Source organism: Amphibalanus amphitrite, unplaced genomic scaffold (assembly GCF_019059575.1).
Source record: "Amphibalanus amphitrite isolate SeventyFive unplaced genomic scaffold, NRLGWU_Aamphi_draft 000004F_arrow, whole genome shotgun sequence".
NCBI lineage: Eukaryota > Metazoa > Arthropoda > Thecostraca > Balanomorpha > Balanidae > Amphibalanus > Amphibalanus amphitrite.
In genome coordinates, this window is record NW_024881501.1 from 1,838,284 (window position 1) to 1,909,200 (window position 70,917).

Sequence of the window (70,917 nt, forward strand, 5' to 3'; positions counted from 1 at the left end):
CTCGCCCAGCAACTGAAGCTGGCTCAAGAAGCTCAGCGACAAAGCCAGCAGCGGGAGGAGCGTATGGTGGCCGTAATGGAACGGATGTGGGCCGGGCCGGCGGCAGGGGCCGGCGCTGCAGCCGCGGCGGCTACTGCAGCGGCCACCCCAGCCGATACGAACGCAGCCGTCAATCTACCGCCCAGACTGCCGGCATCAGCGACTCCCGCTCCACAGCTGTCGTCATCAGCGTCACTGAAGGAGTTTGAATCCTGGCGACAGAAATTTCACGGCTACAGTCTGCTGACTGGCGTCAACAGGCTAGCCCAGCCCGAGCAGAAGGCAGCCCTACTCGCTCTGCTTGATGATGATTGGACCAGGGTGGTCAGGTACGGCCTGCCGATCCCCGAAGACGCTGACATGAGCACCATCATCACGGCGATGCAGACGCATCTGCGCCGCCAGCGTAACGTCATCATTGATCGCCGAGATTTTTACATGCGAGTACAGGAAGCGGGCGAAACAGTGGACGATTTTCTCTGTGGACTGAAAGAGATTGCATCGTTCTGTGATTTCTGTCACCACTGCCAGGACAACAGGTTCAGAGATCGAGTCGTCGTCGGCACGCGAGACGAAGAAGCACGCCGCAGAATGTTGGAAGAGCCGGATCTCACGCTTCAGAAGGCAGTGGATATCGCCAGAGCGTCAGAGAATGCCGCCTCCAACAGCTCAGCCATCCGTGAACCAGCTGGCTCGACCCTAGCGAGGGTCTCTCAGTACCAGCGCAGCCGCGGTCGCCCGAGAGACCGGTCGGCTGAGAAGACGTGCCCCCGCTGCGGTGGTGAAGTTCACCGTAGCGCCGGCGACTGCAGGGCCGTCAAGAGGACCTGCCGAGCTTGTGGCAAGGTAGGCCACTTCGCGTCTGTCTGCCGCGGTCGCAGCGCCAGTCGCTCGCGCGCTCCGGCGGCGAGCACAGACCGGACCCAGCGGAGGTCCGATGGAGGCAGACGTGTGTCGCTCGTCACAATGAAGACGCGAGCGGCATCTGCACCTGCCAGACAGACAGTGGACCAGCAGCACCGAGACTGCATGATCCAAGGCCTGCACACGACGCGTGCTCCGCAGATCCAGATTCTGCTGCATCGGAGTGACGGTCGCAGGCAACAAACGACATGGACGCCAGATACAGGCGCTGAGGTGTCTGTAATCTCTCTGGAGGCAGCGAAGCAGATGGGCATCAACGTCAAGAAGCTGACGCCGCCCTCTGGAAGCCTGTTCGCAGCGGACGGACGAGAACTGCCGTGCCTGGGAGCGTGCCAAGTCGCACTGCAGCTGGGAAGCATCAAGAGGACGATAGCCGTCTCTGTGGTGAAGAAGCTGCACAGCTCGCTGCTGTCGTGGCACGACGCTGTTCGACTGGGAATACTGCACAAGGAGTTCCCACAGCAGATCCGTTCTGCCATCTCAGACGAGGAGGAGACCTCCAGACCAGCTCCAGCAGTCTGCTCCCTGAAGACCATGCCAGGGAAGAGCAAGATACCCCGCAGAGTGGTCAAACGAGGCTCTGCTCCTGCGCTTGAAAACGCCGGGAAGGCGCAGAAGATGCACCCGCTGAAGCCGACGTGGGATGCAAGCAAAGGCGTGCCATCGGCTGAAGAACGACAGAAGCACTTCTCAGCGATGAAGGAAGCCTTCCCACGAGTGTTTGACGTCACCTCGAAGCTGCGCAAGATGTCCGGAGGCTCAATGGCCATCGAGTTGACTGAAGACGCCACACCAGTTGCCGTCTCCACAGCTCGCAGTGTACCGTTCTGCTGGCGTGACGACATTCGGCGCCAGCTGGATGAGCTGCTGAAGAGTGACGTGATCGAGCCGGTGGAGCATCCGACCGAGTGGTGCCACCCCATCGTGCCGGTGGCGAAGCGGTCGCCGGACGGCACGGTCTCTGGCTGCCGTCTGACGGTCGACCTCACCAAGCTGAACCGATTCGTCAAGAGGCCAGCGTACCCAGTCAGGTCGCCGCACGACGCTGTGGCCTCGATCGGCAGCGGTGCGAACTTCTACACGAAGCTGGATAGCAAGTCTGGCTACCACAAGATCCCCATCCGCGAGGAGGACCAGGACAAAACGTGCTTCATCACGCCATGGGGCCGTTTCCGCTACAAACGTGCCGTCATGGGTCTGATCTCGTCAGGAGACGAGTACAACCGAAGAGGCGACGCTGCCCTCGGTGACATCCCTCAGACCTGCAAAGTCGTAGACGACATCCTTGCGTACGACTCGAGCTACTCAGCTCACCTGGAGCACGTGTGGAACATCCTGCAGAGATGTGATGACCACGGGATGACTCTGAACCCAGACAAGTGCTCCTTCGCCGGGAATGAGGTGGAGTTCTGTGGATTCAAGATTGACCAGACAGGCTACACCGCAGACAACAAGAAGGTGCGAGCCATCGCGGAGTTTTCGCAGCCGGCGTGCCTCACGGACCTCAGATCGTTTCTCGGTCTCGTGAACCAGCTGGGTGACTTCTCACCAGACGTCTCGGCCGCCGCCGAGCCTCTGAGACACCTCCTGCGACCGAAGAACGAGTGGGTGTGGACGCCGCTGCACTCCAAAGCTTTCAGTGATGTGAAGAAGGCGCTGGTCTCGCCACCAGTCCTCGACTTCTTTGACCCGCGGCGCCGGACAGTCCTGGAGACCGACGCCGCTCGCCTACGAGGGCTGGGTTTCTGTCTGCGGCAACAGGATGCAGATGGACGATGGAAACTGATCCAGTGTGGGTCTCGTTTCCTGACCGATGTGGAGTCCCGCTACGCCGTCTGCGAGATTGAGATGTTGGCAGTTGCATGGGCTTGTCGGAAGTGCAGCATGTACCTCTCGGGCATGCAGCAGTTCGAGGTGGTCACAGACCACCGATCGCTCGTTCCAGTGCTGAACTCCAAGAGCCTCATCGACATCGACAACCCGCGACTGCAACGGCTACGGCAACGTCTCACGCCGTTCAACTTCGTCGCTGTCTGGCGGCAAGGGAAACTGCACGCGATCCCGGATGCGCTCTCCCGGGCACCGGTGGATACTCCGACTCCAGACGACGAAGAGGCGGAGAAGGAGGAAGCCCACCAGATCGCAAGCTTGATCGCCAGAATCGCCACGGCTGATCCGACCGAGGACGACTCACTGTTCCCGGACGCTACTCTGCAGAGGGTCCGGGCGGCGTCTGAGCGTGATGCAGAGCTCCGCGCCCTCCGAGACGTGGTCTTGGCTGGCTTTCCAGACCACAAGTCGCAGCTGGAGCCGACGCTGCGGCCCTACTGGACAGCTAGAGACCGTCTCGCCGTGGACGGCAGCCTGTTGGTATGCGGGCAGCGACTCCTGATTCCTCAGAGTCTGCGTCGGGAGACGCTCGAGCGGCTTCACGCCAGCCATCAAGGTGTGGAGCGCACCAAGCGTCGGGCTAGACAAGTTGTCTACTGGCCCGGGCTTGACCAGGACATCGCTAACCTCGTCGCAGCGTGCAAGTCCTGCCAGATGTATCTTCCGAGCCAGCAAAAGGAGCCGCTAGTCTCCGAGGCGGTGCCAACTCGAGTCTTCGAGGCCGTCTCAGCGGACTATTTTTCGTGGGCTGGTCGCACGTATCTTGTATACGTAGATCGCCTCTCTGGATGGCCGTTCGTCTTCCACTGCTCTGGAGAGACGTCGGCGAAGGACCTGGTGTCCAGCCTGAGGGTCGCCTTCGCGGCCACTGGGGCACCCAAGACTCTGCGAACGGACGGAGGGCCGCAGTTCGCAGCCCGTCACACCCGTGACTTCCTGCGACGGTGGGGAGTGACCCACGAGATCTCCACTCCGCATTTTCCTCAGTCAAACGGACATGCGGAATCTGCAGTGAAGGCAGTGAAGAGGCTCGTGCAGAAGGTCAGCGACCGAGGCAACCTGGACAATGACGCGTTCGCGCACGGCCTCTTGGAGCTGCGGAACGCGCCTCGGGCCGATGGTCGCTCGCCGGCCCAGATTCTGTACGGTCACCCGCTGCGCTCTACCGTGCCAGCCCACCACCGAGCGTTTGCCGAGGTGTGGCAGCGCGCGGCGGAGGAGTGTGATGAGAGAGCAGCCGCTCTGAAGTCCCAGACCGCAGAGCGCTACGACGCGAGCGCCCGCTCGCTGAGACCTCTGCGCATCGGTCAACAGGTTCTCCTGCAAGATCCGAAGACTGGTTTGTGGGACCGGACAGGCGTCGTCGTTGGCATCGGCAGCCGCCGAGACTACCTCGCTCGCCTGCCAAGCGGCCGCACCTACTGGCGGAATCGACGATACCTCCGCCCGCTGCGGCCGATGGTGACCACGTCACCCGATGGCAGCCGAGACGCCATCACCGAAGACGGCGACAGCGCCCGAACCAGGAACGCCGACAGCGGGACCCCAGTCGCTGACAAAGTCCCCCGCAGCCGCCCTGGCGGAGCGACCCCCGCGCCTGACGCCTCTGTGAGGCGCAGCAAACGACTTCGTCGACAGCCTAAGAGGCTGACTGTGACTTGGTCGGACCCAGTGTACGAGTTCGTGTAGCCATCGTGCGCTGACACGCGTTGGTGCGTTTGTGTTTGTCGGAGGCACCGTTTTTGTTCTTGAGACGTGTTGTCTCCCCCACGTCTGGGGGGAGGTGTTGTGATGCGTGCTACTGAGCCGGCACGAACTCTGCCGGCGCAGTCAGCTGACAGCTGTTGCCAGCCGCCGCGGCGCCGGCCGGCGCCTGATGGTAGGCTGTGCCGCCCGGCAGCTTCCGGCGTCCTTGAGTAAAGAGTATTGTTGTGCAGTCGTCAGCCGGACTCAATACAGTTCACATCGGGAGTGCGCGTGTGCGTCTGGGGCGGCGGAATCGCGACGATAATTAATTTGCTATCGAACCATTATTAACGTAGACTTAAATGTAAAACCATAACAGTTAGTAGGTAGGTATCTATAATCCCAATGTACCTACACATTCCACGCTAAAAAATATCCAAGTCCCAGGATCTGTGATAGGACAGTTGACGACAAACCAAGAACAGGGATCTATGATCCGAGTGGATCCCACCATACGTAACAGGTAAAACCGAGCTTCCAGACGGTTACCTACATGTCAATAACAGCCACAACACTAAGGACTGTGATGCTATATCACATAAGATCCCTAAAACAGATACGTATGTTGCGAATTGCAACAAGTATTTCTTGAGGGTTTCCATATGTGCTGACTATTAAGTAAAAATCCATGATCTCACCGGATTCCTATACAAAACAAAGGTTCGGATTTATGAAATCAATATAACTCACAATAAAGGTGAGAGCTGGATTTACGATCTCATCGGATCCGAGAACAAGATCCGGGGGTCCAGAGTCAGACCCTAGACCCATTGGCATTTTCTGGGATCTGGGATCCATGCACAGTGCACATGTCTGACCGGTAGCATTATTTTACCGTAGACTTAACGTCTTACATGACACGTATGTACGCACATAGGTACAGTCCACAGCAGAAGTAATGAGTGGTTTCAGTCATGGGTATGTTCTACTTCTGAAGCTTAGGAACGATTAGCCAGACTACAATGAAGCTTTGAATGTGGCTTATATGTATCGTCACCCTTGCAGCTGCAACTTTAGCTATTGACATCTACTTTTCGATCACTCCGCATTAAACAAGCGCCAGTCAAAGCCAACCGTTGAGATTGGTAAAACCCTACATTACTTTAGCGGTGGGCTGTACCTACCTATGTGAAGTTCCCAATACGACCAAGCGATCAATTTTGTGTCGACAGCGTTTTATTTCCATCCCCTGCCAAAATATGTCATAAAGGCAGCAGCACCATACTGACGGCCGCCGGGCCGGTAGTAGCGGCGTATAATGTATAGATAGGTACTCGGCGCTTCCCACCGGCGGCCGTCCCACCCAGAGTCATAGACACGTCCACCGTCCATCACCGGGCCGAGTCGGCCGCGCCGACACACCGCAACAGCACAGCGCGGCCGACACACCGCAACAGCACAGCGCGGCCGACACACCGCAACAGCACAGCGCGGCCGACACACCGCAACAGCACAGCGCGGCCGACACACCGCAACAGCACAGCGCGGCCGACACACCGCAACAGCACAGCGCGGCCGACACACCGCAACAGCACAGCGCGGCCGACACACCGCAACAGCACAGCGCGGCCGACACACCGCAACAGCACAGCGCGGCCGACACACCGCAGCAGCACAGCGCGGCCGCAGAGCGGGGCGGGCGCATTTGTCGCGGCCTGCACCGCCGCCACCGACACCGGGCGTTAGGCAGACCACACACCACACAGGCAGGCTCGGTCCGATCTCACACGGTCCGTCGGCGCCGCCGGCAGCCAGTATCTACAGCGTTTCCATGACGCTCACAATGCTGACGACGCCAAGAATCACTTAACTGACGTTAAAAGCTGTTCTCTAAAGCAGAATTACGTCAATGACGGATGCCAATGATGAGCGTGAGGACTGGATTAGATATGTCCCCAGTGCGACTGGTCCGGCAGGCGGTGTGACCCGTGCTTTAGCAGCGCCCTGCGGCCGTCGCCGGGTGAACAGGACTCCGGGAGCCCGCTCTGCCCGTTCGGCCGCCGAACAGAAGCCGCGCTCGGCACGACCGGCTGGTCGGAGCCGGCGTTTTTCATGTAGCTGACCCTGTGCTCGGCTGCACACGGCGGCGCGCCGGCCGGCAGTCAAGGCCGCTCGGCGGCAGCGCCGTGTAATTGGCCGTAGGTACAGCACGCTGCACGACGGTCCGCGGCGCGCCCGAACAGCTCGGCGGCTCGGCCGGGACCGGTCCCGCGCTGCGGTATGGTGATCGGCCGCGGCCGACAGCAGCCGTTAGCTCGTCTAAGCATGATTGATTTCCAAACGTGCGCCGCGTACTCACCGGCACCGTAGTGCAGATCGCCGCTATAGTCCCAGCGCAGTGGGCTGATGGAGCACAAGCGGACTGAGGGAACTCATAACTGGAGGTGGCAAAATGTGGACCCGAGGAACCGGTCCATGGAACCAGTCTGGATCCATAAGGGTCCAGATCGGTTCCTGGAAACTTTTTGACGGGTCCAACCGGATTCTACCATAAACCATACTTCTTATCGCATACCTATTAAACTTGATTGCAAAATATAGAGTGAATGACAAGAAAACCAACATTTGCCCAAGCTATGATTTTTTGCACACTGCTGCTCGTAAGCATTCCCCGTTATAAAAAAAATTGCTTGATGCACCAAATGATACCAAACAGTTTATATTCGTTGACTATTGGGGAACGGGTCCAACTGGTTCCGATTCTACTTTGACCGGGTCTGGCTGGTTCTAGAAATGTCCAGTCGGTCTGGTTCGAGTCTGGTTCCAAAAATGTTCACCTTTTGCCATCTCTGCTCATAACCTCCACACGGTGAGCTGACGGAGCCCGAGCAGCGGCGTCTCCCGGTCAGCGCTGCAGCGCTACGGCGTTTTTTTCCTCGCCTGCGACAAGCTGCTGCAGCCGACCGGCCGGCCGTCCCTGACTTTGTACAGTTTTACGGCGGGTCAGCTACCGGTACCGCGCCGGCCTTCACCGGAGTGGAGGTGGGGCGTTCAGGACGGTACTGGTACCGCGCCGGCCTTCACCGGGGTGGGTGGGGGGGGGGGGGGGAGAGGGATCCAGGACGGTACCGGTACCGCGCCGGCCTTCACCGGGGTGGGGGTGGGGGGGGGGGGGGATCCAGGACTGTACTTCACCGGGAGGCCGTCCAAGAGTCCAAGACGGGATGACTGACAGTCTCCCTTCCCCGGGACCCGGTGACAGCAGGAACTCAGAGCTGCCAGAAGCCCGTCCGTGAGGGAGCGATGGCCGCACCACCGCTGTCCGGCCCGCACCCAGCAAACCCAACCACTGCAAGCCAACGACCACAGAGTTTCAATGGAAGAACCCCTCTGATCTGTAACGGAGCCTTACCAAAATCTCGTTATACGTACATAGTTGATATATTGGCGGTTTCCGGTACCACAACAAATGCATATCAGTAAAAAAGGCAGGCTGATGACAACGGCTAAAATATTGCTGACATGTCACAAAACGGCCCAGCGAGATAAAAAATACCTTTCTCCATTAGCACTCCCTCCCCCTCTCACTCTCTCTCTCTCTCTCTCTCTCTCTCTCTCTCTCTCTCTCTCTCTCTCTCTCTCTCTCTCTCTCTCTCTCTCTCTCTCTCTCTCTCTCTCTCTCTCTCTCTCTCTCTCTCTCTCTCTCTCTCTCTCTCTCTCTCTCTCTCTCTCTCTCTCTCTCTCTCTCTCTCTCTCTCTCTCTCTCTCTCTCTCTCTCTCTCTCTCTCTCTCTCTCTCTCTCTCTCTCTCTCTCTCTCTCTCGTTGTTCGTTGGATGCATGCTAATAGTGTCTCGACACTTCACCCTTAATTACGATGGAGGGCTGCGTCTGATTCAATAACCGACTCGGCGCACTGGATGGGCCAGCGGCCGACACCGGACACTGCGAGCGGCCACCCGATCCACCGGCGCGCCGCCACATACCGGGCTCCCAGCGCGCCGGCCTGAGAGCGGCCGCTGCCGCCCGGTACCGATACGGCGCGGGACGGCAGGTCACAGACACTGGCACCGGCCGGCGACCCCCGGGACACCTGAGCGCGCCCCCGCCACCGCCACCGCCGCCACCGGCAAAAAGGACCAGCGGCGGCACCACAGCGCACAGCGCCGCCCACCGCCGCACGGCCCCGCCGCCGGGTCACGGTGGGTCGAGCGAGGCCAGAGGTCAGACCACCGCGCCGGTCAGAGCAGAGGTCAGACCAGAGGTCACACCAAAGGTCAGATCAGAGGTCAGAGCAGAGGTCACACCAAAGGTCAGATCAGAGGTCAGAGCAGAGGTTACACCAGAGGTAAAACAGAAGTCATACCAGAGGTCACACAGGTCATACCAGACAGAGGTGACACCAGATGTCACTTTACAGATCACAACATAGGTCACATCAGAGGCACACATCATGCCAAGGCAGCGGAGAAGCCAAGGCTCAGGTCAGAGCAGAGGTCAGAGCAGAGACCAGACCTACACCGAGCGGTTAGCGACAGAGGCTACGTAGGGGCCGCTGTCAGCAGGCGCCGCTGGCTCCAGGTGACCCGAGAAGGGACAGTATGGTGACCGCCGCCGGCAGTGAGGAAACCGGCACCGCCGTGTGGGCCGCGCAGTGCCAGGGGCCGGGTCCGATAGTTACGATGACAGCGCCCAGGACAGGGAGGGGCACGGACGGCGGACCGCGGCAGACCAGCACCAGACCAGCCGGACAACGTACCGCGCTTAACCCGCGCCCCAGTGTCAGTCTGGATTTTCCACGACCTGGTGTGTGTGTGTGGGGGGGGGGGTGTTTGAACCCCCCCCCACTAACTCGGCTCCTAGGCATCGTAGAAAGAAACGGAAAAAAGCAATGGAAAGCTCGTCAAAAATCATTACGAATTTACTTCAGTCATTTTTTTACCTCAGGTCAATATTGAGGTCACCAGAGGTCAATGAAAAAAAAGTTTTGAAAATGTCACTTTTTCAATCATCTGCGTTATTTCGTAAAATAATGAAGTGAGAGTAAGATCCAACTAGGTGAGAAGAGCCAATATAACTGGCGACAGGGCACAAATGTAGGATTTGTGCTTAGGTCATTATTCGTGGTCCAGAGGTGAGAGGTCCAATACACCAATACCTGCCTATGCAGTACCGTCCAGACCAGATGACCTGATATGACCTTGAAAGGTCAAGATCATAAAATAGTCTTGTAACCGCCTCTCCTTTTATGAAAACACATCTAACACAACTTATCAACGTTTCCTAGCCAGTAGCTATGACACATCGTAGATACCGCCTTTTCCCCATAGGTTTAAAATGGAGGCACCCAAAAAATGATCTGACCCGAGGTCACCGATATCAAAATTCCGAGAAATACGAATTGTAGGTACCAATGAGTTATTGAAGTCCTGAAAGTTTCAAAACTTTCTGTCAACCACTATGGCCGTGGCTGGACCCCAAAGTTTTTTGGAGGTTGGGTCACTTCGATTGACCTGGTGACCTGACCTGAGGTGACCTGGGTCTAAAATTTTCAGGGAAGGTGGGGAAAGGATGCCCGGTAAGGTATGCCAAAGAACCGCAGGGGGGGGGGGGGGCGGGTGTTCAAACACCCCCACACACTTGGGCGCGGGTTAAGAATCGCGTTCCTTTGTTCCCATCGCGGCATGGCTACCTACAGGGTGTTTCACAATAAATGCTACTTTTGAATAGCTTAAATGAAGATCTTACTTGTTCGTAAGCGCGTAAATTTTATATGCATTTTGCTGCAAATTTGTAGCGGTTTTTGGTCCTTACATTTTTTTTTTACAAACCGTCAACGGTTCCATCAGTATGGACGTGCAATGCCAACACCGTCAAAACGGGTCAATTCGCCGTGTACAGATGATGAGGCGTTATGGGTGGTCATGCATTACGGCGCTTTGCGGAGTCTGACCGCAGTGCGACGGAGTTTCGGTAGCCATTTAAAAGGAGGAAGGATATTCCGTCAAAAATGTCTTTCAAACGGGTAGTAGAAAGGTTCCAGAAGACTGCAAACACGAGACCAGCTCCGACTCCTGGCCGGACGGCGATCCCAGAGAATCTGGTTGAAAAAGTCAGACGGAAGGGTGGCATAGTGGAGAACCCGTGAAGGGTGCTGAACTGAAAGTTATATGTTCATCAGTCCTACTGTTCTGCTGTCTCATGAGGTAATACTCATGAGCCATATTGTAATACATGTCACTGAAACATCGTCGTTTGAAAAGCAACATTCATTGTGAAGGACCCTGAAGCTTAACAGCGAATTGACCTGTTTTGATGGTGTGCACATTGCACGTACATAAAGAATGCAGTTGATGATTCGTCATAGTTTTTGTAAGGATAAAAAAACCGAAAGAATTTGCAACAAAATGAATATGGAATTTATGGGCATACGAATAGCTGAGGTCATTTTAAAAGCTTATCAAAAGTAACGTTTATTGTGAAACACCCTGTACATGAGTTTAGGTTGTCACAAGCTGGTCCGAAATATGACACATGTACGGGCACGTGTCGTTTGTTCCACGTGAGTAGCCGCCTCGCACGCAAACCGAGCTCTGCTGCCGTGCACCCAAAGTCGTGGACAACTGACCAACACCAAAGACGATACAATGCCGCCGATCGGGGGATGGACTTCAGTGTGTTCCAGGATGTGAGAGCACATCATCTCACACATATCCAGAGCTGGCTGTTCAGCCAATTTACGCAAACCCTGCAATGCCAGAGGCCGGTAGAGAAACATTTAGCCGGATTCGCCTGGGCTCGCATGTTCCAAAAAACAGGGGCAAGAAGAAGAAAGGCAAGAAGAGAAAGGGATACATGCGTTTGCTCGTGTAGATGAATGCAGAGCACGAATAGTTACTTCATTGCCTGTTGACGAAGACTCTCCGGACCATTTGTAGCGAATAACGCACACCAAATAGAATCACTGGTAAACATAAATTCACATATATTCATTCGAAATGGGCAGTACAAAACGTCCAAAGCACCTCCGACGAGCGGAATTGCCAGAAATCACACGACGAACGGCCCGGGGCGTCTGCGTCCGCCGGCTCGCCGGACTGAACCTCCCGCTGCTGAGCCGGCTCGCCGGACTGAACCCCCGCTGACTGAGCCGGCTCATCGGACTGAGCAGCCGACTGAGCCGGCTCATCGGACTGAGCAGCCGACTGGCCGGACTATGCCGGCCGATGACTGAGCCGGCGTCGGACTGAACTTCATCCGGCCAGCAGGTCTCGCAGAGCCTCACTGGTTGCTGAGCTGACCTGAGCTCACAGGTCCCCCAGCTGACCTGACAGGTCGCCCAGCTGACCTCCCTGGTCGCCCAGCTGACCTCACTGATCCCCCACCTGACCCCCCTGGCCGCCCAGCACCAGCGCGTGCAGCTGACCGGCGGTGAGGACAAAGATGGCGCCGGGGGCGGCCGTCACCCCGAGAATCGGCGCCTGGTCCTCCAGACTGACCACCTGCTGGCGAGACACCTGGCGGCCGCCGAGCGAACCATCAGTACACAGAGGGCAGCACAACGGTACACAGAGGGAAACATCAGCATAAGAGAGGGAAACATAAGCACAGAGAGGGCAGGACGACGGTACACAGGGGGAAACACACAGCACACACTACACAGAGGGAAACACACAACAGTACACATCACACAGAGAGAAATACACAGTAGTACCACATCGGTACAGAGGGAAGTATCAGTATACACTATACAGACGGCAGTACATTCGTGCGCGGAGGGTAGCACATCAACATTCAGCAGATCCTTCACAGAGGGAGATGCACATCAGTACACAGAGGGAATCAACAGTACACACAAGAAAGCACAACAACATTAAGAGGGAAACACATCACTCATCAATATGTACAGAGGTCAGCTGCAGCTCAGCAGTCAGCAAATCGGTAAACCGAAGGAAACAAATCAGTTAATATATGGAGACGTCAGCATAGAGAAGGAACACATCAGAAAACAGAGAAAAAACGGCATTACACAAAGAGAAGCGTCAGTTCACAGAGGGAAACACGCAACAGTGCAGAGGGAAACAAACAACACTACACAGAGGTTATAACAGTACACAGAGGGATCAGGGAAACACACATCAGTAGACAACAGTACACGGAGCGAAACACACAGGAGTACGCAGAGGGAAATAACTGCAGCACACAGAGGGCAGCATAGCCACCCCAGCTGGATCGCAGTTCGAGCACCGTTCTGCAGCGTCCGGCCACGACTCCGCGTGACAACTGAACAATTTCAGAGTGCTGACATGGTTACAACTAGGTGAAACGTTCGGGCTCAGAGGGTTGTCAAGGCTCAGTGAGCACACCTCCACCAGCCGCTGACATTTGGCTTAAGGCCTCCCGTCGATCCCTTAGCCCACAGCGGGTGACTCCACACACCCTCTACCCCACCCGACCCGACCTGGCCGGTCGGCCGGCGCGCCCGGCCCTACTCACCTCTCTGACGCGCCTCCCGGACTTTCTGTTGCGCAGGTCTCCGTCGACAGCCGACGGCTGGTGGTAGATGTACACGTGCCGGGACGTCTCACACACCAGCGCGTACGAGAGGTCTGAGGGGGGCGGGACACCGGTCACACTGGGGCGGGACACGGGCCACACTGGGGCGGGCCACGGGCCACAGACCAGCGCGTACGAGGGGTGTGCGGGGAGCGACACCGGTTACTGGGGTGAGATACGAGACATTGGGGCGGAAGGACCGATGTCCTCCCTCCCCAGTGACCTGGAGGCGTGGATGGGCCTATTGTCATAACTAGCAATAAGTTAGCCATAAGTTATATGCCAGACAGCCGCAGTATGCAAACAAAGCCAGTCCGGGCTCCCGCTATACACTACAAGTGCAGACCACTGTCCACTCCCGCTATACAGTCCGCAGTTCTGGAAACACGCAGTGACAGACGCCGCAGTGGCGGACGGGGCGCGCTGAAGGACGGGTCGCTCTGCCCGGACCGGGGACGTCTGTCTGTCACCGACCGACACCCACCTGTGGCGCAGGTGATGAACTTGCGCTGCTGTTTAGACGCCTGCACGAAGCCGAACGCCTGCAGCGTACCCACGTGTTCACACTGGTACCTGCGGGAGGGGGGGGGGGGGAGCGAGTGAGGGGGAGCGGTACCAGGGGAGGGGGGAGTGAGGGAAGGCGCGCCTAATTACCACAGAATACATATACTACCCTGGAAAAAAATTGGCACCTTCCGTGAATAAATAATGATTTATGAAACCAATGATACAAAATATTGAGGGCCGCCGCAGTTCCACCGTTAAAACAAAACCACCATCCGACATCAAAACAGTCAGACATCTGAACTGAGCTGTCACCCTCACTGTCACCAGCGGGACTGACTGAAACCCTGGACTGTCACCCCGAGCAGACCTTTCACCCTTGACTGACCTGACACCCAGAATTGGCCTATCATCATGGATTAACCTGTAACCCTTGACTAACCTGACATACTGGACTGACCTGTTATCCTGACAGCTGGGCTGCCAGACGAGTCCGTCGACATCGTGTCTGATGCAGAAGGCCGGTGGTTCGGCGGCCGACAGGCGGACCGTCATCAGGTACTGGTGACCGCTCAGACTGACCTGGTGTAACATAACACACTGTCATCAGGTACTGGTGACTGACCTGGTGTAACACACTGTCATCAGGTAATGGTGACTGGCCTGGTGTAACACAACACACACCGTCATCAGGTACTGGTGACCGCTCAGACTGACCTGGTGTAGCACAACACACACTGTCATCAGGTACTGGCGACTGACCTGGTGTAACACAACACACATTGTCAGATACTGGTGACTGACCTGGTGTAACACAACACACACTGTCATCAGGTACTGGTGACTGACCTGGTGTAACACACTGTCATCAGGTACTGGTGACTGACCTGGTGTAACACAACACACACTGTCATCAGGTACTGGTGACTGACCTGGTGTAACACAACACACACTGTCACCAGGTACTGGTGACCGCTCAGACTGGCCTGGTGTAACACAACACACTGTCATCAGGTACTCGTGACTGACCTGGTGTAACACAACACACACCGTCATCAGGTACTGGTGACCGCTCAGACTGACCTGGTGTAACACAACACACACTGTCATCAGGTACTGGTGACTGACCTGGTGTAACACAACACACACTGTCATCAGGTACTGGTGACTGCTCAGTGCTCAGCCCGGCCCCCCAATCTCTGTACTCTGCCGCAGCCCAGCTCTGCCCGTCGGACGCTCGGACGCTCACCTCGTGGGTCACCGCCCCGGTCTCTCCGTCCATCCGGTAGAGGGCAGCACTGTGCTCGGGCAGGTCATCGCACTCCTCCACCTCCGTGCCGACCACCGGTCCGGGCCGGTCCGGGTCCGCCTCCTGGGAGACACACAGACCGGGAGGGTCGTCACACACAGTAGGTACCACCGGTCCGGGTCCGCCGCCTGGGAGACATACAGACGGGGAGGGTCGTCACACACAGTAGGTATCACCGGTCCGGGTCCGCCTCCTGGGAGACATACAGACGGGGAGGGTCGTCACACACAGTAGGTATCACCGGTCCGGGTCCGCCTCCTGGGAGACATACAGACGGGGAGGGTCGTCACACAGTACCACCGGTCCGGGTCCGCCTCCTGGGAGACACACAGACGGGGAGGGGTCACACACAGTACCACCGGTCCGGGCCGGTCCGGGTCCGCCTCCTGGGAGGCATACAGACGGGGAGGGTCGTCACACACAGTAGGTATCACCGGTCCGGGTCCGCCTCCTGGGAGACATACAGACGGGGAGGGTCGTCACACACAGTAGGTATCACCGGCAGTGTCCTGATTTTCGTGAATTTGGGTGGAAACCCACACCTAACAGATTCTCTTTGTGACGTCCCGGAAAGCCAAACGACGTCCCTGACAGATAAAAGTCGATAGGTATATAGAACACCAAAAGCAAACTAACAAAAAGAAATATCACCTCTGTAGCCTAAAAACACGGCTATGCAAAATGACAATAAATATATCCTAAGTCCTCAAAAACTCACTCTTACACTCAACTCCCCTTTCCTGGCCAACTGCCGCAACAGTAAACAACGCGGTTTTATTTTATTTTTGTTTTCTGTGCGTCATATATGGATAAGTTTTTTCCTTTACCATGTGAAGGTAATGCTGCCATATGAAGGAGAAAAGATGTCGGAATAGAGGGATCTGAGGACGTCGTTTTCCACTTTTCAGTTTTAGTAACTGTGCAGTGTATAGATAAAAATTAATCATGCGAATATATTACTTGGACATTTATCTATAAGCACGCAACATACCTTTTGTATCAAATTACTGTAACATATTTAATTATTTTTTCCCCTCAGAAGGTCACAGTAACGGGTTAGCGCTGCCCCTTGAACATGCCCTTCAAAAGTAGTTAATTTTGCATATGTTGATAGTGGTTGGGGGAAAAGTTTAATGTTTATCTGTTTGAATTAAAATAAAGCCACCGAATTTCAGCAGTATTAATTCAAGTATGTCGTCCTTGGGGCTTAAAAATGCACGCAATGTTGGGGACGTCGATTGACCTTGTTATTCCCATTTAATCGACGTCAGTACAAAACTGAAAAGTGCACAATGATTTCACATTTTTTTCCAGCCAAGAAAAATTCAGCGTCCACCTTGGAGTTTTCTTAATTGAATTTCATAACAGGAAGCTATGGAAATTAATTTTCCGAGTTGTTTTCCACCTCTTTGTTTGGACGTCTGTTTTTTTACATCAGTCCTCTTGCTCGATATGATATCCCTCTTATGACGTCAACATTTAGTGATAGCCGCTGGCTCTTGGGCTGATTTTTGTTGAAGCATATTTGTTGTTGACTGTTATGTACGATCATGGACAAGAACTAGACATCTTCAAAGTGTTGTTTTGGTGTTTGTGGTGAATGCTTGAATTTTGTATTTTACTAGGGGTAAACTGGCATTACTTTGTGTCTATATATGATCATTTGAGGTGCCTTGAGGTGGTATTAGTCAATATTGCCAGTGAAAATCGCTAATTTTAAGAGATTTAGGTAAGGGCTTCAGTGGCTTAGGCTCCGCACCGATATCGACGTCCTTTTGAAATAGCGACGTCCTCGCGGCTTCAATCACACTCTCCGAAAAATCAATTTCAGGACACTGATCACCGGTCCGGGTCCGCCTCCTGGGAGACACACAGACCGGGAGGGTCGTCACACACAGTAGGTACCACCGGTCCGGGTCCGCCTCCTGGGAGACATACAGACGGGGAGGGTCGTCACACCACACACAGTACCGGGCCGGTCCCGGTCCGCCTCCTGGGAGACATACAGACGGAGAGGGTCGTCACACTCAGCCCCGCCGACGGTGAGGGGTCGCACGGACTGTCGAGGAGCGGACTGATACGTATCCGCCCGGCGGTCGGCAGCAGACTGCTGTGGTCGCCAGCCTGCGGTCCGCACCCCGCGCAGTGGGGCGGTTCGATAGGATCCCTCTCAGGTGCGACTGCGGTGCCGTGGGATGGGCGTTTCAGTACGGCCCCTCACCGGCTTGCGTTCCGTTGTATCCATGGCGTCGTCGCCGGCCGTGTCGGCGTCGGTAGTCTGCTGGCCGCGCGTGTCGCCGACCAGCAGCTCGGCCCAGCGCTGGCCGCGCTCCACCTTGGCCAGCACCAGCTCCAGCCTGGGGAGGGACGGGGACGGCAGGGTCAGCGAGGGCAGGCCAGCACCAGCTCCAGCCTGGGGGGGGGGGGGGACGGGAGGATCAGCGGTCAGCGCCAACCAGAGCCGCCAGCGCCGCCAGCCAGTCGCTCTCGCCTTACCAGGGCGGGGGAAGCAGACAACACCCGCCACGGTTCGAGATCACTCTACCGATTACATGCCAATGGCACGGAACACATTCGGCAGACTATTAGCTCTCATAAGAACCCTACCCATAATCTGGCTAAAAAATCAAACAGCCAACTCTGCCCACGAGGTAAGAAACTATCGCTTTCCAATCATCCAACGGTCACTTCAATTGAGCACTATCCACCACCCAACCTCCCTCCTACCTGCCGTCGTCCACGGTCCAGGTGGTGCTCTCGTCTCTCCTACCTGCCGTCGTCCACGGTCCATGTATCCCTCCCCTCCTACCTGCCATCGTCCACGGTCCAGGTGCTCTCGTCTCTCCTACCTGCAGTCGTCCACAGCCCAGCTGGTGCTCTCGTCTCTCCTACCTGCCGTCGTCCACGGTCCATGTATCCCTCCCCTCCTACCTGCCATCGTCCACGGTCCAGGTGCTCTCGTCTCTCCTACCTGCAGTCGTCCACAGCCCAGCTGGTGCTCTCGTCTCTCCTACCTGCCGTCGTCCACGGCCCAGGTGTTCCCTCCTACCTGCCGTCGTCCACAGTCCAGCTGGTGCTCCCGTCTCTCCTACCTGCCGTCGTCCACAGCCCAGCTGGGGCTCCCGTCTCTCCTACCTGCCGTCGTCCACAGTCCAGGTGCTCTCGTCCCGTCGGATGGCGGCCGGTAGCGCGCCGCGCAGCACCGTCTGCTGGCCGGCCGACACGCTCAGCTCACTGGGCTCCAGCACCACGCGCACGCCGTCGGCGCAGCCCACCGGTGACGTCAGCTGAACGGTGACGTCATCGGCCGTCTGACTCCAGCGGTACAGCGGCTCTGTGGCGGACAGAACACGCCGTCAGAGCACACAGAACACGCCGTCAGAGCACACAGAGCACACAGAACACAGGGCGGCGGTCAGAGGCCGGCGGACAGAACACGCCGTCAGAGCACACAGAGCACACAGAGCACACAGAACACACAGAGCACACAGAGCACACAGAACACGCCGTCAGAGCACACAGAGCACAGGGCGGCGGTCAGAGGCCGGCGGAGCTGAACCGCGGCGGACAGAACACGCCGTCAGAGCACACAGAACACACCGTCAGAGCACACAGAACACGCCGTCAGAGCACACAGAACACGCCGTCAGAGCACACAGAGCACACAGAACACGCCGTCAGAGCACACAGAGCACACAGAGCACACAGAGCACAGGGCGGCGGTCAGAGGCCGGCGGACAGAACACGCCGTCAGAGCACACAGAACACACAGAACACACAGAGCACACGGCGGCGGTCAGAGGCCGGCGGACAGAACACGCCGTCAGAGCACACAGAGCACACAGAGCACACAGAGCACACAGAGCACAGGGCGGCGGTCAGAGGCCGGCGCAGTCCGAACCATCCGCCGCTGGGGACAGGGCGCCAGGGAGGTCGCAGCCGGGGAGGCCGGAGCCGGGGCACCAGGGATGCCCGCGGAGCAGGGAGACAGGGAGGCCGGAGCCGTCAGCCGGGGCTGCTGAAAAAACGAGTCACGTGGTCTCCCAAGGCGTGGTAACGCGCGGCAGAGAAATAAAGACGGTGTGGTAGAGAAGCTTGTAAAAGCTATTTATAATTTATATACACTGTGGTAAAAGCTAAACATCATCCGGTACCGTCGGACACCGGACTGGTTTGTTACATAACTAAACACGGCGATACTCAGTGACCAAGGAGCGTGCTACGACTAAAAGCCACAAGAAATTAACCCGCGAGTTGCTGGGGGGGGGGAGGGGGGGGCGTTAAACGCCCCCACTTTTTTCGCCGCGCCATAGCATAAAAACGGGCGCCAAATTTTGGGTACCTGTAGGGCATTGATTTAAGTTTATTGGGACAAAGTTTCAAAAAAATCGGTCCGAAAAATTTTGAGATATCGAGGTTTTAGTGACGTCATGATTTCTGAGTTTTCGACCAAAAACGGCATATGTTCAAAAAATGATATAAAATCACAGAACAGACATACAGACATGCAGTAAACGCCATGAGACTGCCAATACCATGAACAATCAAATGGCTATCTTCGATTATTGATTATCGTTCCGCATTTTCCAAAATCTTGAACTGAATCTTGGCAATTTCTCGTGACTACTTCACGACCATGATACATGCATTTCTTAAATTGAACTTTTTGAGCCAAACACGTACACATATGATAAAATGAATGTCACCATCGTGTTCTACGCCCCAAATTACCCATAAAACATATGTCACGGGCTGCGAATATCAGTTTTGATTTTCGGGGATATGTGCCTACCCGGTTGACCTGACCTTGACCCTGACCTATGCTTGACTGACCCCTACATGGAGCTGACACTCTTGTAGGCCCTATATGATGGATTGTGCACCGTTTTGACAGAGTTTATGACGAGAGGCGCCCATTGCGAGGTCCTGAAGTCCATGCTACTGAAAGCCCGATTTCAGGTGTTTGACCTGACCTTGACCCGACCTGTGACCTCACAATTCAACTTTAAAGTACTCATCTGAAGCGTCTCGTCACGTTCTTTCGTTTGCCGCCTCGTGCGTTTCGCTGCGCCTATTGGTTCTCGAGTTATCGGCTGGGGGCGTTTAATGCCCCCCCCCCCCCAGCAAACAGTGGGTGGCGAAATACCCCAGCAACTGCCGGGTTAACCCTCGCCCGTAAACGGTGTTTTGCCACCTTCGCCCATGCAGGGGGGGGGGGGGTTGGTGCGACCCCCCCCCTGGCGTTTGAAAACGGAGGGTCGTAGAGCTTAGCGGAAAAGACCAACGGATTGCTCTCGACGAGATCTCGCGATTGGTGGTATATTTTTTGGTCCTAGGTCAACATTTGACCTACTTATGACCGGTCAAAGGTCAAATTTTCGGGAAAATCTAACTTTTTCAGATTTCCGCGCCGATTGCGGCAAAACGGTAAGAGATATCGACTTGAAACCTTCACTATCGTGATCCTTGATCAATTCTCTATCGTTTGGTGTGTATTTCGATGTCATAACTCTAAAAATGATGCGTTGGGAGCATCGGAAGTCTGCAAGGTCATTTGTGCATTGGGTCACGTCAGGCGTGTGACGTCACTGACCTGACCCTGACCCAAAATGAACTACAAGAAACAACCGACGATGCCTGAAATGGATAGCAAATTCGAATTCAGGGCATCAAAATACCCCGAAAAGGCATACAAGTGCAAGAAGTCATTACAGGTCAACCGAGGTCACTGACCTGACCTTGACCTTTAGTAACCTTGAAAAGGTCAACGGACATTGTGCCAATGTCAAATCAGCCAGTTATGATTCTAAAACAATCCATCAGTGTGTCAGGTCAGTCGACATTTATACCAATGTGAAGCAATCTCCAATTTAGCGTAAATCTGGCCGGAGGTTGTTCCCTTTATGACGTCATAACTCCATGACCTGACATGACCTTGACAAAAAAATACTAAAAGTTGCGCAAAGGATGCCTCATAGGGTACTGAAAATTTGAGCAAGCTATCTGAAACGGTTCGGCGTGTAGCTAAGAAAAAACCTCAGGGGGGGGGTTGCACCAACCCCCCCCCCCCCCCTACATGGGCGAGGGTTAATATCAAGCCCAGCTGTGACTTTAAAACAGGGTCTCTCCGTGCGGCGGTTGCAGCACCAGCCACTACAATAATCACAAAGTCCAGCAACTGGTTACATACAGTGCGGGTCACGCAATGCGCTCCAGTAAACAGCCGAGGCTCACCCTGTGGTTCCGTCTGGTTCCCGGCGCCGGACCCCGCGCCGGTGTCGGCAGCGGCAGCGGTAGGGGCGGCCGGTCTCTGCGAGTCGCGCACCAGCGCCGCCGGCCGGTCGGCAGCCACGCAGAGCGCGCCGCCGGACTGCTCCAGACACGAGTAGTGCACCGTGCCGGCGGTGGCCGCCTGCCGCAGCCGCGTCACGCGCCACCCACAGTCGGCGTCTGTCCGACAGAGGGGAGGGGGGGGGTAAGGGTACAGTAGCCACCCACAGTCGGCGTCTGTCCGACAGAGGGGGGGGGGGGGTTAAGGTACAGCCGCCGCCCACAGTCGGCGTCTGTCCAACCACGGGGAGGGGTGTTGGGTTCCTTCCCACAGTCGTCACCCCTATTTTAGTCGTGCGAAGGTCAAACAATAAATGCACTTTATTTTAAATCTATCACTCAAAGCACTAACTGTCTGACAAGATAAAGAGAGTACCTACTCCTCTTTAATGTCTTGTTCACGGAGTTGTTAGTTGCGGACCGGGGCTGAGCCCGTCCGAACGGCCTGTCCTCTGGACGGGCTCAGCCACGGCGACTCTCTAGGGTGTCTGCCCAGACCAATGTCTCCCCCTAATTCCTATCATCCTTCCGGCTCTGCAATGGTCTTGTCAGACCGAAAGGGCCTAACCCCCAATAAACACAACAAAAAAAAAAAAAAACAAAAAAGTTGTTAGTTGTGTTGGGGGTCGGTATCGGACCACGGTCCGCCTCTGCCGTCGGTGCCCGGTCCAGCGCCCACCTGCCGTCGGTGCCCGGTCCCCGCCCACCTGTCTCCAGGGTATCGGACCACGGTCCGCCTCTGCCGTCGGTGCCCGGTGCCCACCCACCTGTCTCCAGGGTATCGGACCACGGCCCCTCTCTGCCGTCGGTGCCCAGTCCCCGCCCCCTCTGCCGTCGGTGCCCGGTCGCCGCCCACCTGTCTCCAGGGTCAGCCAGGTGAGCAGGTTGAGGAAGGTGGCCTCGGCGCCGCCGTCCGGCCGCCACTCGGGCACCGTCTCCTTCTCCACCACGTGCTCGGTGAGCGCGTGCAGCCGGCCGGCCGGGTCCAGTGCACAGTGGGCCAGCACGAACCCGGCGCCGGCCAGTGGCTCCAGGCGGGCCGCCACCTGACCGGAACGGGATCGCCGAGCACGGGTCAGAGACGGGACAGGCGGGACTGGCGGGATCGCCAAACACGGGCACCGGCTACAGGGCAAGGACAGCGGACAACTGGACACAGCATACCTAGTGGCTGCAGCTAACACAGTTTGCTTCCGAAACACAGACAGAATACCGGGCACTGCTCTAATTCACACATCATAAGAGCATCGGTAAAATGCCATAGAACGAGAGTAGCACATGAAAATCAGTAAATAAATTAACATCACGAAAGACGGCCACATCAACGCGTAAGTAGAGCTCGTGTTTGACAGCGGCAGCAGCGGGTGAGTTGAGCTGGCGTATGACGGTGCTATCGCCGGCGGCCGTACCTGCCAGGGCTGGTGCTGCCGGCGGTCCCCGGTCTGTGCCACGTACAGCGAGCCGCGCCCGTCAGCGACCAGCGCCAGCCGCTCGGAGGCCAGGCAGAGCGAGGGGTGGGTGGGCGCGCCGGCAGCGTCCGCGGCGCCGCCGGACGGCAGCTGCAGCACCGCCGTGTCGCGCAGACGGGACGGCGCACCCGGCGACTGGCGGCACGGCCAGCGTGAGCTCCGGTCAGCGCCCGGCAGAGCGGGAACGGCAGTCAGTCAGCAGAGGGAATGGGAGTCAGTCAGCAGAGGGAATAGGAGTCAGACAGCAGAGGGAATAGGAGTCAGACAGCAGAGGGAATAGGAGTCAGTCAGCAGAGGGAATAGGAGTCAGACAGAGGGAATAAGAGTCAGACAGCAGAGGGATTAGGAGTCAGACAGCAGAGGGAATAGGAGTCAGTCAGCAGAGGGAATAGGAGTTAGACAGCAGAGGGAATAGGAGTCAGTCAGCAGAGGGAATAGGAGTCAGACAGCAGAGGGATTAGGAGTCAGACAGCAGAAGGAATAGGAGTCAGACAGCAGAGGGAATAGGAGTCAGTCAGCAGAGGGAATAGGAGTCAGACAGCAGAGGGAATAGGAGTCAGTCAGCAGAGGGAATAGGAGTCAGACAGCAGAGGGAATAGGAGTCAGTCAGCAGAGGGAATAGGAGTCAGTCAGCAGAGGGAATAGGAGTCAGTCAGCAGAGGGAATAGGAGTCAGTCAGCAGAGGGAATATGAGTCAGACAGCAGAGGGAATAGGAGTCAGACAGCAGAGGGGATAGGAGTCAGACAGCAGAGGGGAAGAGCTGGAGTCAGCCACAGAGGGGACGGGAGTGAGTCAGCGGGGGGGGGGGGATAGGAGTGAATCAGCAGGGGGGGGGCAGGAGTCAGTCAGCAGGGGGGACAGGAGTCAGTTAGCAGGGGGGGGGGGCAGGAGCCAGCCAGCAGAGGGACATAAGTTAGTGAGGAGAGCACCAACACTCAGAGGATGCTGAACAGTAACTCAGCAGAGCAAGATCAGGGGATCAGCAAGTGAAATGAACACAGGAACTCAGTATTGGGAACAGACCACAAAGACTCAAAGGACACAATGAAAACAAAGAAGAACACAAAGAAGGAAAGCATTATGAAGGGACTCATGAGCCATCACAGAAATACTAAGCAGATGGAGAACCAGGAAGACAGTTTCATATGTCTTCAGGTATTCACAAGTGAATGACACAAACCCAGGAACTTAATAGGAAAGCAGACAGGCATTTAGCATGGTATGCACACTGCACAGACAACAGAAGTTCAAAAAAGTGTGCTTGAGTAGGTACCTCATCAAGTGCTGCAACATGGACAGCTCCTGAGGCGGCAAAGTAGAAATTGAGCCCGGTGCACCATGGATCCTCCAGCAGGTGATTGTGCAATGCATATAGCCTCACTTGCTGATATGAATAGTTGTCTGACTCTGGGGCCTGGAGAACACCTGGAAAATAAAATACAATGATGAAATAGTCACATTTTTCAGCAAAAAAAAAAAAAAATGATGGCAGCTTCCACAAAAGAGTTAGGATTGGTTATATACAATAGACAATATTGACAGAAATACGCGGCATTAAGTAAGCTAACTGTGATTAATTTATTGTGTGCAGATAGGTACCTAGGCATTATAGGTACCAAAGGCAGGCCATAAAATACCAGTACACCTACCTACTATATCATAAATACCAAGGTGAAATCCAAATGAAAATTATATATGACCTGGCTGGAAATCCTTACCCTGATCAATATTCTTGCTGTAAGTTGGTATTTTGCCAAGATTCAGTTTGTAACCCTCAAAATTTGGGTCTAACAGTTCAAACTTTGGCTTCAACACAACACTAACACGCTCTGCTTCCATCTCCATGTCAATGCTATTTCTTGGCTATTTCCACAGCTAATGTATGCTCAAGTCCTATGCGATCGCTCTAGATGCAACTACCTATACCAATAAAAGTCAAATAATATTAATAATACATTTGCATTACTATTTTGCGAATTGCCATGTTGATGTGACGCTTGGTAGTGCGTTCGATATACAGCTCATACAGCTTTTTGTATCAAAAGTCATGTGGACTTCAACTTTGAACTGAAAATCAATTCAAAACGATATTTTATTTAAAAAGGCCTATAAGATAGTGGATATAATACGACGAGCTGAGCCATTTGCATCGGCATATAGACACCATCATGGACACCATAGAGTATTTCAAAATCTTTTGTAGACTTTTGTTAAAATATCTGAAAATTCACGCGAATTCTAAAAAATATCGTCCTTGAATGGATCGAACGCGAACGCTCTCCGAACGCTCCCAAGCTATCCCCGCGTTCGATGTCTCTCGGACGACGAAGATTCTACGCCGTCCGGCCAATCACGTTCCATAACCGCAGCCGAGTCCCCGCTGACCTTGGACGGGATTGGCCGGACGACGTAGAATCTTCGTCGTCCGAGAGACATCGAACGCGGGGTATCATTTCTGCGGCCATCTGCGGCTTGCGGCGCGGTGTGGTGTGCAGGGGCTTTGGGTAAGATTTGATAATATTTCTTGCGCCCTAACTCTTCAACAACAACAACGATAATATTTCTCTACATTTCATTGGGCTACAAATCCTACAATTCTTAGGAATTTGACTGTTATATATCACAACAATTTGGTTTACTATTGCTATGAAAAGAGCCTTGGCCTTGGCTGTTACTTGTTTATGTGATGGATTCCCTCTTGGATCTTGGATGGTACTAGCATGGATATGGTTCAAGATTGGTACGCCTTGGATGGTACTTTGATGGTACCTAGGAATTCATCGAATTCAATTCATTTCGATTTATGCATTTCATTCATTTCAGTTTATTTCAATTCAAATTGAGTTCAAGTTCATACGAATTCATTCCTGTGATCGTATGAATTTAATTTGATTAATATTTACTTAGTTTTGACTGTTAGAATCTTGGTTGTGACTGCAAAAAAAAAAGATTTTTTAATTGGGCCAGAGAGTTAGTTTATTCAGACATCTTGAGCTAGATTTCAGGCTGCAGCATTGGGCATCAGCTTTCAGCATTGGGCTTTGACATCGATTTCACAACACATTTCTTGAAATGCCTGTGAACGGTGAAAACCTGACCTTTGACCTGACCTGTGATGTCATCGGTTTGACCTAGGTCAATGAAATTTGGTCACAAGGTAGTTCCCGGGTGGGGCTACCGAACGCCGTTTGAATTTTGAAAATCGGCTGGTAAATTTCCGAGATCTTAGGGGGGGGGGCGAAACGCCCTCCCCCTACGGGTGGTAGGGTCCGCCGATAGCCCTATGGGGCGCGGGTTTTAAGCATGATGCTAACATTGACCGTTTGAAAACCTCATCTATTTCCTCAGTATGTATATTTTTTGCTTTGTTTTTGCCCTTTTTGCCTGATGTTTATCTGATTGATTCTTGATTCTTTTATGCATCCTATCCTGCTATCCTCTGGAGACAGAACACAGCCGGAGATCACTGCCTACCCACACATATGCCATTTTTTGTCTTTCACCTTGACCCCTGACCCTGAAGATTGACTTGAGGTCAACAATTTTAGGTATTCTTGAGATGCTCTTGAAGTTGCCTGTCCCGTAGCTCAGTTGGTAGAGCATTGGACTCCCGGTAGTGAGAGCCCGGGTTCGAGACGCTCCGGCGCTCGATATTTGAGACTCCTGACGGGGATGGTCTGCGGTTGGTGGGAGCAGCCGCAGCCAGTTGAAGTCAGTTGAGTGGGACAGGCCGTGTCCGGCTTTGAAGGGCACGTTAAACTTTGGCATCTAAATTCTCCCGTTACCCGGAATTGCGCGATCGGACGGTAGAGGTCGGGGTCTACGCAACAAGCTCTGCTTAGCGTGGGCTTCGGCTCTGTCAATCCGTCCATTCAAACATTCGAGCTAAATTTATATAAAAAAGTTTTGATGATTGTTGAAATGTTTTTGTCCCTCAGAATTTTGCCTTTATCTTCAAATCCAAGCTATGACTGATTGGCAAATTACAAAGAAGACTCTCAATGAGAGATGCCTTTTCCTGTTTGAATCAGGACAATGGCATGATTGTGAGTTTATTGTGGGGATGGAGTCAAATCAGCAGGTAAGATTGTTGTTTTTATACTTAACTTTTAGTTGCTGATGTTTTTCTTTGCTTTGGCATTGTTTCATTACAGAGAGTCAGTGTGATTGGTGGTTACCTACATTATTCCTCAGTGTTTGTTTTCAAAGGCAAGATTATCATCGTCATCATAAACCCAAATGTGGCATTGTGTGCTGAGATGTTAGGTGTTAACAGTTCTGCACTATAACAAGTGGCAGAGCTGTTGGGGATTAACTGGGGCTGACCAGAGTCAGCCGGAGCCCTGCTGTTCACTTAGTCCCTCCACAGTCCACAGTCCAGGTGTGGACTGTGGAGGGTGTCTCCACATGTGCTGAGGGTGTCTCCACTGGTGCTAATGGTGTCTCCACAGGTGCTGGCAGTGTCTCCTCAGGCATTGATGGTGTCTCTCCAGGCATTGACAGTGTCTCCCCAGGACATGCTGACAGTGTCTGCCCAGGTGCTGACAGCCTGACAGTGTCTGCCCAGGTGCTGACAGTGGCTCCCCAGGTGCTGCCGGTGTCTCCCCAGGTGTGTCTCCCTGGGTGCTGACGGTGCCTCCTTGGGTGTGTCTCCCTGGGTGCTGCCGGTGTCTCCCCAGCTGCTGACGGTGTCTCCCCAGGTGTGTCTCCCTGGGTGCTGATAGTGTCTCCCCAGGTGCTGACGGTGTCTCCCGGCTCGGCAGGTGTTCCAGGCCCACAGACTGGTGCTGACCATGGCCAGCCCCGTGTTCGAGGCCATGCTGTTCGGCGGTATGGCCGAGAAGGCCCCCATCAAGGTCCTGGACGTCAGCCCAGAGGCGTTTAGGAGCCTTATGCTGTGAGTACCTACTGACATCATAAACATTGAATTGTATAGGGTAGGTTGGGTGGGGGTAATTTGAATTTGGAACAGGTGGGACAATTTGAGCATTGTGTGAATAACACAAAATTACGGAAAATCCATAAGTGGCTCGACATTAAGCCCAATGGGGAAATTATCGTAACTATAAGTCTATTTGTAACTACAGTATATTATCGTATATTTGTCCTCTCCGTGGCCGAGTGGATAAAAGCGCCAGAATTCGACGCTTAGCCGGAAGTGAGAGCCCGGTTCGAGCCCCGGTGCGGGCGGCCACATTTAGCTCCTACGTGTAATGGCTTGCGTGTCTGTGGCAGGGCCGCACAGAAGCCAGGTAACGTGAGTGAGCGGAGGGGACCGTGTCCAGTCGTGAGGGCACGTTAAACGTTCGGACAAAATTCTGCCATACAACGAATTGCGCGATCGGGTGGTGGGGTCAGGGTCAGCACAACAAGCTATGCTTAGTGCGGGCTCTGATTCCTCAAATCCGCCCATTCAGCCATTCGGACTAAATTTATAAAAAAAGAAAATAATAAGGGCTATCATTCGTATGAACGGGGTTGAAAGTTTCAGGGAATGAAGATGTTGACGCAAACTGTACAAAAACAATTTGTAAGTAAAAACGACCAACAACACGGCATTGCAACTTCATTGCAGCGCAAAATCTTAGATTGGTAGTGCCTAATATGCAACGGGTGTTGTTGTAAAATGAACTAATTAGTGCCTTCAATCCATGAAATTTGCTTTTGAAACCTATTTAAATATGACAAAGACTTTTATCGTGGGGTACTTTGAACATGGTTTGAGAATTTCAATGAAGACAGGAAGAGCACCGAAAAAAAACGACGCTGCTAGTATTTTTTTTTTTGTGCAAATATCGACCCAAAGCGGTAGCAGATAAGCGATGCCAGTTTAAAAAATGTTATGTCTTATGTCCATCCAATGTCCGGCATTTTCGTTGGTTTTCCGTCCAAAAATGTTGAAGTCAGTCATTTGTCCAAATATGTCCGAAAATTACGCAGTAATCAACACTCAAAACTCATTTAACTTGCTTATAATGTAATTTTACCAGCCGGAAAGTGTTCATTATATTAACCCGCGCCCCACTGGGGTCTGTGTATAACGCGCCCTTCTGGGGGGAGGGGGAGGGGGCGGCTATTCATAGCCCCCCCCCCCTCCTAACTCCGAAACTATTACGATTAGAGCCTTATCAATTGTCATTCGTATGCGAGAATAAAAACGGGTACACACTGTGTAAACTGCTGTAGGTGAAACGAAAGCAAATAATTGTAAGTAAAAAAAAAAAACTGCGATTGCAGCATGATGGCAAATGATTAGATCACCGCCAAGCCAAAAGAGGTACGGCTTTTTGTGACCCGGCATTAGAAGCAGGAGGCTTTAGGGATCATTGACATGTATAATTTTTGCAGCTTGTATGAAATGAGCGCACGCTAGCGGCGTTTGAACTTGCACGTACCTGACAGTCATTTTACGACATAGAAAATGTCACGACTTCGGACAATCATACGCGAGGCCGGTTTTGACAAAAAAACATGAAAACTATGTGATTTCAGATGCCCCAAACATTTCTTTGGCTGGCCATATCGTGATTTACTCGGTTTGGTTAACTTGACTTTTTGGTATTTATGGCCACTCGTGAACCCCATTTGCATCACTGTGTACCGCAAGGTCCGGAGCGTCTGTTACGGCTCCAAAGTCAAGCCGGCGTGGAATTGGGAGAGCTGGGGCACCCCCAGCTCGGCACAAAATTCTGCCTATGCTAGACGGTTCGTTTCTTGGGAATTACATACATTGGATTATTATTGTAATTGTTATTGTAAGTAGCTTGTATTCTTGTATTCTTGTATTGCATAATATCACCAACAGGCATGATCCCTATGATAGGTGAAGTCAAAAGATAAAATACGAAAAAAAACATGCACAATAAACTATCATAATAAAAACAGTATTCTCATGTACATTGCCCTAGAGTCTCACGGATCCGGTATAGAGGACGAGGCGCCTCTTGATGCTTCCAACAGGATCACATAACACATCAGTTTGAGGCTGGGCTTCCAGAAATTTGTTGGTGGCACGAGGACAGCGCGTAAACAGGCCGTTTGCAATGCAGTTCACTCGCCCACGCGGCACATGGAACAATGTCGACACAGCGCTGCGTGTCGCTCTGAGCGGAGCGTGTAACGAGAACGACCGTAGAAGATGAGAGGATGACACCGAACCTTTGAATACCTTGCACAAAAATATAATGTCACTCTCAATGCGCCTGGCATGTAGCGATCTCACGTCGAACAGCTTCAGCAGGTAATGATATTCAATCGAGTCATGGTGAACGTTCGTCATGTTTGCCAGCCAAATCAAAAACTTGTGTTGGACACGTTCCAAACGCACGAGATGACACTTGGAAGCACCGGCCCAAACTACAGAACAGTACTCTAGGATGGCCCTAACATTTGCATTGAATGCCGCGAACACTGCTCTCCTGTCCAGTTTGCACCGCGGAGAGGTCGCCTGGAGGCTCCGCATGAGTAGCCCTAGTGCCCGATTTGCCTTTGAAACAATCACATTTGTATGGTCTGCAAAAGTAAGTTTTCGGTCAAGTACCACACCCAAATCACGAATCGAAGTCACTTCCTGCAGAGTGCTACCACTGATTTGATACACAGATGGATATATGTCTCTTTTGAGCGTGATTTTAAAAGTTTTACACTTCGAGGGATTCAGCTTGAGCCCCCAGACCGCCGCCCATTCCGTTACAGCATCAATATCGTTCTGGAGCTGTATTATTGTAGTTCCTAGGACACAAACGCTTGGAGGAGGTGCCAGTCCCAGCACTCGGGCGCTGGCCAGGCGGCGCCGGGGACCGTGTCTGGGCGGCCTACAGCGTGCTGTTTGATTGGGCCGGCCGGCGGTCACGTGACCGTCTGGTCGTGGGTCGGCGGTCGGCCGGCCGCCGGTCACGTGACCGTCTGGTCGTGGGTCGGCGGCCGGCGGTCACGTGACCGTCTGGTCGTGGGTCGGCGGTCGGCGGTCACGTGACCGTCTGGTCGTGGGTCGGCGGCCGGCGGTCACGTGACCGTCTGGTCGTGGGTCGGCGCGGCGGCCGGCGGGCGACCGCGGGCCAGTTCCGTATAATAAAGGCGAGATGTTGCACGGGCTCCCTGCGTGTAGAAGGAGGGAGGCGCGCGCGGTGACAGGGGGCTCCCCTTATGACGTCAGACCGGATCACTACCACCAGCTGATTGAGCTGCGCGAGGTTCAGGACGGAGCTTGGAGCCGAACGTTGAACTCTAACTTTGACCGCGGGCTGTCACTCGCCCACCGCCGCTCCGCAGTGAACCTGCTGACGCCGCCGGCCTGCCGGCAGGTACATCTACTCGGACCAGATCAACCTGCAGTCGTTCGACCAGGCGTGCGAGATCTGCTACGCGGCCAAAAAGTACATGCTGCCCCACCTGGTGGAGCACTGCACCAAGTTCCTCTGGAAGGACCTCGAGCCGCACAACGTCTGCCGCGCATACGAGTTCGCCAAACTCTTCGAGGAGCCAGTGCTCATGGAAAAGTGCATGAAGGTCAGTATCGCTGCTTTTAGTCACTTAACGTCCTCTTATTTTGAACATCTTTACAGTATGCTGCTTTTTTGTGTTAATAAATTCCTATTACTTTTAATTTAGTCATTGACTGTGCTCAAAACTCACTTCGATGCTTCGGTAATCTTGGTTTCGATCCTCGGATAAGTTGTGAACGGCATTTTGAAACATGACGTGGCTTGCGTTTAGAAGCGTGTTGACTTTGTTCGACTGTAAAGCCATGGGATCTTCCCTTGCCCCCTGCTCGGCCGATATGGGGCAGCTGTGCATGTGTCGAGTACAGCTTCTGGCGGTGGACGGTGGTGGCGGTAGGCCTGTTGTCGCCACAGTGCGCTCCACCGTCCCTGCCCGTTTCAGATCATCACCCAACAGACGGCCAAGGTGATCGCCACGTCGGCCATCGAGGACGTCGAGCACGCGTCGCTGATCGCCATTCTGGAGCAGGTGAGCCCGCGCCGGCCGTCCCCCTCGCCCCAGGGGCCGTCACACCGTCTGAAAGGTGGCGGGCTGAGCACACTGGATGTTTGACGCTCTCTAAAGCGTCATTAGGTGGTGTTCGTACGAGTAACTATTCAGCGGCTTTTTTTGCTACCTGCGCATTTTATACCGTCATTTTAGAGGTGAAATGTTGAAATTATATGAATCAATCCATGAAATATTTGTTTCTTGACAAGTACAATGTACATGGTGTTGTTTTGTGACCTCCGTTTTAAAATTCCATGATTATGGCGAAGGAATCAATGCAGATAATGTTTGTTTATCCGGCCTCGGCTGGATAGCGATGTAAAGCACAGCTGTTTCCAACGCTGCTAGCCGCTCCGCTGCACCGCGGTGCTCTGTTGTGATGTGCCGATGGCCTTTGTCGCGCAGGACTATCTGAATATCACCTCGGAGCTGGACATATTTAACGTGCTGGTGCGCTGGTCCCGCAAGGAATGTCAGCGACGGCCACTGGAGGTCAACGCCGTCAACCAGCGCATGGTACTCGGCGACGCGCTCTACCGGGTGAGTAGCGACAGCGGGCTCCGTGCGCTGGGTGGGTAGCGACAGCGGGCTTCCTGCGCTGGGTGAGTAGCGACAGCGGGCTTCCTGCGCTGGGTGAGTAGCGACAGCGGGCTTCCTGCGCTGGGTGAGTAGCGACAGCGGGCTCCCTGTGCTGGGTGAGTAGCGACAGCGGGCTCCGTGCGCTGGGTGAGTAGCGACAGCGGGCTTCCTGCGCTGGGTGAGTAGCGACAGCGGGCTTCCTGCGCTGGGTGAGTAGCGACAGCGGGCTTCCTGCGCTGGGTGAGTAGCGACAGCGGGCTTCCTGCGCTGGGTGAGTAGCGACAGCGGGCTTCCTGCGCTGGGTGAGTAGCGACAGCGGGCTTCCTGCGCTGGGTGAGTAGCGACAGCGGGCTCCCTGTGCTGGGTGAGTAGCGACAGCGGGCTCCGTGCGCTGGGTGAGTAGCGACAGCGGGCTCCGTGCGCTGGGTGTCGGCAGGAGCTCCCTGTGCTGGGTGTCGGCAGGAGCTCCCGGTACTGGGTGTCGGCAGGAGCTCCCGGTACTGGGTGTCGGTGGGGGCTCCCTCTACTGGGTGTCGGCAGGAGCTCCCGGTACTGGGTGTCGGTGGGGGCTCCCTCTACTGGGTGTCGGCAGGAGCTCCCGGTACTGGGTGTCGGCAGGGGCTCCCGGTACTGGGTGTCGGCGGGGGCTCCCTGTACTGGGTGTTGGTGTGAGCCCCCGGTACTGGGTGTCGGCAGGAGCTCCCGGTGCTGGGTGTCGGCAGGAGCTCCCTGTGCTGGGTGTCGGCAGGAGCTCCGTGTACTGGGTGTCGGCAGGAGCTCCCGGTACTGGGTGTCGGTGGGAGCTCCCGGTACTGGGTGTCGGCAGGAGCTCCCGGTACTGGGTGTCGGCAGGTCGAGCTCCCTGTATGTAGGGGAGAGTGGGACACATAGTGTCATTTTTACAAGATTGGCTATGGCGCCCACACTTTCAACAGCTGGTGTTTGATACTTGCCTGGTATATTCCCTACAGCAAGAACTTCAAATGCCCTGTTGGTGCTCCGGTTGCATTTCAATGGGTTTCGACGCTAGAGATTTCATCAAATATGGTCGCACGTATGTTGTATTGATAGTAGGTACCAGACCTTGCCAAGAAAAAAAACAAACATCTCAAATTACAACAGTATACCTGCGCTCGATAGTTTTCGAGTTTAGATTGCACTATATAGGTACTGGTTTTAGGCCTGGATAATGGACACTGGACAGGGCCTGTTGGTGTTCTGTACTGAATAGTTTTTAAATTTTGGATGCCGAGTCTGAAAGTCATGTTCATAAAGTCACCAGTGGGCAGTGATCTCCATCGCGTGCGGCCAGGGGTGTCCTGACGTCCTGAGTCCTGAGTCATCCTGTCTCTGACAGCCTCCAGGTGCGCTACCTGACCCGTCTGGTGCGGTACCTGACCCGCCGTCCTGACCCGCCGTCCTGACCCGCCGTCCTGACCCGCCGTCCTGACCCGCCGTCCTGACCCGTCAGGTGCGGTACATGTCCCGCCGTCCTGACCCGCCAGGTGCGGTACCTGACCCGCCGTCCTGACCCGTCTGGTGCGGTACCTGACCCGTCGTCCTGACCCGTCGTCCTGACCCGCCAGGTGCGGTACCTGACTTATCCGCTCCCTGACCCGCCAGGTGCGGTACCCTCGGCTACAGGCTGATCGGTACAGGGACCATATGATAGGTCCTACGGCAGCCAGGGGGCTCGCGGGGGACTCACGAGCCCCTCCGACTTTTCAGCCGGGGACTCGTTTTATGTTTTTGAGCTCCCTCGCCCCAGTGCGAGACATGTAAATCTAGCAACACCCAGATCTACCAACTCTTCTCGGAATGAAGAAATAATAATACCGGGGATGGACGTCTTCTGGCGACCCGAGCCGCTGCCATACGGCGTGGATAGGCTGTGCCGTTTAATAATAAGTCAAGTGACACAGTCTACCAGCACCAGGTGACAGCTATTGTCAGCTCTTAGGCAAAAATAACCGGTGAATAGTCACTATCGACCAAACTGTAGCCGACCGTACCTGACCCTCCGCCAGTTGCGGTACCTGACCCTCCGTCCTCTCTCTCTCTCTCTCTCTCTCTCTCTCTCTCTCTCTCTCTCTCTCTCTCTCTCTCTCTCTCTCTCTCTCTCTCTCTCTCTCTCTCTCTCTCTCTCTCTCTCTCTCTCTCTCTCTCTCTCTCTCTCTCTCTCTCTCTCTCTCTCTCTCTCTCTCTCTCTCCTCTCTCTCTCTCTCTCTCTCTCTCTCTCTCTCTCTCTCTCTCTCTCTCTCTCTCTCTCTCTCTCTCTCTCTCTCTCTCTCTCTCTCTCTCTCTCTCTCTCTCTCTCTCTCTCTCTCTCTCTCTCTCTCTCTCTCTCTCTCTCTCTCTCTCTCTCTCTCTCTCTCTCTCTCTCTCTCTCTCTCTCTCTCTCTCTCTCTCTCTCTCTCTCTCTCTCTCTCTCTCTCTCTCTCTCTCTCTCTCTCTCTCTCTCCTCTCTCTCTCTCTCTCTCTCTCTCTCTCTCTCTCTCTCTCTCTCTCTCTCTCTCTCTCTCTCTCTCTCTCTCTCTCTCTCTCTCTCTCTCTCTCTCTCTCTCTCTCTCTCTCTCTCTCTCTCTCTCTCTCTCTCTCTCTCTCTCTCTCTCTCTCTCTCTCTCTCTCTCTCTCTCTCTCTCTCTCTCTCTCTCTCTCTCTCTCTCCTCTCTCTCTCTCTCTCTCTCTCTCTCTCTCTCTCTCTCTCTCTCTCTCTCTCTCTCTCTCTCTCTCTCTCTCTCTCTCTCTCTCTCTCTCTCTCTCTCTCTCTCTCTCTCTCTCTCTCTCTCTCTCTCTCTCTCTCTCTCTCTCTCTCTCTCTCTCTCTCTCTCTCTCTCTCTCTCTCTCTCTCTCTCTCTCTCTCTCTCTCTCTCTCTCTCTCTCTCTCTCTCTCTCTCTCTCTCTCTCTCTCTCTCTCTCTCTCTCTCTCTCTCTCTCTCTCTCTCTCTCTCTCTCTCTCTCTCTCTCTCTCTCTCTCTCTCTCTCTCTCTCTCTCTCTCTCTCTCTCTCTCTCTCTCTCTCTCTCTCTCTCTCTCTCTCTCTCTCTCTCTCTCTCTCTCTCTCTCTCTCTCTCTCTCTCTCTCTCTCTCTCTCTCTCTCTCTCTCTCTCTCTCTCTCTCTCTCTCTCTCTCTCTCTCTCTCTCTCTCTCTCTCTCTCTCTCTCTCTCTCTCTCTCTCTCTCTCTCTCTCTCTCTCTCTCTCTCTCTCTCTCTCTCTCTCTCTCTCTGCCGGGTGATTTATCTGACCCGCGGTTCTGACACCCTGCCGGGAGCGGTATCTGACCCGCCCTCTTGCTCCGCCAAGTGCGGTATCTGACCCCCCGCCCCCCTGCTCCGCCAAATGCGGTATCTAACCCGTCCTCTCTCTGGCCCTCTGCCGGGAGCGGTATCTGACCCGCCCTCTTGCTCCGCCAAGTGCGGTACCTGATCCTCCTTCCTGACCCTCCGCCAGGTGCGGTACCTGATCCGCCAGGTGCGTTACTCAAGGCCCGCGTTACTGACCCGTCCTCTCTCTCTCTCTGGCCTTCTCTGACCCGCTGTCCTGTCCCTCCGCCAGGTGCGTTACTGACCCGCCAGGTGCGTTACGTGACCCGCCGGGTACGGTACTGACCCGCCGGGTACGGTACCTGTACCTGACCATCCGTCCTGACCCGCCGGGTACGGTACTTGACCCTCCGTCCTGACTCTCCTCCGCCAGGTGCGCTATCTGACGATGAATGCCACCACGTTCGCCAACGGTCCGGCCGTGTCGGGCCTGCTCTCGCCCGAGGAGAGTCTGGCCATCGTCATGAACATCCTGACGCCGGGCAAGTGGCCGCTCCCGGACCACCTGGACGGCTCGACGCTGCCGCGCGGCGCGTGCCCGCCGGCGCCGGCGGCGGCGGCCGACAGCCAGCTGCCGGGCGGCAGTCGGCGGCTCTGCGCGCGGCCCATCCTGGGCGAGCCGCACCAGCTGATCCGCTGCCAGGAGGAGGCCTCGCTGACACTGTCGGTGGACCGTCCCGTGCACACGCTGGGCATCATGGTGCCCTCGCAGGTGACGGACATCCCCACCGACTGGCTGCCGTCCCAGTCGCTGCGCAATACGCCCGGCGCCAACCTCAACTACGGCCAGAACGGCTACATGGAGCTACTGTACGCGTACGTGGCCGACTCGGACAACCAGCGGCTCACCTACACACACTTCACGTCGCGCGTCAACTACAACGACCTGGTGGAGATCCTCTTCAACCGGCCGGTGCTGATGCAGCCCGGCCGCGTCTACCGCATCGGCCTGGTGCTCAACAAGCTCGGCTGGTACCCGATGGGCGTCAGCACCACTCAGGTGCACGCCAGCGGCGTCACCTTCAGCTTCGGCATCGGGAAGCCGGGCGACAACGTCAAAAACGGACTGGTCAGGAAGATAGTGTTCAGCACGGACGGCGTGCCCGACCTGTGAGCGGCGGACGGCGCGGCGTGCCGGCGATACTCGACGCAGCTGTGAGTACCGTGTGCTCGGGTCCCCAATAGCCTGCCATATTGTGCTGAGCGTATTTGAAGTTGAACAAAATTTGGTAGTCGTGGGGTCGATCGGTCGATTCTGCTCTTATATGGTACATCGATTTTGTATTAGAGAAGCCACGTATCAGTGATGTTTGAGAGGCTGTTTGGTCTCCTCGTGTGAGTAGTTTTGTTTGTACATAGTTTTGTTTGTAGTTAGTTTCATAAATTACAATCCTGTCGAGTGGTAGAGGATCCTACGCAGGTTTGCAATAGTATCATGGAGCTGCTGCTAAATTTGTGCTGAGGTGGCGATCCACTATTGATGAACAGCCAGGGAAGCCGCCGGAGCGTTTCGCTGTTACTGCTATGTGCTCTAGGCCGCGTGTCTTTCTCCAGTCGCTGAGACCTAAAAGGGCCACTGTGTTTGTGTATCACCTTTCTGGTACCTGCTGCGCCTCCTTCGTCCCTCTATTCACCCGGGTGGCTCCAGCGGCCGATTTCGTAAAGCCCGGTAATATCTTACATCAGGGTGTATTTTACTTCCTAAGAAACAACGCCCTGTAGAAGTGAGTGCTGTTACTGGGATGAGAGGGCGTATTATGCGCCAGTAAATGTATGCTTTGGTTAGTTTTGGTCCGTATTTTACTACACTGGCCTATATTATAGTAAATAACATAATTCATATAGTTACATCCGTATTTGCTTTATTAACCCTCGCATGTGTGCGGCGTTTGCCAGCTTCTAATGTGTAGGGGGGGGGGGGTCGGTTGGACCCCCCCTTGCCGTTTGGCCCCTGATCGAGCTAGAGCTTCGCGGAAAAAAACGAGCGTGTTGCCCGTGACGAGAGGAAGCCGATGATACCCAATTTTAAGGTCCTAGGTCATTGGTTGACCTTCCAGGTCAGGTCAATGACCCAAAGTCGGGAAAATCGGGACCTGTTAGAAAGTCGTAAAGTGTGGCTGCTTAGGGGTTTTTCGGGGTGCTGATCACGAATATCGTGTTAGTTTTGATCACAGATGATGTCTTGAAGCATTTAGACCAGGTCGGGTCAGGTCAGGTCAGGTCAACCAGTAGGCGTCGTGACGGGTATTCGTAGTACGTGTCAACCGCCTCTGACAGCTTCGTAACATGTTACGAAGTCACCAAAACTACTTCGTAAATGTTCAAATGGTTGCTAAATTCGAATTCAGCTCCAAAAACTAGCCTAGAAACATGTAAAACTCGAAAAAGTGACCCGAGGTCACCCGAGGTCACCAAAGGTCAATGACCTGACCTGACCTTCAGGTGACCTTGACACACACGGGAGTAACATCAAATCACATGTTTGAACGTTTGAAACCACGAAAAGCTTGCAAACACGCGGCTAGTGCGAGCCGACATACGCGAAATCGCGATTCCGGCTAAACATGGTCTCGGAAAAGAGGTCACAGGTCAAAGGTCATTTGGGTCAAGGTCATGAAATTTTCAGGGTAGGTGTAAAATTGATCAATGCGAGGGTACTGAAAGTTTCGTCGCGATCGGCCGCTTTTTACGCGAGTTATTCGCGAAAAACCATGGGGGGGGTCCATCCGACCCCCCCCCCTACACATGCGAGGGTTAAGCCGCTTGGGCGTAAAATGCAGGAAATCGGGTTGGCGAACAGCTGTGCCAGTCGTATTTAACGCCTTTTTTATGAAATCGGCCGCTGGATGGGAAATCGCTTAGCAAACACGTGACAGAAAACACCAGCCGGTACTTGGCCTCCGTACTGCCGGAAGAATACTGTATAGGGCTGTACCATTCACTGCACTGGGGCGGACCACATCGCCACCCCTCACTGATGGGATGCCACGGTAACCAGTCGACACTAGCGCAATGTCCGATAGCCGACTGTACCGTACCGCGCGCCCCGACCCTACCCCGTGGGCCCGTCCCACCCCAAAGCGTTCAGTCGTGTGCTGCTCCCGCGCCCTCATCACAAGGAGCGGGGGCGCGGTACCCTATCAGGGACCCGCGTGGGTAGGGTGAACGCAGCTTCGTCACGTCACTCGGACCCCGTCCCGTCGCCCCAAGGGAGCGCATCTTCTGGTGGCCGGGGGAGGAAGGCTGTCGGTGCGGTCCGACCTCCTCAGGAACTCGCAGACTGGTTGTGCATGGAGATTGAGAAATCCGAACACTTACAACAGTGTTACTCCTATAATAATAAATGACATGGGAAAACAAGTAAAGGAAGTACTCCGCACTTCAATAATTGTACATTTTTAGCCTATTTTCATCTGCGTATGGTCATGGATCATATGCATGACTACGGTAGGCTATCTAGTATCTACATACATACATTTGATACATCGTCTCCCAATTCGCTTATTCACTTGCTCTCATACTTCGTGTTTCAAACTGCATACCAAAAAAAGAAAAAAGAACAAGTGGTAACATGACACGTATGATGTACTACATCAAAGGTAAAACAATGCATCGGTGTAGTGCACAAGGCACAAGATAATCAGGACGACCGGCCGGACTCTGGTACTCTGCGCTCGCCATCCCCACTCTGTCGTATTTCCGTCACCCTACACACCACATACGCGCACATTCGTGCTGTGCTTTTTACAGACGAACTCGCTGCACCTGCCGCGTGGAGGGTACTTGGGCAGCTTTTCCTTGGCCTACCGGTGGCCGGAGCCACGCCCACCACTCGGCTCCTGCAGGCAGAGGACACACCCTCCACGTGCCGCCCTCTCGGCTGCGGCTGGGAGCTGCTGGCGAGCGGCCTCCTGTCCCGTGACAGCCGCGAGTGCAGCCAGAGTGTCGCTGTTTGAGCCGACTGGGTTCGCCGGCCGCTCCTGAAGGCGGGGCTTAACTAGCTCCTGACCAAGAGCCAGGTGCATTGCCCTCCTGTCGGAACCCCTCGTTAAACCACGGTTGAGAAGCAGCACACTGAAACCAGTCACTTACGTTACACCTATAATTATAAAGAAAACCGCCGTGTTGGCCGCCTCCTGAGCGTTGGTTTTCCCATGGCTGTTTCCAGCATGGAGTCGACGACGTCGACACCTCCTTTGGTCGAGTTGTAGTACAGGATGACCTCTGGTTTCCTTGTCTTCTCATCTACGATTGGAGTCTCGTGCTGGGTAGAGAGAGCCATCACCACCTTCCTTGGCTTCGGGCAGTGGGACGCCAGGGTGACACCGTTTCTGAACGTGAACATGCTGCTGCCCGGCTCCCGGTTCTGAGGGTTTGCCAGCTCAGCGGAACATGCTGCTGCCCGGCTCCCGGTTCTGGGGGTTTGTCAGCTCAGCGGGCGGCAGTCTCCTGCTGCCCAGCCCCGGTTCTGGGGGTTTGTCAGCTCAGCGGGCGGCAGTCTCCTGCTGCCCAGCCCCGGTTCTGGGGGTTTGTCAGCTCAGCGGCCGGCAGTCTCCTGCTGCCCGGCTCCCGGTCTGGGGGTTTGTCAGCTCAGCGGCCGGCAGTCTCCTGTTCTTGTTTAGCGTCCCGACGACAGTGAGCCGCTCGGCGGCCGGCTCCTGTGCCCGGGACACGGACGTGTAGACTGTAGAACCGGTCCGGCGTGACGCTCCGTCCCGACCCCATCACCTCCTGCAGCAGGTAGCGGACGGTCTCGTTGACACCGTCGAGCTGGACGAAGGGCGGTGCTTGTTCAGGCGCCTCCGGTTCGCCCGATTACGTCCACAGCTTCCAGAAGTAGCGCTGGTTGGCGTCAGCGGCCGCGCGGAACAGTATTCCGTACCTTCCCGGCTTGCTTGGGAGGTACATTTTCCGCTGCCCTGCAACATAGATACCATTAACATCCCAACACCTTACACGCGTCATACATCGCCTGACTATCTAACACCCAAGGCAAACGGTAATTATCCTCTACTCGAACTATACCGATATCAAATTCAAACGCCACCAGATTCCTTCCTTTACCATCGCAACCCAGACCCCTGGAAACAATGCGACTAGCTGAACTTAAGATGTATTGCTTGCATTCGTTGCATTGCATCGCAAACAGCAAACCATGCCCATCACCGCGCATCCACAAATAACGGTGGTACCACCCACAGACCAGCACCACCACCGTTTTTTTTTTTTTAACGAATATTTTACATAATCTGACCCGCTACTATTCAGAAGAAGACCGGCGCGTCGCTTACATCAAGTGACGCTCAGCAGACGTGTTTCCTCGGACATACCTGCGCACGGCCCGCGACCGCCACCTGCCGGCCTCTGCCAGCTGTAACTCAGACATACCTCTCATTGCGCCGTGAGATGCCCCGCCAATACGAAGATAGTGGCCCGAAACCCCGGTTGTTGACATGCGGCACTCTCGAGCCACCATCTTCATCACGGCAGACAGCCTGGCCGAGTCGATCGGAGCACCCGAGGCGTCGATATGAAGAACTGTGCTCCTCCATCGGGACGCACCTGAAGGAAGTCCGGAACTGCTTGGACCGGGCAGCATCCCAACCCCGGCCTAGCGTCAATTATTATGGTTTGGGGTGTGATGGATGTCTTCGAGGAGGGGACCCGAACGGTGAGCTTACCCCCGGATAGGGATATGTCCGTCCATTTGATTGTGTGCTGGGCGGTGGCACCCCGCACGAGTTCCCCCGGCCTGAGGAGTCCGAAAAAAAAAAAAAACAGAAAAATCGCGCGGAAGGCCGCTCGGTCTACCCGCCGAAGACCGACTACATACAGTTTATCTACAAAGCGCAAGATTTCCTCTAGTGTAAGAGCCCTCCGATTATCCGCCGACGTTCTCAGCCTCTTCGCCCCCTGTAACAGCTGCTTGATCAGAAAGCTGCCCGTAGGATCAGGCAAACCGCGTACCTTGTGCCCATATGCGATAGCTGACGCATGTGAGGTTAAAGTCGACGACTGGAGACCTTTGTCATACAAGGCAGCTAAGTATTCCGCCACTGCGTCCACGGGCATCGGGAACGCTAATTTCTGACCCGGGAGGTGATTGGTGGCCACCTGCTGCCACACGCGGTTGTAGAAAGATCTTGTGGCGGGGGCCAGGGCAGGGTTACAGGACAATTTGCCGAACTGCATTTTGCCGAATGCTTATTCGCCGAATGTCAATATGTCGAATGCATTTTGCCGACGTGTCTTTTTGCCGACGTGTCAAAAGGGCGAAGTGCTAAAAGTCGAAATGCAATTTGCCGACATGCCTTTTTGCCGACGTGCAATAAGTCGAAAATGTCAATTTGCCGAAATGTCAATTTGCCGAAAAGTCAATTAGTCGAAATGTCAATTCGTCGAAATGCTAATTTGCCGAAATGCTAATTAGTCGAAATGTAAATTTGCCGAAATGTCAATTTGCCGAAAAGTCAATTAGTCGAAATGTCAATTCGCCGAAATGCTAATTTGCCGAAATGCTAATTAGTCGAAATGTTAATTTTCCGAAGTGTCAATTAATCGAAATGTCAATTTACCGAAAAGTCAATTAGTCGAAATGTCAATTCGCCGAAATGCCAATTAGCCGAAATTAACTTAACCTAGCCTAACCTAACCTAACCTAAACTGACCCGTAAGTATTAACTTTAGGACCGACTCGCTTTTCAAAGGTAAAGAAACCCACTTACATGTCACCAAAGTAAAAGAAAAACATAACCAAACCTTACCTAACCTGACCTACTGATTTTTGCCTACCCGTGGATAAGGAAGAAGATACTCACATGAATAGATTGCAGACAATGATAAGTCAATTATTTTTAGGTTAAGTGGTTGTGTATCAGGCTTCAGGCCTTTGGCCTGAAGCCAGATACACAACAATTTAACGCTCACCGGAACTATTGGTTTTCTACATACCTACCTATTGGCCGGACCTATTGGCCGAGGTGGTAATTGCTGAAAGGCGATTTGCCGAATGTCATTTTGCCGAATGCAGTTCGCCGAATGTCATTTTGCCGATGTGCTTTTTGCCGACGTGTCAAAAAGTCGAAATGCCATTTGTCGACATGCCTTTTTGCCGAAATGCCAATTTGCCGAAATGCTTACTCTGAACCACAAAATTTGACTTTTGTCATAGTACAGAAAGCAGAATACCCATTTCTGTGGTAATTTGTGACGCTGAACACGAATCTGGCATCAGAAATGGCGTATCAGGCTAGGTTTTTGAGATCCAGTATGTCTGTGTATCTGCTCTGAATGGCTATTTTCAACATTTCACTCTTCCTTTATATGACGTTGCCGGTGACTCCGAAGGAAAAAGCTCTGTGTCTGGGGTAATTTAGGGTGCAAAATACGAATCTGGCACTAGAAATGGGGTTATCGTGTTAGGTTTTGGCATTACAGTATGTTTGCGTCCTTGTCTTATGTGCATGTAGGTAGGTACTCAGCTTGGTATTCTGTCTTTATATTACATGGCTAGTGATTCAATTTACTTTCGACAATCAAAATATTGGTGATATCTTATGGCTGTTAATTTCTTGAATGTTAATCGATGCTATACAGCACACTTGGGGTAAGACACGGCAGATTTACATGACCTTTTAAACACAAATATGGAGACCCGGTGAGCCGTCCGCACGTCACCGTCGACACGACACTGAGAATGCATATGAACTAACTATCTTGATATTTGAAATGTTCTTTTACTGCCGTCAGTTAACTGTAACTTTCTCTTTCAGCCTCGTAGAAACCGATTCTTTGAAACAGCCGCTTGATGGAGCGCCGCAAGTGCCTGAACGACCCCGACCGATTTTGCTATATATGTGGAGAGTTTACGCCAGCCACTTTGAGGAGGTCCATAACAAAACCTGTGCGGCTAAATTACAAAAGCTACTTCAAGTGTCCTCTGGGCGACCAAGACAAAAAGTGGGCATCTCACATAGTATGTAGGACATGTGTCGGCCACCTGAGCTCATGGATGCATGGCGGTCGGAGTGCCAGAATGCCGTTCGCCGTACCAATGGTGTGGCGTGAACCGACAGACCACAGCACAGACTGCTACTTCTGCATGACGAGCATCGATGGCATTACCGCCAAGACACGAGGAAAGGTAAAATACCCCAACCTCGCGTCTGCTATCCGACCAGTTCCACACAGTGCAGAACTACCAGTTCCGGTTCCACCATCGGCAGCAGAAGTTGAGTCCATCGGCGATTCAGATTCTGCTGCAAGCGCAGATGATGGTGCCCGCAACGAAGATCCGATGGATGTTGACTGTGATAAGGGAGAGCCCATACCTTTCAGCCAGGGAGCCCTCCATGATCTCATTAGAGACCTAAATCTCCCCAAGGACAAGGCGGAGCTACTCGGATCTCGGCTGAAGGAGCGCAACTTGCTGGAAGATGGAGTATCCATCACTACGGCACGGCATCGTCACAAGTTCTCCAACTACTACACAATGGCAAACGGCCTCTGCTACTGCGAAGATGCAGAGTCACTGATGCAGCATCTCTGCAGCACTGAACCGTACAAAAGGGACGATTGGAGACTGTTCATAGATTCTGGAAAGGACTCTCTCAAAGCAGTCCTCCTGCACAACGGGAACCGGCTTCCATCTGTGCCGCTAGCACATGGGGTGAACATGGCCGAGAACTATGAAACAATGAAGACTCTGCTTTCTGCTATCCAGTATCAGAAGCACCAGTGGAAAATATGTGGAGACCTCAAAGTCATCGGTCTTCTTCTGGGCCTTCAGAGTGGGTACACAAAGCACATGTGTTTCCTCTGTTTGTGGAACAGCAGAGCTGATGATGAGCACTTCGAAAGACAAGAATGGCCTGCTAGACCAAAGGCTGCGCCTGGAAGGTTTAACTGCGTCCATGAACCGCTAGTGGACCACGAAAACGTGTTCCTGCCTCCACTGCACCTCAAACTCGGGCTGGCCAAAAATTTTGTGAAAGCCATGGACCGCGCGAGCGCTGGGTTCCAGTACATGTCCGAGAAACTCAGTGGGGTGGTGTCTGATGCCAAGCTGAAGGCGGGTGTGCTGAATGGCCCCCAAATCCGCACGATGATAAATGACGAAAATTTTGTCAGGACGCTGAATCCAAAAGAGAAGGATGCATGGGAATCCTTCGTGAAAGTCTCACGGGACTTCTTGGGCAGCCGCCGGGCAGACAAGTACAAAGAAGTCGTCGCGGACATGCTACGGAGCTATAAAGCACTTTGTGCAAGGATGTCACTAAAGATCCACTTCTTCCACTCCCACCTGGACTTTTTCCCGGAAAATCTTGGAGATGTCAGTGACGAGCATGGGGAGAGGTTCCATCAGGACATCACCGTGATGGAGAGCAGATATCAGGGCAAGACTGGTCCCAATATGATGGGTGATTACTGCTGGACACTGCAGAGAGAGGAACGTCAGCAGGGGAGGAGACAAAGCAAGAATCAGAAGAAGCGATTCTAATAAGAAGAGTTGCTGAGCGAAAGGAAGATGCCAAAGTGTTTGAAATGACCAAAAATCTTGCCTGTGTGGTCGAGAGGTAGCACAGATGGATGACCATACCGTTGGTTGATTGCACTTTGCCGTGATTGTACAATATGTGATTACCTACATTGCGCTGTGATGTGTGATATACATTTCTGTTCGAACAAATTCAATAGTTTTGTGCTCATCTGTGTTGCCTGGCTGTGGTAAATATGGATTAAAAAGATATATAATCTAGATCTAAGGATATCTACAATAGGCCAACAACAATGCATAAGAAGTGAGAATTTAAGGCATCAGTATGTGCCAGACAAAAAACTGAGCCCGATGGGGCAAAACGGTGACCAGATTTGGAATCAGTGGCCTCGAATTAGGTAGAAACGAATGCTCACCTCTCTGTACTTTTTTGGCTGTTGATCAGTGATTAGTCGTTTCGCCCCTGGTGGAGCTGGCGCGTCGCGGAAAAAACGAGCGTGTGCGCCGTTACGAGACGCAGAGATTGATACCCGATTTTAAGGTCCTACGTCAACCGGTGACCTCTGAGGTCAGGTCAAGTGCCTAAGGTACGGTTCAGTTTTTGGCAAAGGGCCGCAGGGCCGCAATTTTGGCAGCATCGTGTTTGCCTGGCTTAGGCGCGTCAAATGATATAATTTTTGTTTGGGTCAGGTCAACTAACCCTCGCCGGCACAGGGGGGGGGGGGGGGTTGATGCAACCCCCCTAAGGTTTTTCGCGAATAACTCGCGTAAAAAGCGGCCGATCGCGACGAAACTTTCAGTACCCTCGCATTGATCAATTTTACACCTACCCTGAAAATTTCATGACCCTGACCCACATGACCTTTGACCTGTGACCTCTTTTCTGTGACTATGTTTGGCCGAAATCGCGGTTCGGTGCATGTCGGCTCGCATTAGCCGCGCGTTTGCAAGCTTTTCGTGGTTTTAAACGTTCAAACATGTGATTTGATGCTGCTCCCATGCATTAGGGTGGGTGTTAAGGTCACCTGAAGGTCAGGTCAGGTCATTGACCTTTGTTGACCTCGGGTGACCTCGGTTCACTTTTTCGAGTTTTACATGTTTCTAGGCTAGTTTTTGGAGCTGAATTCAAATTTAGCAACCATTTGAACATTTACGAAGTAGTTTTGGTGCCTTCGTAGCATGTTACGAAGCTGTCAGAGGCGGTTGACACGTATTACGAATACCCGTCACAACCCCTACCGGTTGACCTGACCTGACCTGACCCGACCTGGTCTAAATGCTTAATCAAAACTAACACGATATTCGTGATCAGCACCCCGGAAAACCACATGGCAGCCACACTTTACGACTTTCTAACAGGTCCCGATTTTCCCGGTTTTCGGGTCATTGACCTGACCTGGAAGGTCACCCGATGACCTAGGAACTTAAAATTGGGTATCATCGGCTTTCTCTCGTGACGGGCAACACGCTCGTTTTTTCCGCGAAGCTCTAGCTCGATCAGGGGCCAAACGCGAGGGGGGGGGGGGGGGGTCGTTCCAACCCCCCCCCCCCTTGTGCCGTCGAAGGACTCAAAATGGCCTGTGCCGGTGAGGGCTAAGGGTGTTGACCTCAGGTCACGGTCAGGTCAGCACCCCAGGTCATGAAGCTGGTGGAAAGAGGTCATGTCGCAATTCGATTTGGCAGGTCTTCCTGAGTCCATTGATGGCTTTCCCGACTCGCTAGCTCGATTTGATCGGGAGTTATTGACGAAAAACTAATATGACCTTGATAGCGTCATAAATGACGTCACGCAAGGTCAACATTGCAAAAGCTACGCATCTAACCTTGCAAGGAGCGCGTCAAATCACGATTATGTGTGCTTGAGATTGTTAGAGGTCGTTCCCGGCGCCAGAATAGCAGTTTTCATTTTTCTTCTTGACTTATAATGGTGAGGTCACGAAAATGACCTGACCTCAAATAACCTTTAGGAAAATCTGAGATATACAAGCTGTGAGACTCGTAATGGATATTAGGTCCTGCAAGTTTCATTTCCCTGTGAAAGCTCCTCTGGCCGTGAGGGCGTTGCGAAGTTGCGACATCTGAAGACCGTGCAGAGGTTCACTTATGACGTCAAAGGTCGGTGACCTGACCTGACCCGAAAATGCGGTTGGTGTAAAAAGATCTGGCTTGAATCAAAGGTCAGCTATGCCAAGTTTCAGCTCTCTATCGTCAGCGTGTTCGGCACTGCACTGCTTCGCCAGGAGGAACTTGATGTTAACCTATTTCCACATGGTAATGGTGCTTTTAAACTTGCTTGTGCCATGAATAATTATTAGTTATGAAATCAGGAGGTCAAAGGATATCATGTGATTTGCTTCTTACTTGGGGATTGCACCAAAAGTAAATTGATGATCGGTCCTAAGTAAATAAACACCACCTAACCTAACCTAACCTAACCTAGGTTTGCAGATTGACATTTCGGCAAAGTTATATTTCAACTATTTGACATTTCGGCAAACTGCCAATTCGGCAGATTGACATTTCGGCAAATTGACATTTCGGTTAATTGCCTTTTCGGCAGATTGACATTTCGGCAAATTGACATTTCGGCAAATTGACATTTCGGCAAATTGACATTTCGGCAAATTGACATTTCGGCAAATTGACATTTCGGCAAATTTACATTTCGACTAATTGACATTTCGACTAATCGACATTTCGGCAAATTTACATTTCGACTAATAAGCATTTCGGCAAATTGACATTTCGGCAAAAAGGTATGTCGGCAAATGGCATTTCGACTTTTAGCATTTCGACTTTTTGACACGTCGGCAAAAAGCACATCGGCAAAATGACATTCGGCGAAATGCATTCGGCAAAATGACATTCGGTAAATCGCCTTTCGGCAATTTGTCCGGACACCCCAGGGCAGCATTAATCAGCGAACTTGCCGAAGAAGGTGCTCGAAGGGCTCCCATGTCCAGTGTGTCGCCTGGTGCGCCGCCGACGGCCTGAGCTTCCTGAATCGCTGCAACAGGCTCCGAGACAATGCATCAGCACACTCATTTTTCTGCGAGGGAATATATTCGGCCCAAACTTGTATGCCCCGTAAAACGCATAATAAAAAGAATCTCCTGACCCAACCCATTAACTCGGGATCTCTGCAAGACTGTGCGTTGATTGCACACACGACAGAGAGGTTGTCGGATACGATTTGCACGCACTGACCCTCGAATTCAGAGGCCCAGGTGTGGATGGCCAGGACAATGGGGCTCGGACCTGAAAATTCAGACTCATCACCACTTTATGTTATTGCCATCGGTTAATTCAAAAATGAGCATAAAATTTGTATATATTCTCTAGTTCTTTAGATATTTGAGTTTTAATTCATGCCCCGGGGCTATTTAGCCGGCCGACGGTTGTGTGACGTCACAACACAGCAGCCCCGAGCCGGTATGGTTTTAATGCGTACCTTGAAGGCATTTAGCCGTGTTTAGAGAGGCGATGTTTTCCAGTTAGCTGGGACCTTTGCATTTGTTTGGTGCAGTAATATCGGACTGAAGACAGTGAAACGGCTTGGAGAAGCATTTTGAATTAAAAAAACAACATGTCTAGTGCTAATAGTGGCACTGATGAAGTGGAGTCTCTGGTGCAGGCTGAGGCTGGCGATCCGTTGCTGTCCCTAGATCAGGATGAGGGATTGGGACCACGGTCTGCCACTCAAACTGGGAAAGGTATGCACGTTCCCCGCGAACACAGTGGCACCGAGAATCGACTCCACTAGCGAACCACTAGTCATCGAGCATCTTGACACATCGTAGATCCTTGAAGCCGTGAGCCTGCCAGAGCGCAGATGATGCCACAATGGGCTGTCTGCTTGCGCCTTCGTGGCAGCTTCAACAGCACAAATATCTCCAGGAGATATTTTATCCTGCATGTGCAGGATGATGTCAGACCCAGGCGCATAATCTTGCAGCATATTACCGACACAGAGACCCTTCAGGTCCTCTCCACCGCACTGCACGTCAGTAAGAACTGATCTGCATCCTTTCACCTCGGTCAGGACTGCTTTCAGCAGACTGTTTTTAGGGCCTACCATCTTACTTCTCTGCTCAGCCTGTCTAGCACGGAACATCACGCTTGTTTCTGCAGGCTTTGCAGATGGCACCTCAGCCAGCCGCCTCGGTCGATTCCAGTAACACTTCACCTCTGTGGTGGACTTCTCAGAACTGCGCCTCTGCAGCCAGAACAGAAAAGCAACAACATGCTTACACCCACCATGTTGAGCTTGACACCCTTCACACTGAGCCATGGTGATAGCACCTCCACAGTCCAGCTGCACGGTGACAGGGTATGACCCCTTACTGACGCGGTGCTCTGGGATGATCTTCGCACGAACAGTACTCCCTTCTGTGGAATTCCTCACTTGCACGTATCCCACTGCATCATCTCCATAATCCGGACGTGATGACCTGCAAAAGAGAATCACAACTTGTTAATGTTGATGAATTAAATTGGAACAGGGATCTGGTATTTCCGAAAACCGAACACTGAACCCTCCATCAATCAAGCCCAATATCAACACTTCCTTATCATTTGGGGGTCATACTATTCTCTTACCTTATTGACAATAAACATGGTGACTTAATAAAAAAATACTGATAGCACTCATATTCACCCTTCAAGCTTCTTCATCCTGAATTCGGCCGAGACATATGTGTCGCGCGTCATGAAGAAGTTGTACACATCAAATATGTGCACTAAGGGCAAATTTTGAGATGTCGCCTTCTGAAAACCTGCCTCCATTCTTTTCCACAGAAAATATCGACTTAAATGCCCCAAATGCAGCAAAAATACTAAATTAATCAAGCACAAATATCCGGCCTAGCGCGCTTCACAATAAGTAAGCAGGCGCCATACTGCGGGCTGCTGTGTTGTGACGTCACGACCTGTTCGGCCAATGGAAGCCTTGGAAATTCGAAAACATTTTTAGCATTTACGTAAAATATAGAGTTATTTAGAAAACGAAAATTTGAAAATCGGCAATATAATTAATGAGCTTTCAGAAGACATACAGGTCTATGGAGGAAAAAAAATTAGGTCCGAGCCCTATTGGCACCATTTCTTTGACAGCTATTGAGCTCTCCCTGAGAGGGGGTGGCCAGGTCCCGAATATCCACGCCGAGTTGAATATCGCACCAAAGCCAACCGACCCGGCGGCGTCCGTATACAAAAATTTTGTCCGCGAGGGCTCCCAAAAGCGATGCCTCATCATGGTTCTACCATTAAAGGTGGACAAGAAAGAAAGCCACGCTTCCAGATCTTTCCTCGCCGGCGTACTTAAAAATACTTTCCTCTTTTAAAAAAATACTTACTGACTTAAAAATACTGGGCTCCGCCTGAACCTGGTCTCCCAAATGCGCTTAACCGCCCTCATCCTCTGCTCATACCGCGCAGGTGTCACGTCGCCCGGCCTAGTTCTGGTTCGGGGCAGGATGGGCAGGATCCAGACCCTGCTGACGCCCAGGGCCTCTAGTGCGAGCCCCAGTAGCGTCAGCTCCTGGGACAGTTGCGGGACGTCCATGTCCCGGGCCGCGATATCGTCCCCCCCCCCCCCAATATCAGCACCACGTGGTCCGGCCGATGGGTCGGTGCCAGCCGGAGTAGCCGGAGCCGGTGCCGCTCCGAGGAGAGCCGGCCGCCCGGTATGCCCTCCGCGTTGACGTGCCGCAGTCCGCGGCCGTGCTGCAGCCAGCTCCGCATCCTCGCCGCATGGCTGCTTCCCAGCGTAAGGAGGCGCATCTGTTAGAATTAACCTATCAGTTTTAAGAGTTTATTGGCCGAATCCTATCATTTTGTTATGTAAGAGGACATCAATATATCATTTTGTGAGCGACGTTGTACTTGTATATAGCGCTAACGGAAAGAGGGAAAGGCCGGGTACATCCGGTAAATCCCTTATATTTCCTTATCTGTATCTTTCCTAATTAAAAGTGCCGCCTCCCCGTTTTTAATTTCCTAGGCGATATCTATATGCCATAACATAGCCCCGTGCCCCTCGTCCTATCCCCTTGATTCAGACGGAAGGCGCCCCGCTCCACCCGCGCCCGGGACTCGAAAAAAGGGTCGGGACTCGATAGTTACTGTATCATTTCTTCGCTATTACGTATTATTCTCAGTAAACTATCCTCATACCATATCCATAGTATTTAATTATCCATTTGTGCCAAACTTTTCCCGGTGGCATGGGAACGCCTGGCTGCGCCGTTTATCGCCCGGTAATAAGGGATTGCAGGGAAGCCCCAGACACCGCCCGGTGCAAGGAAGCGCCAGACACCGCCCGCCGTCAAGGGACCGCCAGGATGCGCAGACACCGCCCGGTGTCGTAGGACTGCCAGGATGCGCAGACACCGCCCGGTGTCATAGGACTGCAAGGATGCGCCCGACACCGCCTAGTGTCACGAGGACTGCAAGGAAGCGCCCGACACCGTCCGGTGCCAAAGGACTGCCAGGAAGCGCAGACACCTCCCGGTGTCAGAGACTGCAGGATTGTGCCAGAACCTTTGTTTTGAAAGATAGGACGGTACCGGACCCCGCCCAGCTGCCAGATATGTATCCTAAGCGCGCTTAGTGCTTAAGTATCTTCCATGGCCTTCCACTCACCTTCGGTACTTCCGCCGCTCGTGCTGCTGAGGAGCCGTCCGCCCGTGTCGCCGTGTCGCCGTTCGCCGACCAAGTGGCCCGCGCGCGCGCCGCCCAGTCCCACGGCCACGCCGGCCGGGCGGCCATGGCCCTGGCTTCTGATTGGCTGAGCGGTCCGTGTGACCAGGCGAGACCGTTCGGCTGGGGTCGCGCCATCACGTGACCAGGGGATCCACGGGACCGGCTTCGAGGGCGCCCAGAGTCGCAGGTTGGCGGAAAAACCGGCTAACACCAGGTTTTAACCGTGCATTTTGAAGGGGCGCCGACCTCGGAAGCGCAGCGGGCTTTTATCCACGGTGATGCACTCAGATGGGGAGTAGTGTCGCCGCTGGTTATCCGACTGGCCGATTAAGGCCCTAATTGACGGATGGATGGATCGGACCGGTATTTTGACATGCTAAAGTAATTTTGGTCAAGTTAGCTGGTTTTCGTAACCAGTGAAGTATAATTTTGGTATCAGAGGGAAGACGTAATTCTTTAAGAACGCAGTGCTATTAGAAATATTATGATTTAGCAAGCTCTAAGCTCTCATATTACATACTGTTACGTTGGCCACCAGTGGCGTGAAAAGGTAGTAAAGAAAGTACAATGGTTTGTATTCGGAATGGTAATGCAATGTACAATTAACAACAGAAAACAAACTAGGGGAACCCGTTTTAGCCCGCCGATGTCAGGCACCCAGCCACAGCACTGGATGCAGGGCGGAACACGGCATGCGCAGAGATCGCCCGTCGCGGGTAGGACAAGTGACCGGGTTACTTGGAAGGCGGCTCTTTCTTCGCGAACGAGCACTTAGATGGTTTCAGCTTGAGTCCTGCTTGCTCCAGCCTTTGAAAGATGAGAGCTACATGCTCCAAGTGTTCGTCAAAGGTCTCAGAGAAGCAGATAATATCGTCAATGAACACGTGGCAGAACCTACCGATATAGCCTGACAGCACATGGGACATGAGCCGTTGGTAGGTGGCAGGGCTGTTCCGAAGACCGAAAGCCATCACTTTCCATTGCCACAGGCCAAGGTGGCAGCGGAAAGCCGTTTTGTGTCGATCCTCTTCGGCCATCCTCACCTGCCAGTAGCCCTGCTGACAGTCTTAAACAGCTGAGGATTTTTGCTCCTCCCATGGTGTCGAAAATCTCGCTCTTCGTGAGCGGTGGAGGGTAGTTGTCTGCTTTTGTGATTTTGTTGAGGCCACGATAGTCAACACAGAAACGGGATTCGCCGGTTTTCTTCGGTACAAGTACCACTCCTGCCGCATATGCTGATACAGATGGTTCAATGAGATGATTTCCCTCGATGATTTCCCGGTCTTGATGGCTGGCCTTGTACCAGGCTCGGCGCACAGGATCCTTTGTTGTAAGCTCAGTGCGGTGTTCTAGGAGTGTGCATGTACCGAGGCTTCCGTCCCACGAGACGCATCCGCCATGTACACATATTTCAATCAATGCAAGAAGTGCGGTGGGCTGTGCATCGGTCAGGCAGCCGGTGTCGATGTCCTTGATGCTCCAGACTGTTTTGTGATCACGCTGAGTCTCCGATGCTCCTTTATCCGGAATGTGTGGCTCCCCTGCTGACTGTTCATGCTCTGGATCGCCCTCCTCTTCGAACTTTTCGTTGCTCTCGGTTTCCTTTGTTCTGGGCTGTGCCCTGACTTCCACAGTCCGCTTTGCACCTACCAGCGGCACTTCATCTGAATATGTACACGATATGGTCTGCCGTTTGCCGTCTATGATGACATGATGTTTCTTGATGAAGTCGTAGCCGATGAGCGCCTCGTGACTTAGATGTGGACTCGCATAGACCCAGTGCTCAATCAGTTGCCCTCCGACGTTGAACAGGATCTTAGCCTCATGTGACACTGTGATAGCATGTCCCGTTGCGGATTTTAAACGGGAGGAAGGTGGTCTTGTGTTTCTGATGTCGGCCGTGCCGATCATCCTCTCGTGCACGAGGGTGACCCGTGACGCTGGAGCCGGTGTCGATCAGGACTTCCGAATCTTGGCCTTCTATTCCGATGTGACATGTGCATGTTACGGTGTCCGTTCCTGGTGTCCCTCCTTCGTCTTCTTCACCTTCATTTAGTGGACCAATCATGTTGGTTTGCTGGTAGCCGCAGTCTGGAGAGGGACTCGTGGAACGACACGTCGGCTGAACGACACCTAGTGAAACCGACGATGGCCGTTTCCCGTCGGCCTTGACCTGTTGCCGCTCGTGCAGTTACGCCTGATGTGTCCTGGTTGGTGGCACTTGAAACACGGCCCGTTTTCGTAGTCTCGGCGTGCCTCTTCAGTCCTGAAGATTGCGATCGGTCTCTGGGGCTGCTCGTTGCTCCTCCCATGGTGCTCCATTTCTAGTCGGGGACATAGATCACTGGTGGGAAATGGCAGTTGATTCCTGTATTTACTTTCATTGCTGTCCTGGTACTCGTAGTTGGGCGGTGTCGGTGAGTTGAAACGAACTGCGCGTTTTGGCTCAGTCTTTCTGCCTTGGTAGACTACTGGCGCCGCTGCCTTCCCTTGGTTGGCTTGCCTGGATGCCTCACGTTCTTCTAGCGCGGCGACCATGCTATTCACGAGAGCAATTGATGCTGGGTTTTCGTATTTCTCTCGGAAACAGCTATGAACCTCTTCTTCTTTGTGCGCCATTTCAATTGCTTCTTCTTTAGTTGCCGCCGCTACCGCTTCGTCGAACGTCTGGCAGTGCTTACGCCAGACTACTTGCCGCAGGTTACTCCGAAATCCTGTGATGAAACTTTTTTTCATAAAACTCAAGATCGCCTTTGTAGATTCACTGGTGCTGGCCTGGTCCACGCCCCCTCCGGCAGCTCCTTGATCATCACCAGCAGTTCCTTGTTCGGTCTTAACGCCGCTCGCTGCTATGGCTCTGAGTGAAAGTTCTCGCACGATTTGAGCCCATTCCTGCACTATCTTGTTCCCTTGGGTCCCTGTGTTGAGTAGATGCTGGTAGAGTTGCTCTTTCCCACTCGTCTCGAATCTCCTCTTCAGTGCCCTTTTCGTGTCCGCCCAGTTACTGATTTGTCCCTCTGATCGTAACTGCTCGACATGTTCGCTAGCCTCACCTCTGAGTCGGAAGAGTGCTGCTCTGTACGTGTTATCTTCGGTCAAACCGTGAAGGCTGCCGTCCGCTCCACCATCCGAATCCATTCTTACAAGTTTTGTTCGCCATCATAGGTGTCGATGTTGCCGACCATCCTCAATTGGTCCATATCTTCTGTCGACGGTAGTCTGCAACAACCAGTTAAACGTTAGCAGGCGTCTTCACATTCCTCCTTTTGCTGCTGTATTCATGCTTCCTTATTAGGTTCGGCGACTTGCGCCAGTTTATCAGCTTCGCAATGCTTAGAATGATTAATGACCCACGTTACGGGCGCCAATTTGTAGCACGGATGTGGTTGGACTGTCTAATTTATAGCACGGAGGTGGTTGGCTGTTGAGTTGGCTTGTGTGGTGCCGGGTTTTAAAGTTTACAGCTAATCGTAAAGTAAAAGACAAGATGTAGCCTGCTACAATCAGTGTCCCAAAACTAGATTTTTGCTTGGGTGTCAGAGGGGAAAATTGCTGACCAAAAAAGGATGAGAGCGAAAAATTGTTGGTCAGGTAAGGCCCAAAAAGAGTGGGAAAATGATCAAAAACATCAATCTATCTACAATTGTGACAGATGCAAAACAACCATTCATGCAATTGCTCCTTCTCAGTGGAATTGGGAGTGGAAAATTGGGCTTGAAAACTGGAGGTGAGAGTGGAAATGATTTTCATTTGGATGTCGTTTCCCACCCACATCTACAAATTTTGGGATACTGGCTACAATACCATGCTGCTCCAGGTCCTCCAGATGCTTACTGACCTCATCTCCTAGGGCGTACGCCGTTCGGGTACGGGTCACCTTTGACTGCGTTGACTGACACCGACCGCAGTCGATTGTTCGATGAACGCTGACGGGACATCGGGGACGTTCCCAGCGTCCAGCATCTTTGTTGTCTGTCGCCCGTCCGGTCTTTGTCCGGACAGAATAGTGGTCAGCGAGGTGGTATCGGGCTGCCCGGACGCTGGGTGTCCGGATCAGACTGGCTGCAGCTTTCGAAGAAGCGAGGGTCGAAGGCGATTGTAACCATTTGAAGCACGAGAAACTTTGGTCCGTGGCATTTTTTTCTGGGACTTGGTGTTTGTAGCCACACTTGTTTCTTGAATATTACTGCTGCCAGGGGCAGGATTTTGAGGGTACCAACATTTCTGGAGCGGATCACAACAGGCTTAAACACATGACATCGGACGCGCCTATAGAGGTGTAAACAGCACGAACACAACCACAATACACGTTGTGCTCGAAATGGCGGCAATAACCAGTTAACCACAGTGTCGGGTTACACTTCGCAGTTGGCGGTGCTCTGCAAATATACGTGCACTACTGATTTTATCGCTGCAAATCAAACAATGCCTTCAATCGTCGTTGCGTAATGTCGCTAGTACTACAGTCTGTATGTTCATTAACTTGATACATTTTCGGGACTGGTACTATTCCGTCATAACATCTCAACAAATAATTTTATATTACAAATAACGTTTATTGTGCAAGTAAACTAGGTCTCTGAGTGTCAATAAAACACACAGGCACAGTACTGACATACCCGGGAGCTGGTGGATCACATGGCATGGCACAGTACTGAAAGCTGGTTTACGTGTGTAAATAAAAACACAGGGCATGCGCATCACATAATATGGCAGAGTACCGAAAATCGGTTCCAGAGCTAAATATAACTCGAATGAACCTGTCAAGCACATCTTCAGTTCATTCAGTATAGGAGCTGGCGAGTGGCGCGTTACCAAAACCTGATAAGGGAGGCATGGTCATGACTCATGAGGCCCTCAGCTCACTTCTTAACTATCATATTTCTTCATCAGCTCCAAGTTTACCGTCATGATATCGTACGCATCACGCTTGGTAATGCGTCTCATTACAATAGCCAGCTGTTTGGCGAAGGCATCAAACTCGTCCTCCTCATGGTTTACCACGAGGCAACTCACCAGGCGATCTTGCCAGCCACCGCCAGGCGTGCGCCGTTTTCTTGGTAAGCTGTTGCCTGCTGGGGTAGGACGCATCACGCCTTGGAATGCGTCTCATTACAATAGCCAGCTGTTTGGCGAAGGCATCAAACTCGTCCTCCTCATGGTTTACCACGGGGCAACTCACCAGGCGATCTTGCCAGCCACCGCCAGGCGTGCGACGTTTTCTCGGTAAGCTGGTGCCTGTTGGGGTAGGACGCGTCACGCCTTGGAATGCGCCTCATTACAATGGCCAGCTGCTTTGCGAAGGCGTCGAACTCGTCCTCCTGATGATCTCCCTTGAGGCAACTCACCAGGCGATCTTGCCAGCCACCGCCAGGCGTGCGACGTTTTCTCGGTAAGCTGGTGTCTGTTGGGGTAGGACGCATCACGCCTTGGAATGCGTCTCATTACAATAGCCAGCTGTTTGGCGAAGGCATCAAACTCGTCCTCATGGTTTACCACGAGGCAACTCACCAGGTGATCTTGCCAGCCACCGCCAGGCGTGCGACGTTTTCTCGGTAAGCTGGTGCCTGTTGGGGTAGCTGGCGAGGGTGCTGGAGCACGTTGCCCGCCGCGACCAGACGGGCCTGAAGCTGCGTAGCTCGCAGGGGAAGGCGCGCGGCCGCGCGGGCTGCTGCCGCCGTCAGAGCAACCTCTCGAGCGCGCGTAGTCGCGCGCGATGCCGCAGCCAGACGAGCCTGCAGCCACGCCGCTTGCAGGGGAAGCCGCGCGGCCGCTGGGGAAAATAGGCCTTATAGGCCGCGATAGCCGCGACACCGCGCAGGCACGCGGTCGGAGTGAGCGGCGGGTATCTCGGCTGACCGCGGCCGCTGTCTGAGGTAGGTGGACTGGAAAAGACTACCTCGTCCACCGACACTACCGAGGAGCGCGTGGCGAGCGCTCGGAGTGCGGTGTCACTGACGGTGGGCAGTTTGAGGCCACGTGGAGGAGGCGGCTGCTGGGAGGTGGAAGGAATGGTGCCGAATGTAAGGAAATCTACAGCACCGGTGTTTGGGCGGCGACGTCGAGAGGAGGGCGGAGATGACGTCCGAGACCGTTTACGGCCGTGCATTGATGCGACGGTGGAGCTAGAGGAGCTCCCGGAGCTGCCGGCGGTGTCTTGGCTTGCTTGGTTCGTGGTATCTGGGCTGCTGCTGTGACTTCGAGCACGACGGCTGCTAGACGGCTGTCGGGGACGCCGTGACGATCCCAGGGGGCGCAGATTGGACACCATTGTTCCGCCTGGTGCGTGGGGAGCGGGCGCAGGCGAGGACTGGTGACGAGCCACGCGGCGGTGGACGGTCGGTGCAGAACCGTCCGGTCTGCGCGGCCCGGCGCGGAATGGTAGGTGGTGACCTGCATGGTTGTTATAGGAGGTGCACTTGCTGATTCCACCGCCGCTGCCACGGCAATGTGTGCACCTGGAAGACACCCCTGACGTTAGTCGAATGAATAGTTTATCGGGTATTTGGGCGAGGAGTAGGCTGGTCTGATCCATCAGTCTTTTTAGGCCAGTGGAGCCCGCGAGTATGAATAATGCTTTATGTAATTAATGAATGAATAAACGCTGGAGGACAATGCAAGTTACTGAAGTGTCTTCCAGTTTACAATTCAGGGCATTTCCAAGCCCGTACCCAATCCCACTGACTCAGACTGCTTCATCCAAAAGGTCTTGCTGAGCAAACCAGTTACATTGTATTCACTAAGCCCGAAACGATACACGTCTTGAACGAGAAGAGAAGTGAAGAGAGAATTAACCAAAACCACCGATAACCTTCCGCGTCACCTTGCATTACAAACAGTGCCAAGTCATCGTAACAGAAGCGCGACCAACGTCACCATAGCAACGTTTAAAAAACTGCCACAACACTGCAGTTACCAAATGCTGTGAAGGACGAGGGATCACTGAGGGATCAGAGGGATCACTGTAGCCAGGTCGCCGGGCCCGCCGCGGATCAGCGTCCTCTCTTATCGGTAGGCGGCTGTGCTGTTCCACGTGCATCCGCGCAGCTTCCCAGCGAGTCGGGGAAGCGGTCCCGGGATGTCAGCAAAAATGTCAGCAGCGGCAGTTCGAAGTCTCAGCGAAGTTGTGTATCGCTTCCCCCTTATTTTGTTTAATCTGGCTGGCTTTTTCCCAGGAATACGAGGATCCTCAGCCTCCGCGTACCTCTTCTGGAGCTTTTCACGTAGTTCTGTCTATGAAATGTGCGATTTTGTCAGTCGGGCCACGAAGAGCCCGGCTGGTCCTACGAGGGTGAGCGTGGCCGGAACACACGTTCTGTCCGAGTCTACCGTGTTGGAAAGTCTGTCCATGTCTGTGAGCTATTGGTAAAATTTTGCTGTTCCCTCCTCATGGAAGGGCCTGGCTGTTTGGGTAGACTAGATATTATAATCTCCTGTACCACACTGTTGAGGGCTGCTGTAACGATGGTGGCCTCTGTCATATTGCAAACAATGCTGTTGTGTACGCTGAGCTGTCCCGTCGACGTACCCGTGGGCGTCAAGAGAATCTTCCCCCGGAACAAACGTGTGTTCGCCTTTTCTTCCCCTGTATTCCACAGGAACTCTCACAAGGGCAGCCGTGCTGCGCGAGTCCACGCTACTACGAGTGTCTTGCAGTACGACAGAAATCACATACAGAGGGACCCAAATCACATACAGACCCAACCTTGCCCGCCGCCCAGGAGAGTGCAGGTTTTCAATCTACTCGCCTGACGTCTCCTCGTCGTCCGTCTCGGCTTCAGCCGAGGCCGTCCAACGCGAGGCTGCAGGAGGACGCGGGGCGGAGCGAAACGCTGGCGACTCCCGGATGGAATCCGAGGCGCCGCCGACAACTCGATCTCCCCCCCCCCCCCGACTGCCCGAGCAATGCACGTCCGAGACCGTACCCCGGGCCGCACACAGCCCGAACAGCGAGCAGAGGGATTGCTGCGGCCAACAGCACTGCTAGAATAATCCAGGCACTACTGCCGGTCAGCTGGGTAGGAATTGGCACCCTCCCAGAGTCGCCCCGAGTCCCTCCTCACAGCCTGGACACTTACCCGAGCTAGTCCGCGCGTCGACTGACCGCTCGTCCCCGGCGCGCCCCCGACATGACCTCGGGTCGCGCGCCACAATCACAGCAGCCAATCACGGCGCGACACAAGAAACAAAAGCGCTACGTATGGCAACAGCAAAAAAACCTTAACTACAACCGACCAGCAACGGACGGGTCGCGTCTCGTGGCCGTAGCGATGCGTATGACAGTGATCGTTCACTCACTGCCGTCGCATCTGACGCAGCGTCCACATACTGCCGTCGCATCTCACGCAGTACCACCGTCGAAAAATGCCTTCACTGCCGCCGCGTTTGCAGCTCCACCTTCTGAGCTGCACGTGTTGTGGCCGTCGCAACCCTGGGTGCAGTGACCGGGCACTCACTGCTCAATCTCTGCGCTGCACCATCGTCATTGCAGTGCGTCTCGTGGCCGTCGCAATGCGTATGACAATGATCGTTCACTCACTGCCGTCGCGATGCGTATGACAATGATCGTTCACTCACTGCCGTCGCATCTATACGCAGCGTCCACATACTGCCGTCGCATCTCATGCAGTACCACCGTCCTTGTGACTCTTCCGGCGCGACACTGCGTCGCGACTCTGGTCGTTGTGCACCCGAATCGTAGTCGATGGGCCCTGCGACCTTAGTCTCAGGCGCAGCGTCCTCTGTAGGCGCAGCGACCCCAGCGTTCGTCGCGCCGTCGGGAAGATCCAGTTTGCCCGCGTGCCGTCGCGCAGCGGCGGCGCTGCCTGCCAGTCCCAAGGCCGCAGCGACCGGACCATGGATCGCGACCGCGCCCCACTCAGGCGCCGCCGCGCCGTGGTGGCCGGTGAGGTGCGGGTCGTCCAGCCGCGCCCCCCGTTGTCCCCAGGTGTGCCGATCCTTCCCGTCCGCCGCCGACCCGGTAGGGCCGCGGGTAGCTATCTGTAGGCACATTAAAATACATATATAAGCCTGGTGCTACACAAGGGTCCTATACATACACGGCCATACATACACACATACAGACATACACCTCTACATCCAAACATACACACATACAAATATACATACATAACGGTTGTCCAAATGTGGTTGCAGACCGCAGTCGGGGTTACGAAACGTCTGCGGTATAATACACTTAGAAGTATCGCTTTACACGAGGTTTACCCGCACCCACAGCCATACCCACACATGCTGGGTCATAAACAGAAGGGCTAGGCTTCGAGTGGGGTACCTGACGCTCTTGCCGGTATCCAGTGACGCTATAGTCGCTTGTAAATGGAGGTCCCCTCAGGATAGAGAAAAGGTTAAATATTCCCAATCGATACCAGCCGCGACGGCCTAGCAAAATGGGGCGCCTCTGGATGGACTGGTGGCACATCACTGCCGGGGTTGTATTTACGGCCATCGCGACTAGCACGACCGATCTGATCTCCCGAATAGCCATCCCAATTTGTCAGCTTTGGCGACGCCGAAACCCGGTTTTACACTGGCTGAGTACCCAAGACACTAGTTAAACCAATTTACATAATGGACTGCGCCATTATAACGTTGTAGGGGATTCGGGAAAAACCCGCTCGAAGTCTCTAAAATCGATTTAAACGTGTCGTGGATACGCCATTTATCGTTGATACGCTGTTGTAGCCAAAGCACCCATACAAACCATACCAGACCAATAACGACGGGTGGTCTGTGTGTTCGCTAACCGACGTGCTGTTTCGCATACCCACCTTGCGACGGGAAGGGGGTGAAGCAGTTGATTTTATGGCCGCTGACATTTAGCGAGGGCGTCGTACGAGCTCCGGAGACGGCGTGCTTACTATCTGATGTTGTCGATTGTAGTTGGAAGTCAACACGTCGCGACTGCACATTCTTCGTTCCGCTCACGGTGCTCACACACAGACTCTCGGCTGGGCCTGATAATCCGACACTTTTCGCGATCTGTTCGGTGACAAGCGATACCTGGCTGCCGAGATCTAGCAGCGCATGGGTCCGCTTGCTGCCCGCCGGCCCGTGGACGATCACCGGTAAAACCTGTAGCAGCACACTGGTCTTCTGCTTGGCAGTAGCTGTCCCGATGTGTGCGCCGGCTGATGGTTCCTCGGTGGGCCGTCGGTCGAAGATACGACCGGCGTTGTGCAGAAGAGTGTGGTGTTTCTTTTTGCAGTTGTTCGAGGAACATTGTCCAGGTAACTCACACTCTCTACTTCGGTGGTTCGGAGTTAGACAGTTGAAACAAAGACCGTGTCTAACTGCTAGCTTCGCGCGTTCTTGTACCGGAAGATCTGTAAATTTCGAGCAGAGGGACACACTATGGGGCTGCTCACAGAACACGCAGGTAGTGGAGTTTGAAGTCGACTCACTACACCTTTGTCCGGCAGTCAGTACGTTGTGTCGCGTTCTTCGAGGTGGTTTCTGCTCTGTTGGTCGAATCGCTTCTGCTGTCGCAAGCAGATCGGTGGTGTGCTGACAGGCTCGCCCAGCGTCGACGTAGTCACGTAGCCACGAATCTAGGTCGGGAAGTGTCGGCACGGCTGGTCTCATTCGCACTGTGTGTTCACCCCACCGCCAGGCTACAGATCTTGGCAGCTTTGGAACAACGTTGGACAAGTTGCTGCTTGCCGCCAGGTCTGCGGTGTAATCGGAGCAGTGAAGCACGCTCACAGCACACTGTAGAGCGCCTGACAATTTGACCAAGCCATTGATGTCGTTTTCTCTGACGGCTGGGGTGTTGAACACAGCCGCCAGAGTCGCCTGCGTGACGTGACGAGGGTCTCCAAACAGCCTCTCCAGCTCGCGGATCGCTTCACCGTACAGCCGTCCGTCACAGAGCATGCCACGCAGAGCCTGCTTGGCTGCACCGGTCAGACTCGACTGTAGGTGGGCGAGACGTTCGACGTCAGTTAGGTCAGGTCGGTCGTGAATGAGCGCTTTGAACAGCGCTATCCATCGTGGCCACTCAGTCGGTGAGCCATCGTACCTGTCGAGCCGAAGTTTCGGAGGAGAGCTGAGCGGCCGCTGCTGAGGAGCACTGATGTCGTAATCGTGAGGCTGGCACACCGGAAGCGAAGCAATCCAGAAATGTGTGGGGAAGACTCGAGGCGCTGCAGAACTTGACCAAGTCTGCGCACTGCCTACTGCGCCACCTAGTGCGAAGGATGACCAGGCGGGACGCCTAATCACTGGAGCACCAGGACAATCGGAGTTGCAGACGGTGCAACAAGAGGACGAGGTCCTCAGTGTCATGCGGGACGCCTGTCTGGGCAGTCGGGAACCACCACCCGATCACCCTCTCGCCGAGTGGGAGCTACTGCGTGGAAGCTGGGCGCAGCTCGAAGTGCGGGAGGGCGTCCTCGGCATGAGGACGAAGTGGGGCTTCCGGGCCCTGGTCCCCGATTCGATGCGATCAAGAATCATGACGCTCGCCCATGACCATCCGACGTCCGCACACTTGGGACGGAGTCGAACAACGGAAAGAGTGCGACAGCGCTTCCTCTGGCCCGGCATGTTCGCGGACATCCGTCGGTACTGCAGCACGTGTGACCTTTGCCAACGGCGCCATCGCCCTGCACCGAAGAAACGGGCTCCTCTGGTGACGGAGGTCACGAGTCAGCCATTCCGCAGAATTGCGATTGACATCACTGAGATGCCAGTGTCGGAGAATGGCAACCGATATGCAGTAGTCATCATGGACTACTTTTCTAAATACGTCCGAGTGTACCCAGTCAGACGGCAGGATGCCGAAACCGTAACCACGGTGCTGTTGGATTGGGTTTACGACATGGGGGTGCCAGACAGGATTCACTCGGACCAAGGGGGCCAATTTGAGTCTGCGTTGTTCCAGTGCATGTGCAAGCGACTGGGCATCCAGAAAACGCGTACAACGCCCTATCACCCTGAGAGTGATGGTATGGTAGAGCGTTTTATGAGAACACTCAAGGACATGGTTGCCAAATACGTTGACCCTCAAGGAACGAACTGGGACGCTGACATCAAGGCGTACTGCATGGCTTACAACACCTCTGTGCACAGCGTCACCGGAGCGTCCCCGTTCTTTCTGCTGCACGGATTCCACCCGAAAACGCCACTCGATGCGGTCATCAACCCTCCGGATCGGGCGGTAAATATCCGGTGCTACCTTGAAGAGCGTCTAAAGGCCATTTCAGAGGCTTATCAGACGACTGTCAGGAAAACCCGGGTCAGTGCTACGGAGGCTGCGACCCGATTCAACCAGCGCGCGAGCGGAAAAGGGTTCGAGGCTGGTGACCGGGTATGGATTCGGGATAATAGGGTCTCGGTCGGCGGGAAACCGAAGCTGGGACTGTACTACAAAAGCCCGGGCACCATCATCGGCCGCCTCGGAGGAGAGGGAGGAGTAACGTACAGGTCTCGCGGGTTTTAGCGGTAGGTTTTGCACCTAGAAAATTTAGTGTACTTCAGGCTATATCTTCGTCGTCTTAAGCTTTTAAGTGTTGAAGATGCGATCGACTTGTTGGGTAACAAGCCTGCCATGGTCGTGTAAAATGGCTTCATCGTAGATCGATTAGTTTCTGAGATATAACCGGAAATGTAAAAGTGCAAAACCTACCGCTTAATCTCGCGAGACCTGTACCTCGTCCTCTTGTTGCGCCGTCTGCAACTCCGATTGTCCTGGTGCTCCAGTGATTAGGCGTCCCGCCTGGTCATCCTTGTCCTCCTATGTCCTCCCCGTGGCCTAGTGGATAAGGCGTCCGTCTCCTAACTCGGTGGCAGCGAGTTCGCGGCCGGGAGGCTCCACGTCGTTTGACCCGCGTTCCTATATTAAGCCAGCTGGCAACTGGCGAGAGAGGGCCACCCTAGACCCGGGAGGACCGTGCCGCCATCTACCTGCGGCACGTTAAACTTTCGATCCAAATTATCACCGGTGAACCGGGCGCGGGCAAGGTGGGGTGGTGGGTCCGTGGTGTCATTCGCAACAAGCTCTGCTTAGCGGGGCACCCGGGCCCATAGCCACCCATTCATCCATTCGGACAAAATTTCTAAAAAAAAAAATCCTTCGCACTAGGTGGCGCAGTAGGCAGTGCGCAGACTTGGTCAAGTTCTGCAGCGCCTCGAGTCTTCCCCACACATTTCTCCTAGCCGCCGGCCCGGCCCGCGCCTCGGCGCCGCACGACCGGCCCGCTCACGATATTCCAGCATCGCAACACTCCTCCCCCCACAAAACAAAACGTGCCCACTTGGTCGTATAACAAAGAAACACACTTCACACGGTCGCGACAGCTTCCGACATCTAGGCACAGCGTAGCCACCACGGCAGCTTATCGGATATCCGGCGGTACGCTGCGGCCGTCAGGTGGACGCCGTCAATCACGGAACCACCTGGGTTCCACACGGTACACGTCCTGCTGGCGCCCGTTCCGCCCCGCTTCCCCTCTCGTACGCGAGCACAGCCGGCGCCCCACGGCGATGAGGTGCCCGCCGTTCACTTCCCGTTCATCGCCGCGCAGAAGGTCGGCCAGGCGCCGCTCCAGACGGAAGGCCGGCGTTGTTTCCCACACGGCTGTTCCGTCGATCCTCGGCCGCGGCGTCGGGCCCATCACGAAGACGTCGTAATGGACTCGGAGGTCTGCGATGGCGACCCCCATCCGTTCTGTGAACTGGTCCGGCAGGTGCTGCCGTACCGGTGGTCGCCGGGGGTAGATGTCGTTTCCACCCAACCAGATCACTATAGCCGAGGGAAGCTTGCCGTCCCTGGTGGCTTCCCGGGCCCACTCCCGCACTCTTCCCGGTACGGCGCTCCCCAGTTCGGCCCACGTAGCTCCTGGTTTGGCCCTCACATCGATAACCCACGCCGAGTCCCGGGTGTGGAACTGCGCGTGGTGTACCAACGAGTCCCCGATGATGAGAGCACTCCTTACCAGATTGCAGCCCGAGCGACGTAAAAAACTAAAGTGGAGTCTTTGGCGATATCTACTTATTTAACGACATGTAGTATTAGTAATTGCTTGGAATTGCTGCAAATCACACGATATATACAGCAACATATTACACAGACAACATGTCGCTGCTGCCGTTGCTGCTGCAGTCGCTACGGTCGTCACTGCTCCTCTATGTACTGCTCAGTCGCCGTTGCTGTCATCGCCGATGCCCTCGCCGATGCTCTCGCTGAGCTGTCGCTGCTCGTTGTCAGCGCTGCGTCAGCCGACGGCGGTGGTGGCTGGGCGAGCACCTCCCTCAGTAGAGGCACACGATGGCTCGCACTGGCTCTGCATCTGGCGGCCACTCCCATGCTGCTGATGGTGGGGTCGCTGGTGATGAGCAGTCTCCCAAAGATATCGGCCATGGTGGGGTGCCGAGAGTCGCGGCGCGCCCTGTGCAGACGGTAGAGCCGCACGTCCTTATGCCTTGCTTCCGCCGCCTCTTCACTCATCATGCCCACAGGCAGCAGGCACCGCTGGAGAACATTGCCGAGTGCAGCAGTAGGTGGTGCAGCGTGGTCGACATGGGATACCACGCGTAGTGGTGGATGTAGAGCTCCGCCGTCTCCGTGCAGTAGGCGGCCAGTGCCTCGCTGGAGAGCGGCAGGCAGCAGCTGACGGCCTGCAGCACCACATGCAGACGGTGGATGAGCTGCTGGTCGATTCCCGTCGCAGCGGCGAACTCCTCTGACCTCTTGAAGGCTGTCCTGGCGGCGTTACCGTCGTTGTAGTTGCCAGTGCCGCCCGGCCGTGGTTCGTCCACTCTGAGCCCTAGCGTAGCCAGCATGCGCTGCTGGACATCTTCCTTGGCCTGTTGCGCCACCTGCTGATGCTCCTTGCGAAGCTGCCATTGCTTCACTGGCAGTCGGTAACTGATGTGCAGCAGGGTTTCATTGACTATAATCCAGCAGTGTGGGGTACTCAGGCCGTATTGCAGGTTCTTCACTGGCCTGCGACGTGCGGCGTCAAGGTCATTGACATTTCTTGGCGTGACTCCGCACATGCTCAATGTCTGCGCTGGCCGGGTCTCTGTGAGCGTGTTCACGACCTTTCCGTCGACCATTGTCATCTGAAGGTCGTAGGTGCAGGTGACGCCTTGTCTGCGTAGTGGCGCCAGGGCTACTATCTGTGCGTCCATTTTCTCCTTCTCTTCAAAGACAAGAGATTGCGTCTCTTTCGCGAACTTGATTGCCAGTGGACGACAGAATCGCGGGGAATTCGGTGTTCTGTTGGACCACACCACCACTCTGCCGTCCTCAGTGGCAAGTCGGAGTGGGACGAGTGAGGTGACCACGACCTGATAATCGTCGACGCCGCCCGCCTGCTTCCACTTGGTGCGGCCGGTACTGCCGTCCAGCCCCCACTTGTAGAAGCAGCGCAGGTTCAGTTCTTCTTCTCCCTTCTCCTTCTGCAGGCCGGCCACTACTTCCCTCTGCATCTCCAGAAGCCGATCAATCGTATGCTCCAGGAGCACGTTCAGCCCCACTTGGGCACAGGTAGGCATGCATGGAACTTTCGCTCTCCTGACACGGGTGTAGCTGGGGTATATATCAGCTCCACGTGACTTGGCTTCTTTCCTCAGGTGCAGATACTGCGACTTACTCAGACCGAGATCGATTAGTAGCGCTAGAGCCTCTTCTGGAGTGTAGGGCTGGAGCTGACGGCGGCGTCTGAAGCTCGCGAGCGTCGCCGACAGGCGCGGCCCCCGCTGTGGCGACGCCACTGCCTCCACGAGCTGAGCAGCCTTCCGGCGGCCCTCCTGGTGCATCCTAGAGGCAGCAGCGAACACTAGCTCCTGAGAAGGCTTCTGCCGCAGGAACTCTGTTGCTCGCAACTTGCTGCGGCGGCACTTGTCCTTGAACGGCACCGAGCAGCGCCCTGTGCCACTGCCAGCAGAGGCAGGCCGGCAAACAGGCTGGGGAAGACAGAACTCGACATTCAGCCACTTCCGATTCGGTCGGAGAAATACCGCCTGGGTGCGACGAGCCGCTAACCATTTTCCTTTCAGCCTGCTCAACAGTTTCTTCAATGCCTCGACATCTTCTAAGGACAGACCCGTCTCTAAGGTGTCAATGACAAAACTTCGAACGTCTTTCAGCGTGACTGCGGAAACACTAGGATGCTTCAGCGCAAACTCCAATATCGCGTGCTTGCGTAGACACATTTCAATGACCTGAAGAAAAAAAAAACAACAGTTAGATCTCAAAACTGCAGTATTCATTATAAGTGAGTGGCACGTATATATGCCTATGCATAGTATAAATCAATCAATCAATCAATCAATCAATCAATTAATATCATCAATCGATTGATTGACAGATTGATCATTATATATATATATATATATATATATATATATATATATATATATATATATATATATATATATATATATATATATATATATATATATATGTATATATATATATATAATATTAACCACCGCTGAAATGATTACTCAGAGAAAATGATGCCCTCCTTCTTCAGCCTTAGCAGGTCGGAGAACATGGCCTGGCGCCGTGGAGTAAGAGACTCGGCCACAAACAGACCGGTACCCCTTAGCTTCGTCTTGTTCCGGAACAGGACGTCCCTGTCGGAGCCGGGCGCGGCCGTGGTGAAGTCTATGAGGACTCTCCCGTTTCTGAGCCGGATCATGGCCTTCACCTGTGCGCTGTCCAGGGCGTGCTCCATACGCTGCTGCACAAGTGACCGGATCAGGCGAGCGGCGTCCTCCCGGCTTGTCTTGGATTGCAGCGCCGGTCCGGAGAAAACGAGTGAAGTGAGACGCTTCTCTTGTTGCTCGCGGTCTTCGCTTAACTCCAGGTGCTGGAGCCGCCGCCGTAGCTCAGCCGTCTCTCGTTGCAGTTGCAGGATGTTTATGTCTGCTGAGCGCTGTCTCTCGGACATCGCAGTGAGCGAGTCCATCGCGAACGAGAGCGACTCCTCCACGGCTGCGATTCGTCTGTCGTTAAAGTCTCTTATCTCTTTCACGCACTTGGAGTTCTCAGACACGATGAACTCCTTTAGCTCTGCACATATGTCACCATCACTCGGTCCCTCCTGGGACGGGGAACACACCTTCCGCCTCTTCCCCATGGCTGTATAGCCTAGCCGGGCTCCCTCGCTCGTCCACCTGGCCGCGCACGCGGAGCACCGACGCACCGACGCATGCGTTTCAAAGCTTTCCCAGCGGATTTACACAAATAACAGTGCAGTGCATCAAGCACATTCGAATAGACTACACTTCATTTGTGACGGAGACTACATTACGGAGACAGACTACCATGTGGCCCTGGTGATCGATCCAGAGACACTGCACCGCCAGCAGGGCAGAGGTCGGTGGGGCGGCACCACCCGCCAGGGCAGCGGGTGGCAGTCGCGGATATCACAGGACTCTGCTGACGACACATATCACGAGACTCGCCGGGTGGCACATACAAAAGAACTCCACTGGGGAATGGCAGCCCGTGATATCACACAGCCCTTCAAATGGCGTAGATCACTTGCCCTTCGATGACTGTGACCAGTTTCTCTGGCTGACGGCGGCGGCGACACCACAGGTCCCCGCAAACGGCAGCGTTAGGCAGGAATCAATCTGGAGCCGGCTGGTCCGGACGGATGGCAGCGACCTAATTGGAGGGCCCGGCCTACGACGTTCAGAAGCGAGGGTCCCGCCGACAGCGGCATCGCAGGTCCCAGCAGACGGCGGCGATGAACGAGCGTCCCGGAAGACGGCAGCGATGAGGGTCTTGGCTGGCGACGATGAACGAGAATCTTGTCTGACGGCGATGACACGGTGGTTCCCGGCAGACAGCCGAGATCACTGGTCCCGGCAGGCAGCGGTGACTAGCGCTGGCTCGTGACATGCTGCTGGACCTGCTTGCTAGTTCTCCGGTCATCCCGCCGTCTTTTCAGCTGCTAGCGCAGCTCCTTGACGCGCATAAGCAATAAACATGCGCAACCGAGTCAGTCGGTGTGTAATCCGCCCGGTCCAGCCATCGGTGGCGCTAACTGGTGGCCTGTGAGAGGCGGCGAAGGAGTCCTGGCTGCTGGCAGAACGGCGAGGCCATGATACGCTTGAAGTCCCGGCCGACCTCGTCGACCACGGCCATCCACCACGGCCGTGGTGCCTACAGCCCAGCTTGACCTTGACCCTTGACCTACACATCAACAGTGGCAATAAGAACATAAATAGATAAAAAGTAACAAGACGAAACAACTTCATTTATTACCAAATGACACAAGCATACATGTTGACGCCTGCTGCGACACTGCGACTGAAGAGGGTATTGCACCTTTATTTTCTTAAAGAGACCAGGGTCGACGCGGTGGTTCGTCAGACTCTGCGCAGTTCTCACTCGCCTCCCTCGATCTTGCTGGTAGGACTGGCGGATGTCGTTTCATGAAGCTGTTTCACCATCCACTGCCACATCCTGCTTTAACAAGGTGTTACGTAAGCACTTGAATAGGTGTGGGACATCAAACAGGGCAATCACCTCCTCTCCATCCACGTCAAACTCGGGACAATGTGGTGTCACACCCCAGCATTCGGTACAGCATCTGGCTCGTCGAACCCATGTCGCAAACTGTGCTGCTGACCACAGTGAAGCCAGCCAGTCTCAGCTTTTTGATGCACGCCTCCAGGAGTTCTTGCATGACCGCAGCTGGAGTCGGTCCACTGCTCAGAAGGTAACGCAAAGGCCGCTTCCAACGGCACGGTACCCCACGTTTGATCAGCTAGTAAGATTTACCTTTTGTGAATTGTTCAAGGTAGAAAAACAGCTCCCTTTGGTCGTCAGTCCTGGATTCAATACGCGCCTCAAAGGCTCGAACAAATTAACGGTAGTCCTGAATACGGCCGCTGAAGGGACGCCGCTCAGTGGGGGTGGGGGTGGGGGGGGGGGGGGCAAGTGCAACCGCCTGGCCTGAGCAGTGACAGCTCAGTGAGGGCTGACCACCAACTGGCTGTTCAACAGGAACCCGAACCTGGACTACCTCGGACTCCACCAGGTGCCCCGCCTCCGCCAACTGAAGTTCAATCATAAGCTGCTCAGACCTAGCCTGTAGCCTGAACTCACCAGCCTTCACAGCTAGCTGTTCCTGTT

The 70,917-nt window shown here is 54.0% G+C and overlaps 2 protein-coding genes across 4 annotated transcripts; one reads left to right on the forward strand and one right to left on the reverse strand.

The window, feature by feature from the left end:
* Positions 1-11,505: 11,505 nt before the first annotated feature.
* On the reverse strand, positions 11,506-24,980 carry LOC122377382 (nudC domain-containing protein 1-like). The gene is made up of 12 exons (XM_043357341.1): positions 24,425-24,980; positions 23,980-24,131; positions 22,646-22,840; positions 22,093-22,282; positions 21,141-21,356; positions 18,042-18,240; positions 17,128-17,263; positions 14,847-14,969; positions 14,058-14,179; positions 13,578-13,666; positions 13,034-13,146; positions 11,506-12,054 (listed from the first exon to the last, which is right to left on the reverse strand). The coding sequence occupies exons 1-12, from the start codon at positions 24,549-24,551 to the stop codon at positions 11,908-11,910; spliced, it is 1,809 nt and encodes a 602-aa protein (XP_043213276.1). The 5' UTR covers positions 24,552-24,980; the 3' UTR covers positions 11,506-11,907.
* A 188-nt stretch (positions 24,981-25,168) lies between these two features.
* LOC122377392 (BTB/POZ domain-containing protein 2-like) lies at positions 25,169-37,323 on the forward strand. 3 transcript variants are annotated; one of them, XM_043357365.1, is made up of 7 exons: positions 25,169-25,210; positions 26,645-26,787; positions 27,470-27,603; positions 31,010-31,214; positions 31,590-31,676; positions 32,103-32,237; positions 35,973-37,323. In XM_043357365.1, the coding sequence occupies exons 2-7, from the start codon at positions 26,674-26,676 to the stop codon at positions 36,711-36,713; spliced, it is 1,416 nt and encodes a 471-aa protein (XP_043213300.1). In that variant the 5' UTR covers positions 25,169-25,210; positions 26,645-26,673; the 3' UTR covers positions 36,714-37,323. The 3 variants fall into 3 exon arrangements, with proteins under 3 accessions (XP_043213300.1, XP_043213310.1, XP_043213289.1); XM_043357375.1 differs by having other exon boundaries at positions 25,209-25,259; XM_043357354.1 differs by lacking the exon at positions 25,169-25,210 and adding an exon at positions 25,449-25,471.
* The last annotated feature ends 33,594 nt before the right edge of the window (positions 37,324-70,917 follow it).

Bases quoted from the DNA above. Each gene is read 5' to 3' on its own strand.
- LOC122377392 (XM_043357365.1), top strand. From the start codon at position 26,674: ATGACTGATTGGCAAATTACAAAGAAGACTCTCAATGAGAGATGCCTT. The intron at 27,604-31,009 runs GTGAGTACCTAC...GCCTGCCGGCAG, and splicing joins GCGTTTAGGAGCCTTATGCT to GTACATCTACTCGGACCAGA. The intron at 31,215-31,589 runs GTCAGTATCGCT...TGCCCGTTTCAG, and splicing joins TCATGGAAAAGTGCATGAAG to ATCATCACCCAACAGACGGC.
- LOC122377382 (XM_043357341.1), bottom strand. From the start codon at position 24,551: ATGGAGATGGAAGCAGAGCGTGTTAGTGTTGTGTTGAAGCCAAAGTTT. The intron at 14,180-14,846 runs GTGAGCGTCCGA...ATGTTACACCAG, and splicing joins CCGGGGCGGTGACCCACGAG to GTCAGTCTGAGCGGTCACCA. The intron at 13,667-14,057 runs GTCAGTCCAGTA...CCCCTCCCGCAG, and splicing joins CCCAGCTGTCAGGATAACAG to GTACCAGTGTGAACACGTGG.